The following is a 72,089-nucleotide window of genomic DNA, read 5'->3' as shown; positions in this document are numbered from 1 at the left end:
TTTCCGAACAACAATTGAAATTCCAAGAGCAACAACTCCAATACTGAAGACAGCAAGAACAAATTCAACAGTTGCTTGAGTTACAAAATCAACAACACAAAGAGTTTAGAGAGTTTAGATATTTAGAGGAATGCAGACATGGAAATCGAGTGGAAGGTGAGTTGAATGTTCAAGCAAAGCTGGGCTACTTATGTGTAAGGCTTCAAGAAGTGCATCCAACTTTACTACCATACCCAAGAATAGCAAAAAAACTTGTACATAAAATGAGAGAGGTTCAACTCATCCATGAAGAGAGAGTGCGGAAAAGTATGAAGGGGCAAGGGTTCTGGGAATCAAGGACCCATGTAGATGCACTAAACATGTGTGAATCAAGAGACAATGAAGTCAACAATGAAGAAAATAGTGACAATCGAAGCAAGGTGGTTAAGTTCTTGTTATTTTGAAATTTCTTCTTTGTTTTCAACTTCATGCATGAGCGTTTTCTATTTCTAGTCTATGCATGTATTTTATATTTTTGTGTATGAATGTGTGTGGTTTTTCCTTTCTAGTAAGAGCATATTAGGAAGTCTTATTGTGAGTTGCATTCATCATAACCACTGTATTGAAACTTGCTAGTTAATGCAAGTAGGAATCATGAACATAAATGAAAGCAAACGGGGGTTGAAGAAAGAAGAAGCTAGCATGAGCACATGAGTATTGGAAGGCTAAAATAACTGTTTTGCTCAACACATTTGAACATGATTGTTTGAGGTCTAGATAAATATTATGAAATTTTTACAAATTATTTAGAACCTTGAAGAAGCAAAAGTCACTAATCAATGATTAAGTAAAAAAGGGAAAAGAAAGAAAAGCTGAAGGCTCTGAGTACCAATGACTAACCATGAGTCAAGTGCTTGTGATGTTTATGTATCAAGTAAAAACTTGAAAATAAAACACTTAGAGTCAAGAATAGGCTCAAAAATGCAAAATACTCCCTCAAATTCAAGGCTTTGAGTATCAATGACTAGAAAGAAAAGAAAGAACAAGTATATGGCTCAAAGATTCCTGTAGTCACATGCTTGTAGTGCTTATGTATCAAGTGGTAAAACATGAGAACAAAGTACTTAGAGTCAAAGAGAAACTCATGGTGCAAAGCACCCAATAAGCTAAGATAAGAAAGAAAAGAGAAAGATAATAAGCTTGCTTCAAGGTGGGAATATTAGAAAGGATTTCATAATGTGATCAAGATAGGAACCTTAAACTTAGAATTCTTTTGTAGTGATGCATGCTTAAGTGAAACAGCTAACCAAGAACATTAGAATTGCTAATCTTCACCTTGAATTGTCAATATTGAATATTTAAGATTGATGTACATGATTCTTAATTTGCTTGAGGACAAACAAAGCTTCAAGTTTGGTGTTGTGATGTATGTGCATCATGAGTTATTTTTCTTGATTAGTTCATATAGAAAGTCAATGAACTATGCTCCATTACGGAGTGTTTTAGTGCTTAATTTGAATACTACTTTGATTACTTTGAGTTTATGAATTCTTGTAGGAAATGATAGAAAAAGAAGAAACAAAAGTATCAATAGAGGAATCACTCAAGCAACACTTCTAGAGAAACATTCTAAAGGAGGATTAAGAATGGAGTTTTGCCAAAGATAAACAAGTCAAATAATGCAAGCAATAGGGACCTCATTTCAAGTCATAAGTGGCGTATCCAACGCCACATGATTGGTGCTTTGCACACCAAGGATGCTGGCTTCAAGGACCTCAAATTGATGCACCTCAATGGCGTCTCCAACGTCCTCATAAGTGGCATCTCCAATGCCACATGATGCAACCTCCAGGACCTATAATTGGTGCATCTAAATGGCGTCTTGATGAATCTATATTTGACGATAAATTTTGGATTGAATTGAGTGGATTTCATCATATAAACCCACATTTATTCATTTAAATAGCATACTTTTGTATTTTCTCCCTAAATTATGTCTAATTATGAAAACATGCTTTTTGGCACTTAATTTAATCAATTTTATTCCACTTTCATTCCATTCGATGCCTTGATATTTTTTATGAGTGATTTTAGGTATAATAAGTAGGAATGACTTGATAAGAGTGGAAGAGAAGCATGCAATTGGGAGAAAACATGAAGAAACAAAGGGAAGAGTTTTTCATAGTGTGCGTATGCACAACCTTCTGTGCGTATGCACAAGTATCAGCGCGTGGCTTCATTAAAAAGTCACGTAACTTGCGATTTTGAGGGCTTTCTGGCCCATTTCTGATTGGTTTGAAGCATTTATGGAAGGGCTAGCAAAGGGAGGAGATACCATACAACATTAGGAATTTTTTAAGATAGTTTTAGGTAGTTTTAGCTTAGGTTTTCTCTCAATTTTCTTAGGGTTCAATTAGGGTTTATACTACAAGTTTTTATTTTCCAATTTTGATCATGGATTCTAGCTTATTTCCATTGTAAGTATTTCTTAATTTTCTCTTTTATTACACTACTTGTTCTACACTTTCTTATATTTTAATTCACTTTATCAATACATATATAGTTTTGCAATTTTGAGTTCTAGTTAATGAATTTGATATTTAGTGGTTATTATATGTTTGTTGAGTTGTCATTGTTGATTTTGTTCATTGGTTGTTCATAGTTCCAAGTATTTTTACAATTTTGCCATGTTTTGAGAATATGCCTACTATGTGTTTGATGAAATATCAATTTTGATTATGGAGTAAATTTTCGCTCCTTGACTTGGGAAAATGAGTATATGGAATACTAGAGTCATAATGTCCGACATTTATTGATAATTCTTGGGTTGTTAGTTGTCCTTATTTCCACTAACGCTAGCTTTTTACTAAGTTAATTAGTAAGTTAGCTAGGATTTGTAGATTAAGAACAATTATGCTTACTTGACTTACTCTTCGATGTTAAGGGTTGATTAGGTGAGATTAATCCATTATAATGATCATAGTTGTGGTTATGACAAGGAAGGCATTCCCTAACTCATCCCAAGCCAAGGTTTCATTTATGTTTTGAAGCACAATTCCATCATTTTTTAGCTTTACTTGTTCTTACTACATTGATAGTTCTTTAATTCTTTTATTAGTTTATTAATTGCAATTTTGATTGTTCTTTTATTCCTTTAATTGTTTGCCTCATTATTGAAACCTCCGATTTCACAAGCAAACTTGTGGACTTATGGTCACTAGTTCCTAGGGAAGATGACCCGGGACTTAAAACTCCCGGTTAATATTTGTGTTGATTGGGACAAACATATGAATTTAAACTTTGATTGAGAGGATCGATCGTCGGTTTGGACTATGCTATCAATGGAATTATTTTGTCTAAATTCCGAATCAGCTTAATCCTCTCTATCAAGTTTTTGGTGCCGTTACTGGGGAATTTTAATGGTGTTATATTATTGGCTATTGTAAATATGTTAATATGTAAATAGCTTGCTTTTTGGTTATCTTTTGTTTTTGCTAATGGTTAGCATTGGGATCCCGGAGGACATTGGAAATTCAAACATTGGTGGGGAATCCAAGCATAAGCCACTATAGCAAGTGCTCTCCCAATTGTCTAACTTAAAGGAAATAAATAAAAGTACTAGGTGGGAGACACTCCACCATGGTAACACCTTTCTAACCCTCTCTTTGTATATAATTTTAATTCATTGCATTTTGTTTCTTGTAGATAGCATATGTTTAGTTTAACTTCAAGTTTAGTTAGGTTGAATTTTAGTTTGGATCATATGGTTATGCAATGTTGGATGTTTTGGGGTTGAAACCCTTTGTTGAGCTCAAGTTTGGTACCTTAGAGTTTGGAATTTTTTTAAAAAACAGAGCATGTGCGTGCGGACACACCTGAGCGTACGCACACCAACCCTAAATTCTGCATCTTGTGCGCACGCACCCAGCTGTGCGTACGCACACTTGTCTGCACCCCCTCTGCTGAGAGCGCTCGCACCTGCTTGTGCATACGCACCCCAGCCTTTTACCCTCTCTGTGCGTATGCATGCTTCTGTACGCACGCACACATGCTCTTTTTTCAAAAAAAAAAAAAAATTGCCTTTTGTGCGCACACATAAGTGCGTACACACGATTTTTTCAAACCTGCCCACCAAGCGTATGCGTCGCCTTCCATTTTCTCCTCTCACGCGTATGCCAGCAAGACGTGTACGCGTCGATCCCCATTTTTCGCAAGTCCCATACATACGCGTGACCCCCTCCCCTATTTCACATACTCTTCTTTTCTTTTCTTCTCTTCTCCCTATTTCTTTTCTTCTTTTCTCTTTCCCCTTCTTCTTTCCCTCCCCCAACCACCATCCACCACTATCATTCACCACCCACCATACTCTACTTTAGTTAGTTAGTTAGTTAGTTTAATTTTTTGTTTTGGTAATAAGTGTTTGATTATTGCTTTGGTTTGCTGATTCTATTGAGATATTGCTGCCGATTACTGATTGGATGCTATTTTAGCATCATTGTTATAAATATTTATTGTTGGAATTCTTTGTTGAGGTTATAAATTATTGCTTGGTATTGAGTTCTTCATGTTTAATTTTGTACACACCAAGTACTCATAACATTGCCTTTGAGAATGTTTTTGGATTTCTAAATTGCATATTTTGGCCACCATGTGATTTGATTTCATTATCTATCATTAGGCAATTTGTTTTTAGTTGATGCATTTTTTGTTAGGTGATGCTTGCTATGATTGTTTTTATTTAAGGCACCTAGTTGATGCATTGAAATTAAGGAATTGTGAAATTGGATCATAAGCTTACCTAGTGACATTTTTTGAGCTTTTTAAGAGTTGTAGACTATGCTTCTAGTACACGAATTCCCACACTTCGTACAACTGAACCAGCAAGTGCACTGGGTCGTTTAAGTAATACCTGAGCGAGTCAGGGTCGATCCCACGAGGATTGTGGTTTTAAGCAAGTTATGGTTATCTTGTAGATCTTAGTCAGGGGAATAGGAGATGTAGGTATGTTGTTTAATTGCATAAAAGAAAATAAAGAGAAAACATTATTCAGAACTCAGAAGTTGTGTAAACTATGATAAGAAGGTGGTTAAGGCTTGGAGATGCTTTGTTCTTCTGGATAACTTTGGTCTACTGTCTTCTTCAACTGTGAATGATTTTTTCTATAGCAGGCTGAACGCCAGTTGAGAGGTCGACAATGCTCCTCCAGATCTAAACCCCAGGGTTAGTGTGGATCCATTCTGATTGAGGGTAAAGCTCCTGCAGTCAGTTCTCCTTAATGATCCTACTCAAAACGCCATAGACAAGGTCAAATCTTCCAGATCAGAGAATGTTGCGTCTTTGGGTTCTAGCCTCTACCACAAAGACTCTAATCTCCCCATACCCCGGCTGAACTGGTGTTTCGAGAAGTCCCCAACGAAGTCGTGGATTAGCCGTCTAAGAGATGTATAATCAAGCTAGTGGTTCAATGCTTTCCAGTTATGTATTCACACGAACCCAAGAAGAACACGGGTGGTTGTCAGACACGCGGTCTTAGAATGAGGAATGAAGATACATCTTAGAATAGAGAATCAAACACGGATTGAAGAGAAATAGTAATACTTTTATTGATCCATAAAACTCAGCAGAGCTCCTCCCCTCAACCTAGGAGGTTTAGAAACTCATACTGATAGAAAATACAATCATAAATGTGTAAAGTGTGCGTCCTCCCTTTGATGAGAGGTGTAAAAGTATTTAAATACTAAACTAATGACTAAGGATTACATTTAAGAAGGATAAAACAGTCTTTTAGTGCTAAAATCCACTTCTGGGGCCCACTTGGTGAGTGTTTGGGCTGAGCTTGATTGAGATCCACGTGCTAGGAGGCCTCTAGGGCGTTGAACACTGGCTAGGGGGTCCTTTATGGGCGTTGGACGTTGGTCTCTTCTCCTTTGGGCGCTGGACGCCAGAATAGGGCAGGAGGCTGGCGTTGGATGCCAGTTTTGGGCCTTCAATTATGAAGTAAAGTATGAACTATTATACATTTTTGAAAAGCTCTGGATGTTAGCTTTTCATAGTCGTTAAGAACACTTCATTTGGACTTTTGTAGCTCCAGAAAAGCTCTTTCGAGTGCAAGGAGGTCAAATCCAGACAGCATCTGCAGTACTTTCTCTGTCTCTGAATCAAACTTTTGCTCAAACTCCTCAATTTCAGACAGAAAATATCTGAAATTGTACAAAAACACAAAAATTCAAAGTAGAATCCAAAAATTTTAATTTTACACTAAAACCTATAAAAACTTAATAAAACTTAAACAAAACATACTAAAAACTATATGAAAATGATGCCAAAAAGTGTATAAAATATCCGCTCATCACAACACCAAACTTAAACTGTTGCTTGTCCCCAAGAAACTAAAAACAAAGTAGGATAAAAATAAGAGTAAGATACAATAAATCTCAGAGTTTCCAATGAAGCTCAGTTTTAATTAGATGAGCGGGACTTAGTAGCTTTTTGCTTCTGAATAGTTTTGGCATCTCACTATCTATTGAAACTCAAAAGTGTTGGTCTCTTTAGGAACTTAGAATCCATATGATATTATTGAATCTCCTAGTTTAGTTCTTTTTTATTCTTGAACACAACTTTTAGAGTCTTGGCCGTGACCCTAAGCACTTTGTTTTTCAGTATTACCACCGGATACATAAATGCCACAGGCACTTTAACTGGGTGAACTCTTTTGGATTGTGATTCATCTTTGCTAGAATCCCCAGATAGAGGTGTCCAGAGTTCTTAAGTACACTCTTAGGATCTTTGGGTCCTTTAATCCTTGCCTTTTGGTTTAAAGGACTATTAGCTTTTTCTGCTTTTTCTCTCTTTTTTTTTCTCATGCATATATATATATATATATATATATATATATATATATATATATATATATATATATATATATATATATTTTATTGCATCTTACTTTTTGCTGCTTTTTTCTTGCTTCAAGAATCAATTTTTTGGATTTTTCAGATTACCAATAATACTTCACTTTTATCATCATTCTTTCAAGAGCCAACATTCTTACTTTCAATTTCAAATATGCATTGTTTATTCATACATTTAGAAAACAAAAGCAATGCCACCACATCAAGATAATTGAACTATTCTTATTATAAACTTGAAATTCATGTATCTCTCAATTCTTTTCAAATAAAATTTTCTTTTAAGTAATGGTGAGAGATATATGGAACATTTTATAACTTTAAGACATAAATAGAAATGATCATGCAATAAGAACAAGAGAACAGATAATAAAACACAACAGAAAATAGAAAAATGACATAAGAAAATAGGATTAAGAGAACGAATCCACCTTAATGGTGGCGGCTAGCTAGTGCTCCTCCTTGAGGATCCAATGTAGTGCTTGATCTCTTCAATGTCACTCATTTGTCTTTGTTGTTCTTCCCTCAGCCCTTTGATCTTCTCTAATTTCATTGAGGATGGTGGAATGCTCTTAATGCTCCATCCTCAACTGGTTCATGTTGGAGCTTAATTCTCCCATAGAAGTATGCCATTGATCCTAATAGCTTGGAGGAGGAAAATACATCCCTTGAGGCATCTTAGGGATCTCATGCTGAGGCGGCTGCACAGGCTCATATGAATGCTCTCTAATTTGCTCTATCCTCTTTTTAGTGATGGGCTTGTCCTCCTCAATGAAGATGTCTCCTTTTATGACAATTCCAACTGAATTGCATAGGTGACAAATGAGGTGAGGAAATGCCAACCTTGCTTTGGTGGAAGGCTTTTCAGCTATCTTATACAATTCTTGAAGAGTGATGAGCGGATAATTTATACGCTTTTTGACATTGTTTTTAGTATGTTTTTAGTAGGATCTAGTTACTTTTAGGGATGTTTTTAATAGATTTTGTGTTAAATTCACATTTCTAGACTTTACTATGAGTTTGTGTGTTTTTCTGTGATTTCAGGTATTTTCTGGCTGAAATTGAGGGACTTGAGCAAAAATCAGATTCAGAGGTTGAAAAAGGACTGCTGATGCTGTTGGATTCTGACCTCCCTGCACTCAAAGTGGATTTTCTGGAGCTACAGAACTCGAAATGGCGCGCTTCCAATTGCGTTGGAAAGTAGACATCCAGGGCTTTCCAGCAATATATAATAGTTCATACTTTGGCCAAGAATTGACGACGTAAACTGGCGTTCAACGCCAGCCTTCTGCCCAAATCTGGCGTCCAGCGCCAGAAAAGGATCCAAAACCAGAGTTGAACGCCCAAACTGGCACAGAAACTGGCGTTCAACTCCACAAATGGCCTCTGCACGTGCAACACTCAGGCTCAGCCCAAACACACACCAAGTGGGCCCCGGAAGTGGATTTATGCATCAATTACTTACTCATGTAAACCCTAGTAGCTAGTTTATTATAAATAGGACCTTTTACTATTGTATTAGGCATCTTTTGATCATCTTAGGATCTTAGGATCATCTTTGAATGCATTGTTCTTAGATCAAGGGGCTGGCCATCTCGGCCATGCCTGGACCTTCACTTATGTATTTTCAACGGTAGAGTTTCTACACTCCATAGATTAAGGTGTGGAGCTCTGCTGTTCCTCAAATATTAATGCAAAGTACTACTGTTTTCTATTCAATTCTTCTTATTTCGCTTCTAAGATATCCATTCGCATCCAAGAACGTGATGAAGGTGATGATTATGTGTGACGCTCATCATCCTTCTCCCTTATGAACGCGTGCCTGACAAACACTTCTGTTCTACATGAATTAAGCTAGAATGAATATCTCTTAGATCTCCTAACCAGAATCTTCGTGGCGTAAGCTAGAATGATGGCGGCATTCAAGAGAATCCGGAAAGTCTAAACCTTGTCTGTGGTATTCCGAGTAGGATTCAATGATTGAATGACTGTGACGAGCTCCTAACTCACGATTGCAGGGCGTTAGTGACAGACGCAAAAGGATAGTAAATCCTATTCCAGCATGATCGAGAACCGACAGATAAATAGCCGTGCCGTGACAGGGTGCGTGAGCATATTATTCACTGAGAGGATAAGATGAAGCCATTGGCAAGGGTGATGCCTCCAGACGATTAGCCGTGCCGTGACAGGGCATTGGATCATTTTCCCGTGAGATGACCGAAAGTAGCCATTGACAGTGGTGATGTATCACATAAAGCCAGCCATGGAAAGGAATGAGACTGATTGGATGAAGATAGCAGGAAAGCAGAGGTTCAGAGGAACGAAAAGCATCTCCATTCGCTTATCTGAAATTCCTACCAATGATTTACATAAGTATCTCTATCCCTATTTTATTATATAATATTCGAAAACACCATTATCACTTTATATCTGCCTGACTGAGATTTACAAGGTGACCATAGCTTGCTTCATACCAACAATCTCCGTGGGATTCGACCCTTACTCACGTAAGGTATTACTTGGACGACCCAGTGCACTTGCTGGTTAGTTGTATCGAAGTTGTGACGATTATGAATTAAGATCAGAGCACCAAGCTTTGAAGCCATTACCAGGATTTGTTCGAGCCTGGAGATCACAATTTCGTGCACCAAAGAGTTGGGGTGAGGCATCTTGAACAAGATGTGATCCTCCCCTAGTTGTAAAATCAGTTCTCCCTTAGCTACATCGATAATATCATTGGCAGTGGATAGAAAAGGTCTTCCAAGGATGATGGATTCATCCTCATCTTTCCCAGTATCTAAGATTATGAAGTTTATAGGGATGTACCAATTTTCAAACTTTACCAGCACATCCTCTACCAAGCCATATGCTTTCTTCATTGATTTGTCTGCCATCTCTAGTGAGATGTTTGTAGCTTGTACCTCAAAGATTCCTAGCTTCTCCATTACAGAAAGTGGCATGAGGTTTATGCTTGACCCTAGGTCACATAGAGCCTTTTCAAAGGTCATGGTGCCTATGCTATAAGAAATCAGGAAGCATCCAGGATCTGGAAGCTTCTGAGGTAGCTTCTGCTGAACCAAAGCTTTGAATTCTTTGGAAAGCATTGGAGGTTCATCCTCCAAAGGCTTTGTACCAAATAGCTTGGCACTCAACTTCATGAGAGCTCCTAGGTACCGAGCAACTTGCTCTTCCCTAGTGTCTTCATCCTCATCAGAGGATGAGTGTTCATCAGAACTCATGCACTATAGGAGTACATGCAAAGGAACCTATATGGTCTCTATATGAGCCTTGTCTTTCTTTAATTCTTGGGTAGGGATTTCTTGAGTAGGTATCAAGCACTCAGAGGGTGTGCCTACTGACGTTCAACGCCAGCTCTGATGGCTCTTTGGGCGTTGAACGCCCATTATGCATACTCTTACTGGCGTTAAACGCCAGTTCCCTTACCTTTTTTGGGCGTTGAACGCCCAGCAGGGATGTCCTTGCTGGCGTTCAACACCAGCTTCCCTACCTGTTTGGGCGTTGAACGCTAAGTGAGGGCTTCCTCACTGGCGTTCAGTGCCAGGCTCTTAGCCATTTTGGGCGTTGAATGCCCAGTGAGATCTTCCTCACTGGCATTCAATTCCTTCCCAGTCTCTCCAGATTCGGCCTCAGCCTCAATGGTGATGGCCTTGCACTCTTCTCTTGGGTTCACTTCGGTGTTACTAGGAAGAGTGTCTGGAGGAGTCTCAGGGATCCTCTTGCTCAGTTGACCAATTTGTACCTCCAAATTTCTGATGGAGGATCTTGTTTCAGTTATGAAACTATGAGTGGTCTTAGAAAGGCTGGAGACTAGAATGGCTAAGTCAGAAAGGCTCTGCCTATGAGTCTCCATATTCCCTTGAGAAGATGAGAATGGTGGCCTGTTGTTGAACCTATTCTGGTTCCTTCCACCTTGATTGTTATTGAAGCCTTATTGAAGCTTCTGTTGATCCTTCCATGAAAGGTTAGGATGATTCCTCCATGAAAGGTTGTAGATGTTTTCATAGGGTTCTCCCATGTAATTCACCTCCTCCATGGTGGGTTGATCAGGATCATAAGCTTCTACTTCAAAGGAAACTTCCTGAGTGCTGCCAGCTGCAGCTTGCATTCCAGTCAAATACTGAGAGATCATATTGACCTGCTGGGTCAAGATCTTGTTCTGAGCCAATATGGCATTCAGAGTGTCAACTTCAAGAACTCATTTCCTCTGAGGGGACCCATTGTTCACAAGGTTTCTCTCAGAGGTGTACATGAATTAGTTGTTTGCAACCATCTCAATGAGTTCTCTTGCTTATGCAGCCGTTTTCTTCAAGTGGAGTGATCCACCTGCAGAGCTGTCCAATGATATTTTGGACATCTCAGAAAGACCATCATAGAAAATTCCTAGGATAGACCATTCTGAGAGCATGTCAGGAGGGCACCTCCTGATCAGTTGCTTGTATCTTTTCCAAGCTTCATAGAGGGATTCACCTTCTTTTTGTCTGAAGGTTTGAACTTCCACTCTGATTTTGCTCATCCTTTGAGGAGGAAAGAATTTAGCCAAGAAAGCATTGACCAACTTTTCTCAAGAGTCTAAGATTTTTTTAGGTTGAGAATCCAGCCATATTCTAGCTCTGTCTCTAACAACAAAGGGAAAGAGCATAAGTCTGTAGACCTCAGGATTCACTCCATTAGTCTTAACAGTGTCACAGATTTGTAAAAATTCAGCTAGGAACTGATGTGGATCTTCCAGTGGAAGTCTATGAAACTTGCAATTCTGTTATAGAAGAGAGACTAACTGAGGCTTAAGCTCAAAGTTGTTAGCTCCAATGACAGGTACAGAGATGCTTCTGCCATAAAAATCAGAGGTAGGCATGGTGAAGTCACCAAGAACCTTTCTTGCCTCTCCTTCATGATTAGGCTCGGCTGCCATGTTGTCAACTTTCTGTTCGAAATTTTTTGAGAGGTTTCTTCCGGAGTGTTGTACTTTAACTTGTTGTAAAATCCTCCTTAAAGTTCTCTTAGGTTTAGGATTAGGATTTAAGAGAGGTTCTTTATCTTTGTTCCTGGTCATAAATAAGAAAAATAAAATAAGAGAAAAGAAGAATGGGAGCTCTTTGTTCAAGAACAGAGGACTCCCTGTGAGATGTGAAGAAGAAAGGAAAGAAGAATGAAGAATGAAGATAGAAGAAGGAGAAGAAGAATTCGAATAAAGAGAGGAGAAGAATTCGAAAATTAGAAGTAGAAAAGATAAACAAGAATTAAAATATTTTTATTTTTATTTTATTTATTTATGAAATTCGAAAATAAAGGTTAATTAATTAAAAATAATTAAAAATTAATTAATGAATTTCGAAAAAGAAGAGAGAGAAAACAAGTAACTAATTAAGGAAGATTTGAAAACAAGATAAGATAGAAGATTAGAAAATATTTGATTTTGAAAATATTTGAAAAAGTTAACAAGATAAGATAAGAATTGAAAAGATTTGAAAAAAATTAATTTTAAAATTTAAAAGAAGATAAGATAGAAAGGATTTTAGATTAAAGATAAGATAAGTTAGGTAAGAAAGATAAGATAAGGAAGTTAAGAAAAGATAAGTTGAGTTAAAAAGATTTGAAATCAAAATAAAAAAAGTTAGTTTCTAATTTAAAAAGATTTGAAATTTAAATTTTAAAAGAAAGATAAGATAAGAAAGAATCAAATTTTAAAAGAAAAGATTTGAAAAGAAGTTGAAAAAGATAAGATTTGAAATTTGATTTTTGAAAAATATTTGATTTTGAGATTTTAAATTTGAAATTGAAATAAGATAAGATAAGATTTTTGAATTTTGAATTTTAAATTTTTGAATTTTGAATTTAAAACAAGATAAGATAAAGCTTTGAAAAAGATATGATTTTTGAAAGATTTGATTTTGAAATTTGAAATTAAGATAAGATAAGATAATGATTTTGAAATTAAAATTTGAAAAATTGGTTGTAATTTTCGAAAATTAATTAAAATAAAGATAGAAAAGATATTTTTTTGAATTTTGGATTTAATGAAGAAAGAGAAAAACAACAAAAAGACACCAACTTAAAATTTTTAGATCTAAGAACACCTAGTGTGCGAAAATTAAGAAGAAAAACACAAAGAGACACCAAACTCAAAAATTTTAAGATCAAAAAAGAAGAAAAACAAGAACACTTTGAAGATCAAGAAGAACACCAAAAACAAAACTCAAAGAATTCAAAGAAAATAAGAACATTCAAAGGACACCAAACTTAAAGATTTAGAAAACCAAAAACACAATTTTCGATAATTATAGAAAAGACACAAGAAGACACCAAACTTAAAAATTGACACAAGATTCAAACAAAGAACACTATTTTTGAAAATTCAATGAGAACAAAAACAAAAGACTCAAACCAAAAATAAAATTTTTCAAAACCTTTTTCTTTTCTTTATTTAATCTATATTTTTGGTTTGAGTCTTTTGTTTTTGTTCTTATTGAATTAATTAAATAAGAAAATTTTGATAAAAAAAAACAAGAAACAGGTAAGACTCAAACTAAGAAACTCAAAAGGAAATACATAGCCAAAAACAGAAAAGGTTTTGAAAGATTTTTTTTCGAAAAAGAAAATAAAATAAAAGACTCTAACAAAATTAAAGACAATACCTAATCTAAGCAACAAGATAATCCGTCAGTTGTCCAAACTCGAACAATCCCCGGCAACGGCGCCAAAAACTTGGTGCACGAATTTGCACACTTCGTACAACTGAACCAGCAAGTGCACTGGGTCGTCCAAGTAATACCTGAGCGAGTCAGAGTCGATCCCACGAGGATTGTGGTTTTAAGCAAGCTATGGTTCTCTTGTAGATCTTAGTCAGGGGAATAGGAGATGTAGGTATGTTGTTTAATTGCATAAAAGAAAATAAAGAGAAAACGTTACTCAGAACTCAGAAGTTGTGTAAACTATGATAAGAAGGTAGTTAAGGCTTGGAGATGCTTTGTTCTTCTGGATAACTTTGGTCTACTGTCTTCTTCAACTGTGAATGATTTCTTCTATAGCAGGCTGAACGCCGGTTGAGAGGTCGCCAATGCTCCTCCAAATCTGAACCCCAGGGTTTGTGTGGATCCATTCTGATTGAGGGTAAAGCTCCTGCAGTCAGTTCTCCTTAATGATCCTACTCAAAATGCCACAGACAAGGTCGAATCTTCCAGATCAGAAAATGCTGCACCTTTGGATTCTAGCCTCTACCACAAAGACTCTAATCTCCCCATACCCCGGCTGAACTGGTGTTTCGAGAAGTCCCCAACGAAGTCGTGGATTAGCCGTCTAAGAGATGTATAATCAAGCTAGTGGTTCAATGCTTTCCAGTTACGTATTCACACGAACCCAAGAAGAACACGGGTGGTTGTCAGGCACGCGGTCTTAGAATGAGGAATGAAGATACATCTTAGAATAGAGAATCAAACACGGATTGAAGAGAAACAGTAATACTTTTATTGATCCATAAAACTCAGCAGAGCTCCTCCCCTCAACCTAGGAGGTTTAGAAACTCATACTGATAGAAAATACAATCATAAATGTGTAAAGTGTGCATCCTCCCTTTGTTGAGAGGTGTAAAATTCTTTAAATACTAAATTAATGACTAAGGATTACATTTAAGAAGGATAAAACAGTCTTTGAGTGCTAAAATCCACTTCTAGAGCCCACTTGGTGAGTGTTTGGACTGAGCTTGATTGAGATCCACGTGCTAGGAGGCCTCTAGAGCGTTGAACGCTGGCTAAGGGGTCCTTTATGGGCGTTGAACGCTGGTCTCTTCTCCTTTGGACGTTGGACGCCAGAATAGGGCAGGTGGCTGGAATTGGACACCAGTTTTGGGCCTTCAATTCTGAAGAAAAGTATGGACTATTATACATTGCTCGAAAGATCTAGATGTTAGCTTTCCATATCCGTTGAAAAAGCTCCATTTGGACTTTTGTAGCTCCAGAAAAGCCCTTTCGAGTGCAAGGAGGTCAGATCCGGACAGCATCTGCAGTACTTTCTCTGTCTCTGAATCAGACTTTTGCTCCAGCTCCTCAATTTCAGACAGAAAATACCTGAAATTGTACAAAAATACACAAACTCAAAGTAGAATCCAAAAATGTGAATTTTACACTTAAACCTATGAAAACTTAATAAAACTTAAACAAAACATACTAAAAACTATATGAAAATGATGCCAAAAAGTGTATAAAATATCCGCTCATCACTTGCCATATTTTCCGTTTCATGTCAATTAGGTGTTGCAAACAAACTTTCCTCCATTATCCATTTCATAATTGCTTGATTGTTGCTTGATTGCTTTTATGCTCCTTTATTACTTGTTTGTTTATCTTAACCTACAAGTTTCTTTTAAAGTATCTCAAGCACACTAGAATAGGTGAAGTGCATGTTTCTTTTGTGTAATTGTGACATAGCTTTCCATGCTAGTATGTGTGTTCTAAACTGCTCGCAACTTAGAATACACACTTGTTTCCTTCATGTCACAAACTAATTCACTCACTCATTTTAGTGAATATCACCTCATTCCAACAATCTATGCCCCCTTGCTTTTGCATCCACTCATGTCACTATCCTATTTTCTATCTTTCGTGGGTGAGTCATCATTAGCAACAAGAGAAGCGGGAGAAAGATCACGCAGCAGCCAGTTGATCAACCAGTTGAAGGTGGCAATCCATATCATCGCCGTACCCCCTTGTTCATCTTTGGATGCACCGAGGACGGTGTAAACCTTTAAGTGTGGGGATGTCGTCCGACTGATCGGCAATCTTGGGTGACAAATTCTAATCTCAAACACTTGCACATTTTATTTTTTCTTAGTCTGTATATATTTTAGAGCTTTAATCGCATTCTTCTTAGTTTATTGCATTTCTTTTCATATATACATATATAATAAGCTTAGTTAAAATAATAAATTTTCCAAGAAAAATATTCTTAATAGGGCATTGATATCCTAATTGATTTGAGTTGATATTTGTTTCATTGAAACTTGCTTGAAATATATTGTACAACATGTTTTTGAGCTAAGAACACATAAGCATGTGAGTTTTGAGCCTAATTGTGTGGTTACACCATATTAACCACTATTTTCATTCTTGTGAGGGTTATTCTCTTTTTATGATTGCAATCTTTGATTTGTTTGATTCTTTATGTCCATTGTTTGATGTATATATGCATTTATATGATTGAGGCCATCATTTCATTTAGCTCACTTATCCAAATAACCTAACCTTTTATCTTCCTTTGTTAACTAACCTTGAGCCTATTTTAATCCCTTTTTGTTCTTAATTTTAGCACATCACTATCCTTAAGTGAAAACAATAAATGTCCTTAATTTGGATTTTTCATTAGCTTAGACTAGTTTGAGTGTGTATCATCTAAGTATGGGAAAGCTTGAGAACTTTGGTTGAGGTAAAAGTGGATTTTTGTACTTTTGTTAAAAATCTTTGGAATTGGGTACATATCCATGCATTAAATGTTTAAACCATATGCATTGATACTTTTGTGTATACTTTAGTTTGAAAAAAAAAGAAAGAAAGAAAAAGAAAAAAAGAGAAAAAGAAAGCAATAAAAAGGGGACAAAATGCCCCAAAGTAAAGTAATAATAACAATGCATATGAGTTGTGATTAAAAAGACAATGCATGAGCGTGTGAGAAAAGTGAGGAATGAGTAGTTAGGTTTGCTTTGAATTGCATAAGTTGTTATATATATTTGGTGAGAGCTTAGGCTAATCAAAGATGCAAATTTCAAGCTCACTTGACCATATATAACCTTACTTTGACCCTAGCCCCATTACAACCATGAAAAGTCCTCATGATATTTGTATGCATGTATTGAATAATTATTGATTATTTTTAGATGAAAAAAAATCTTGGAAAGCATGATTAAGAGGAGAATTGAGTGAATTGACCCTAAACACTTGAGCAAATAGAGTGTATACACATCCGGTGAGGGGTTCAATTGCTCAATTACATGTTTCCGCCTTTGATTATCTCCTTTCTTGCAAGTTATTAAATTCTTTTCAATAACTCAATTCAATTGTAGATTTGATTTGATTGTGATTGCCTTAGGCTTTATGTTCATATATGTATTCTTAGAAATTGAATTATTCTAACCAAGTAGTTGCATGCATTTAGATAGATTGCATATAGGTAGTTTACTTTGAATAAATGTAATACCCCTTTCTTGTTTCCTTCTTGGGTTTAGCATGAGGACATGCTATTGTTTAAGTGTGGGGATGTGATAAATTTACATTTCATGGAATTTATTTGCTTTAATTGGGTGGATTTTATCAACTTTTCTCACATTTATTCATTGAAATAGCATAATTTCATGATTTCTTTCTAAATTGTGCTTGAAAATAAAAACATGCTTTTTAGGCCTTATAATTGCTAAATTTTATTCACTTTAATTCCATTTGATGCCTTGATGTGTTTGTTGAGTGATTTCAGGATTAGAAGGCAAAGATTGGATTGAAGGAATGAAGAAAAAGCATGCAAAGGTGGGGAAATCATGAAGAAATGAAGTTTTGAAAATCTGCCATGCGAAGCGTATGCGTGACCAGAGTTTGTCAAGTGACGCATATGCATGACAAGCAGCACGTGACCTCATTTAATGCAATACGTTAGGGGCGAATTCTGGGCCTCCAAAATCCAATCCAACTCATTTCTGAAGCTATTTCAAGCAGAATTCAAGAGGAAACAAGGGGGGAGCAATTAGGTTTTAGTTTTTATCATGTTTTAGGGTATTTTCTAGAGAGAGAAGCTCCCCTTTCTCTCTAGAAATTAGGGTTGTTAGTTTAATTTCTCTTTAATTTCTCTCTTTAATTCTTATTTTAGTGTAGTTTCATTTACTTTTCCTTGTTCAATTGCCTTAATTTTCTTAGTTCTTCTTGTTAATTTCTTTTTTATGTACTTTTTAGTTTATGAACACTCTTGTTAATTTCAATTTCTATTAATGCAATTTGATGTTTCTTTGTTTATTGATGTTTAATTGAGTAGTTATTATTATTTTCTTGTATTTGGTAGCTTTAGATTTTATTTTTGTTGCAATTTAATATGCTTTTATTTTCATGCACACCAAGTGTTTGATAAAATGCTTGGGTTAGTTTTAGTATAGTTTTCCACACTCTTGGCTTGGAATTGAGGATTTTGGTGACCTTGAGTCATTGATGTCCATTCTTGATTGATATATTAGGGTAGTTAGTTGATTTGGTTTCCATTAACGCTAGTCTTTCACTAAGTTAATTAGTGAGTTAGCTAGGGCTTATGGATTGAGATCAATTATGCCTATTTGACTTGTCCTCGATGTTAGGGTTGACTAAGTAGGATTAACTCTTCATAATCATTATATATTTGTGGTCAACGGCTAGAATAGGTAACCTTAACTCTCAACCCTTGCCAAGAGTTTCCTTTTGCCATTTAATTTCCATTTTTGTTACTTTAATTGCTTTTCATTTAATTCCTTGCATGCATCTTTATTTTATTGTCATTTACATTTTCTTGTCAATTGCTATTCTCAACCCCCATTCCCTCATAGCCAATAATTGAACACTCAATTACAATTCCTAGGGAGAACGACCTGGGATTTAAAACTCCTGGTTATTTGATTTGAATTGTGACAATTCTATATTTAAACTTTGATGTTGGGGATTCGATTGCCGGTTTGGACTATGCTATCAACGGAATTATTTTGTTAAATTCCGAATCGGCGTAAATCTCAATCATCACGTCTCCAACGCCCTCATATGGCGTTTCCAACGCCAACAATCATCACACTCCAGGGCCTCCATTTGAAGATGAAAATGGCGTCTCCAACGCCATGGAAAATGGGATCTCCAACACCAACAGTCATCACACTCCAGGGACCTTTGATAAACCTCAATTTTGTGGTTTATCTTGTGCTTATTTTAGGGAATTTTATCAACTTTTCTCACATTTATTCACTAAAATGGCATGGTTTCATGATTTGCTCCTAATTTGTGCTTAAGAGTGAAAACATGCTTTTTAGGCCTTTAATTTGCTAAGTTTAATTCACCTTTGATTCCACTAGATGCCTTGATATGTTTGTTAGTGAATTCAGGTTGAAAAAGCTAGGAATAGATCAAAGGAGTGAAGAGAAAAACATGGAAAGTGGAAAATTCATGGAAAATCAAGAATTTGGAGTGCATACATCGACGCGCACGCATGACAGACGCGCACGCATGGATATGAAGTCGCATGGCGATGCGTACGCGTGACCCATGCGTACGCGTTAGTTTTTGTTAGTCTTAGGACTTTGTTAGTTTTGTTTTTACTTGCTACTATGAATTCTCACCATTTTGGCTATGAGTGTGGTTATAACTATGTTATAGGAAGTGGAGATTACAATGAGAATATGCATCAAAGATGGAATAATCAAAGGTGGGAGGAGCCTCAAGGGATTGATCAACCTTCTTGGCAACAACCTCCTCCGGTTTCTTATAGGTATAATCCAACTCTTAATGCATATCAATCCAATAGCTATGGTGGACATCCTTGTGACTATCAACAACCACCACCATATGCCTATGAACCCCATCTTCACCATAACCCTCAACCATACTCACAAGCCCCTTTTTACCAAACACCTTCATATGACCCTAATCCTTACCTGCCATACCAACAACCATATGAGCCATATGAACCACACATAGAACCACTACCATTCCAATCTCAACACCTCCAAGAACCACCTCCTCCATACTATTACCAAGATGAACCACCTCCAATGTATGCGAATTTTCACCCACAAGAATTCTATTTTCCACCACAACACTCCATGGAAGAATATTCATGTCCATCGATCCAAGAGCAATATGATCCTACTTATGTTAGCGAAGTGGATCGCCTCAAGGAATCAATGGATCAGCTTCAAGTAGCCATCCGTTAAAAGATAGACTCATGGGATTCATACCACAAACAAAACATGTTCAAGGATGATTGTGGAGGAGCAACCGAAGAGATGGAGTGTGTTGGACAACAGGTGGAAAACTGGAGAGTGTCGAACCGCCACACCCCTACCAAGGAGAACCACCTTCCTATCATGAATTCTCCCTCCAAAACAATGAATCTTCCTATCTACCCCAATCTCCAATAGATGAAACTCTTAGTCTTATCCTTCAAGGGCAAGAAGAGATGCAAAGGGAGGTACTAGAACTCATAAACCGATTAGCCTCCCAATGCTTGAACACTCAAGAAACTCCCATGGCCACATGTGGAAAATCAAATAAAGAGCATACCATGAAGGAGAGATTGAGAACTCCGATGGAAAATAAGGAATGTTACTTTGTGTTAGAACAATTGGAGGAACCTATGATTGTTAAAGAAGAGGAAGAAGTGGTTGAAGACTTAGGGGATGCGGAACCTCCATGGAAATCTAGAGTCATAGAAAATTTCTCCAAGAAGATTAAATTTGATGTTGAGGAGGAGAGTGCACAACCTCCAAAACAATTTTTGAATGAAGACTTAGAAGGAATGAAGCAAGACTTGAGTTCCCTTGGTGATGAAGATCATGCATCAAACCTTCTTGGTGGTGAATCCTTTGAACTTGAAGAACCTTCTCCCGCTGAGATAGAAAGCAATGTGGAGGTAGATTTCTCTCATCCTCCAATTTATGATTTGAGTGATGGAGAAGAGTTAGAAGAATTTGATGAACAAAGGATTGAATTTGAGAAATCTTTTGAGGAGGTGGAGGTCCTTAGAAAAAGAAGGACGAGAGTTAAATACGCTTTGTCAAGATCCTTGGAAGCTTCTTCACCAAGGTTGTCATCTACTCCTACATTTGAGTGGGTAAAAGTCATCTCTATTAGCTTTATTGTCCCACTTGAGTATGGCTTGCTTGAAACGGATGGTCAACTTAGGGAACTTTTTGGGATGAAGCGTAAGAGAAGGATGTTTTGTGGTTGGTATTGCAAATCAAGGCTCATTTTGGTTGACACATCAAAGATGAGATACAAAGGTTGGGCTAGTGCTAAATTGGATGGGTCTAGAAGGAGAGTTAGGCATTTCATTGAGAATTCATCTTGCTTACCACCCGGATGGAATAATGATGATCAACTTGAAGACGTGTGTCAAAACAAAGTGTGGGATCTCGGTTAGCACAAGGAGAATCAATTTTGGAAGCTCATGGTTTGTTAAGAACTCCATCAAAACTTGGAGCTATTGATTTTGAATGATGGAGCTTATTGGAAGTCCAAGCATTGGTGGATGTTCAAGGATGGCTTCAAGCACAAGCCACCTTGATGAAGAGCTCCCCATAAGTCCAACTTAAGGACAATAAATAAAAGTGCTAGGTGGGAGACACCCCACCATGGTAACATCTTTCTTTTTTCTCTTTTGTGAATATTGGTAAAATTAGTTTAATTTCATATTTTGATTGGTTTGTTGATTTTAGTTGGTAGTCTAGTATGTTAAATAAGGTTTTATGGTGTTTTGGTAGCTGTTTGGATGTTTGGAATGCTTGGTTTGGTGCAAGAACCTAGAAAAAATTTTGAAAAATAGAACACCAACCCACGCGTGCGCGTCAACCACGCGTACGCGTGACCCCAAGCTTTTCGACCATCCACGCGTGTGCGTCACCCACGCATACGCGTGGATCTAAAATTTCCACCTCCATACAAATTCCAGAGAGTTGTGTGAGTTTTGGGCTGGAATTGTGCTTTTAGCACAAAATCCACCCACGCGTACACGTGACCCACGCATACGCGTCGTCCCTCTGAATAACCCATCATGCGTACGCGTGACCCGCATGTACACGTCGCTCCCATTTCATCTATCCACGCTCACGCGTCACTATACGCGTACGCGTGGATCACCATGTTTCATCACCTTCTTTTCTTCTCTTCTTTCCCATTCTTTCCTTCTCTTGCATTCTTCTCTTTTCTTTTCCTTCTTCACCCATCATCCAACATTACCAATCACCATCTAATACCATTTCTTTTAGATAGTTATTTGGTTAGTTTGATTTTTGTTTAATTTTCTGTTTTTCATGATAAGTGTTGGATTATTAATCTTGTTTGCTATCTATTGCTGCTGACTACTGATAAGATGTTGTTTTAACTTCATTGTTGTTAATTTCTATTGTTGGATTCTCTTGTTGAGGTTACAATTTATTACTTGGTTTTGAATTTTTCATGCTTAACCTTTGTGAACACCAAGTACATGAGAATTGCCTTTAACGAATGTTAAATTTTTTTGAATTGCATGATTTGGCCACCATGTGATTTAAACCCTTTTCTTTGATTAGACAATTTCTTGATGGATGTTGTGCATTTATCTTAATGCGTTGTATTTCTTGATCATATACATCCATATATTTTTGACTTGAATGCTTTCACATTTGCTTATTGCTTGTTTGGTTGTCTTAACCTGCGAGTTTAGAGCATCTCAAGCATACTAGAATGAGTGAAGTGCATGTTCCTTTTTGTGTAACTGTGACATAGTTTTTTATGTTAGTGTGTGTGTGTTCTAAACCGCGCGCAACTTAGAATGCACACTTACTTTTATCCATGTCGCACATTGGGTCACTTACTTCATTCTAATGATTATTACCTCATTTTAATAATGTATGCTTCCTTACTTTTGCATTTACTTTTCTTACTATCCTGTCTTCTATTTTCAGGATGAGTCATTATAAGCTAAAACGGAAGCGGGACAAAGAACATGCAGCAACCGGTTGATCCACCAGCTGAAGGTGGCAACTCGGCAAGTCGCCATATCCCCCTTGCTCACCTTTGAATGCACCGAGGACGGTGCAAATTTTTAAGTGTGGGGAGGTCGTCCGACCGAATTGGTGTTTTTGGGTGACAAATTTCTAATCCCAACACTTTTGCATCTCATTAGTCTTTTAGAATTTTTTTTGTTGCATTTTCTTATTTTTGTATATATATATAAGCTTAGTCAAAATAATGAAATTTTTCAAGGAATTTATCTATAGGGCACCCCAATTGATTTGAGAAAAAATTTTTGGAACTTGATTGAATTATACATTGGGGAACATGATTTTTGAGCTAAGAACACAAACATGTGAGTTTTGAGCCTATTTGTGTGGTTACATCATATAACCACTTATTTTCATTCTTGTGTGATTATTCTCTTTCTATGATTGTAATCTTTGATTTGTTTAATTCTTTATGTCCATTATTCCATGTATATATGCATTTATATGATTGAGGCCATTGTTTCATTAGCTCACATACCCAAATAGCCTTACCTTTTATCTTCCATTGTTATCCAACTTTGAGCCTACGATTAACCCACTTTGTTCTTTAATTTAGCACATTACAAGCCTTAAAGCGAAAAACAATAAATGTCCTTAATTTAGATCTTTGATTAGCTTAGGCTAGTGAGTGTGTATCATTCAAGTGTGGGAAAACTTGGGACATTGGTTGAGGTAAAAGGGTGTTTTGTATTTTTTATTGAAAATATTGGGAATTTGGTACATACTCATGTGTTAATTGAATGTTAACCCATATGCATTGATGCTCTTGTATATATATTTTAGTTTGAAAAGAAAAAAATGAGAAATATAATATATATATATATATAATATATATATATATATATATATATATATATATATATATATATAATAGAAAGAAAAGATAAAAAGAAAAAAAGAAAAGATAAAAAGAAAAAAAAGAAATAAAAAGAGGACAAAATGCCCCAAAGTGAAGTCCAATAATAATCAATGCATATGAGTTGTGATCAAGAAAAAAAAGAATGCATGTGTGTGAATAAGTGAAGAATGGGTAGTTAGGTTTATTTAGAATTGTATAGGTTGTTATATAGGTTAGGTGGGAAGTTTAAGTTAATCAAAGATTCAAATTTTAGTCCACTTAGCCATATGCATCCTACCTTGACCCTAACCCCATTATAACCTTTGGGAAAGCCCTCATGATATTTGTATGCATGCATGAAATAATTGTTGATTGTTAGATGAAAAACAAATCTTAGAAAGCATGATTAGGGGAGAATCGAGTGAATCAACCCTATACACTTGAGTGACTAGAGCAGACACACATCCGGTGAGGGTTCGATTGCTCAACTACATGTTTTCACCTAGAATCATCTCTTTCCTTGTAAGTTTGTAAAATATTTCAATAACTCAATTCAATTGTGGGTTTGATTTGATTGCTATTGCTTGAGCCATTATGCTTATATATTAGTTTTCTTGGGAATTGATTTATTTTGACTAAGTAATTGCATCCATTTAGATATATTATATGTAGGTAGATTGCATCTAGTTAGTTTGCATTTAATAAATGATGATACCCTTTGTCTCTTTCTTGGTTTAACATGAGGACATGCTTAGTTTAAGTGTGGCGAGATTTGATAAACCTCAATTTTGTGGTTTATCTTGTGCTTAATTTAGGGAATTTTATTAACTTTTCCCACATTTATTCACTAAAATGGCATGGTTTCATGACTTGCTCATAATTTGTGCTTAAGAGTGAAAACATGCTTTTTAGGCCTTTAATTTGCTAATTTTAATTCACCTTTGATTCCATTAGATGCCTTGATGTGTTTGTTAGTGAATTCAAGTTGAAAAGGCTAGGAATGAATCAAAGGAGTAAAGAGAAAACCATGGAAAGTGGAGAATTCATGGAAAATCAAGGATTTGGAGTGCATACATCAACACACATGCGTGACAGACGCGCCCGCGTGGATATGAAGTCGCATGGCGACGCGTACGCGTGACCCATGCGTACGCATCGTAGCTCGCACGTGACCTCATTAAAGTAAAAACGCTGGGGGCGATTTCTGAGCTTCACAGGTCCAAATCCAACTCATTTCTGAGGCTATTACATGCAGAATTCAAAAGGGGTGAAAGGGGGGAGCACATAGGAGTGTTTTGACCATGCTTTAGTTAGTTTCTAGAGAGAGAAGCTCTCTCTTCTCTCTAGAATTATGTTAGATGTAGATTAGGATTACTTAGATCTAGGTTTAATTCATGCTTTGATTCACTTTTCCTTTACAATTTCTTGTTCCTTTACCTTTGCTATCCTAGTTTAGTATTTTACTCTTGTATTTGTTTACTTTGTTGTCGATGCACTCTTGTTTCTTCTATTTTTCTTTAATGCAATTTATGTTTGATTTCTTTTGTTGTTTAATTGCTTTGTTGTTGGTAATCTCTTACAATTGGTCGTTGTAGATTTATATTTCTTGCAATCTTATTTTGCCTTCCTTTATGCCTTCCAAATGTTTGACAAAATACTTGGAAGGATGTTAGAGTAGATTTTTGTGTTCTTGGCTTGGGATGGTAACTTAGGTGACCTTGAGTTACTAATGTCCAAGTGATTGATAATTGGTGTCCATTGACACTAGCTTTCACTAAGTCAATTAGTGAGTGGCTAAGACTTATGGATTAGGATTGATGTAGCTCATTTGACTTTCCTTCACTTGTAAAGGATGACTTAATGAGATTGATCCTTGCAATTATCATGTTGTGGTTAGTAACAAGGATAAAGATTCTTAACCATCAACCCTTACCAAGACCTTTTTATTATTTGAGTTTCATTTACTTCCTTGCCATTTATTTTTCTTGTCCTTTATCCAAAACCCCAAAAATATACAATCCATAACCAATAACAAGAACACTTCCCTGCAATTCCTTGAGAGACGACCCAAGGTTTAAATACTTCGGTTATTTTTATTGGGGTTTGTACTTGTGACAAATAAATTTTTTATTGAGGATTGTTTGTTGGTTTAGAAACTATACTCGCAACGAGATTTCATTGAGAAATTCTACACCAACAAAATTCCATTCATCAACCTTCAATGTAGCGTCTTAGCTGCCAACTTTCTTCACTTTTGGTGGCGTCTGCAATGCCATTCTTCTTCACCAAATGTGGCATCTCCAACACCACTCCCTCGAGGTTCAATTTGTGCATATTGTGGCATCTCCAATGCCATTTTTCCTTCCTCTTTGTGGCCTATGGCATCTCCAACGCCATTCTTCCTTCCTCTTTGTGGCGTCTCCAACACCATTTCAAGGCACCTCTAGGGTATTTTGCTCATTATTCTTGGATATAAGTGGCGTATCCAACACCACAAGGGAGCCATTTTGTGAAGTGTTCTCAACCACAAATGCCATTGAGCTTGTAAGGTGATACAAGGCATGAAGTTGGCATCTCCAACTCCATAAGTAGCATCTCCAACTCCAACCTTAAGGCACACTTCTAAGACTACACTCTTGAGCTTAATTTTTGGTCTCTAGTAAAGCTTATGGCACGTCACATTTTGGTGCTTAAAGTGACAAATCATTGGCTATATCTAATGCTTATCAAGCCCATAACAACTCACAAGGCTCGGGATCCAATTGAAGCAAAAAAAATCATGAGTGAAGCTAGTTAGAAAGTTGGATTTGTTTGTAATTTGAATTGCATTTTAAATTTAAATTAGAGGATAGCTAGATAGAGTATAAAAACCCCAAAGAAAGACATTAGAAGGGGGCCCGTAACATTTCAATTTCATCACTTTACTTTTTCCTTCTCTCACTTCTCATACTCATTTTAGAATTCTCTAAGTTACGAATAGCTAAATCTTTTTTGTTGAGGAGAGGAGCTCTATTACTTCTAATGGAATGATTGTTCTTCATCTCTGTCTTTAATTCATGATTTATTATTTTTTCAGGAAGAGTTTTTGGTTTTTTATCACAAAGATCCAAATCTATTAGAAGATAGTTTGGATCTAATTTGGATTTCATGATCACTTGGAAGAGTGAACCACAGAAATCAAGCTTGAAAACACTTTCTCTCAATTCTTATGATCTTAGATTTGAATTTGATAAGTGACATTAAATCAATCTTATCTAGATCTTGAGAATTATGTGGCTCAAAATCAGAGAACATGCTTCATCTCTTCTCATGAGTAATTGATCAAGGAATTGGTGATTGATTAGGTTAAGAGAAATTGAATTACCAAGGATGTGATATTCAATTACCTAAGATTGCCTGAGATCTATAATTGCATGATTGAGACAGAGGTGAAATTCATTGATCCAACAAATTTAATATCTCTAATCCTTAACATTTTCTCTCATATTATCTCCTTAATTTGTTTATTATTACTTGCACTTAATTCATCGTTCAATTCTTAGTTCTTTTATGATCTCTGTTATTATTGCATTTCTATTTCCGATTAATTCATTACTAGTTCATTTACTTCATTGCTACATCATTTAGTTCTCTGTTTATAATCTTTTGTTACCTTTAATTACCTTAATTCCTGACATTTTATTGCTTTCAGTTACTTTATTGTCAATTCATTTAAATTCTAGTTTACTTTCCATGATTAATCATCATCCAAATTTGAATTTTCTAACTAGAATAATCAATTGATCATTTTTTGTTAAATCCATTAATCCTAGTGGAAATAATAACCCACTCACTGTGGTTTTACTTGATCCCACTCGGTGTACTTGCTGATGAGTTAAGCATAGAAATCTAATTTTATGCGTATCACACATCTATCTCAAAGAAAAAGTTCGGGTTTAGCTCCTTCATTTGTGAAAAGTGCTTAAGTAACTCTTTCGAATTGGCCTCATGCCCGACGACTGGTAAGTTATGACTAATGTAATTTCTAACATCCTTCTCTATAAAAGTAAGGTTGGCAGGGCCACCCATGACATTTTCTAGTACCTGGTATGTCTTACTCGGTGTAATGCCACCTTGATCATTTTGCCGTATCAAGTCCTTCACATGCATACTTAGTTGTTAGTTTGCTGGAAATATGCTAGATAGCTTTGGATTGAGCGTGTGTGTGGGATAACTCTAAATGGGAAATTCTCCACTGTCCAGTCATCTTGTCTAATGCTACATAGCAACGGGTTTGCAATTTGTACAAGAAATCGTTTTCCTTCTCTTGGGTGCCTTTACACGAGATGTGCGGTAAGCCATCTTTGTTACAATGTAAAGCCTAGTTAACAAGCATCTTTTGACTATTTTTTGTCACCCAGCTAGTGGTTTTTTTAACAACAAAACCAGTCCTTGCTACATATTGGTAATAATATATGTGCGCATCTTCTAATGTGCCGAAGCATATCCCCATCCCCATCCTCAGGCTCTAGTTCCTCGATACCAATGGTTTGATTTGTGACCCAAAAAAAACTGAAAAATAACAATTGAAACTCAACTTCATAGTTACTTATGCAACAAGGGATAGTTTTAATGTCGGATATAATAACTAAAACACCTTACGATAATTCTGCATGTTTGTTTCATGTAATTATGGATGTTATGCATCTTTAACTTTGGATGTAATGTGTAAGAAATTATGGATGACATAAGCATGAACTTACGAATGCTATGCATATAAATAAAGTGTTATAAATCTATGAAAATTTAAAAACTTTGCCCGTCCCACCCGTATCATTCAATTTCATATTCTTGTAAATGAAAAAATTGCAAAAAAAAAAAATTACAGTACACTTATTTTTATAGTATAATTGTAATTACATATAAATACACATAAAAAAATTAAATCAACTTAATACCATATTGATGCATTCGAATATTTAGTAGTTTTTCTTACTCTAATTTCTTGTTTTCTTAAGTTTAATCATAGTTTCTTCATCTAATCTCATCATATTAAGTACAACTTTGCTACTAAGGTGTTTTCTAAGTATTTTTTTAAGAAAATACAGTATTAAGAAAGGAAAATCAAGAAGCAAAAAAAGCATAATCAAAGGACAAGACATAGGGAAAGTCATGCAATCAAAGCACATAAGAATCAAGGCCATGCAATCCATGTAGCATAGCTGGCGTGCCACGCCCTGGAGAGAAGCAGTGAGGGCATGCCACGCCCTGGAGCCAGAAGCAGGGGCATGCAACACCATGCATAGGGCGTGCAACGCACCCTGGAGAGAAGCAGAGCCGTGCCACACATAGTGAAGGGCGTGCAACACACTATGAAGGAAGCAAGGCTGGTGTGCCAAGCTAGGGAGGGCGTGCAACGCACCCTGGAGGACAAGGGAAGGGGTGATAAACCATAATTTTATGGTTTATATTATATTGAATTTGGTAGATTTTATCAACTTTTCCCGCATTTATTCACTAATTTAGCATGGTTTTTTGAATTTCTCCTAATTATGCTTAATGGTTGAAAACATGCTTTTTAGGCTCTTAATTATCTAAATTTAATCAAATTTGATTCCACTCGATGCCTTGATGTGTTCGTTAGTGATTTCAGGCTTAGGAGGCAAGGACTGGATTAAAGAAGTGAAGAAAAAGCATGCAAGATGGAGAATTCATGAAGAAATAGGATTTGGTGAATGCAAGGCCACACGTACACGTGAGGAAGCAATTCGCCAGGCCACGCGTACGCCTGACAAGCAACATGTGACCAACTTAAAGAAATACGATGGGGGCAATTTCTAAGCTCATCCAAGCCCAAATCCAACTCAATTCTGAAGTATTTGAAGCCAATTTCAAGAAGAAACTAGGGGAGAGCAATTAGGGTAGTTTAGAAACATGCTTTAGATCATATTCTAGAGAGAGAAGCTCTCTCTTCTCTCTAGAATTAGGGTAGAATTAGGTTAGATTTCTCTTAGATTTAGGTTTAATTATTGCTTTGATTTAGTTTCCTTTACAATTTATTGTTCTTACATCTTTGTTCCTTTAGTCTTACTTGCTATTTTCTTTATTTTGTTGCTTTTATGTTTATGAACTCTTGTTAGTTTTGATTTCTTTAATGCAATTTATGTTTTCATGTTATTGTTGCTTTCTTTAATTGTTGGTTATTAATTTCTTACATTTGGTAGTTTTAGATTTTATATTTCTTGCTATTTTACTATGCTTTCCTTTTATGCCTTCCAAGTGTTTGATAAAATACTTGGTTGGATTTTAGAGTAGATTTCTATACTCTTGGCTTGTGATTGAGGACTTAGGTCCCTTGAGATCATTGATGTCCAGTTTCATTGAAAGTTTAGGGTTGTTAGTTAGTTCTAGGACCAATTATGTCCACTTGACTTAACCCTCCGATGTTAGAGAAAAACTAAGTGGAATTAACTCTTTGTAATCACCATGTTGTGGTCAATGATCCAAGATAGGAAACCTTGACTCTTAGTCCTTGCCTTGAGTAGCTTTTAGCCTTTATAATTTCTTAGTTATTAGTTTATTTTCTTGTCCATCAATCCCAAAACCCCAAAACCAATAATATGCACACTTCCCTGCAATTCCTTTGAGAGACAACCCGAGGTTTAAATACTCTCAGTTTTTATTGGTTTGCTTAAGTGACAAACAAATTAAACTTTGATTGAGGGTTGCTTGTTGGTTTAGATCTATACTTCGACGAGATTAATTTTGTAAAATTTCTATACCAACAATTTCCCTCCATCAAGTTTTTGTCGCCGTTGCCAGGGAATTGCAAATGTGCGCTTGTTATTGGTTATTGTATATATGTTAATATTGTGAATAGCTTGATTTTTGGTTTGTTTGCTAGTTTTAGGAGTTTGTTTTCATTATTTCTTATTAGTGTTTATTTTTATTTTCTATTGCTACTATGAATTCTCACCCTTTTGGCTATGAGTGTGGTTACAACTATGTTGTAGAAAATAAAGACTACAATGAAGGTTTGCATCAAGGATGGGAGAATCAAATATGGGAGGAGCCATATGCTTATGATCAACCCTCTTGGCAACAACCCCCTCCAGTTTCATATAGTTACAACCCACCCCCCCCAATGCATACCCATATAACCCCCTCCTCAACATTGTTCTCAACCACCATACTCACAAGCCCCATACCACCAAACACCTCCATGTGATCCTATCCCATATCCACCATACCAACAACCATATGAGTCATATGAATCGTACTTAGAGCCACCATAATTTCAACATCAATACTCCCAAGAACCACCACTTTCATATACACCACCTCAATACTCTCACCAATATGAACCACCTTCCTATTATGAACTTCTTCTCCCAAATAATGAACCCTCATCTTCACCCCAACCCCCAATGTATGACCCCCTTAGCACCATTCTCCAAGAGCAAAGAAAAATTCATACCATTCTTCAAGAGCGACATGAAGCTCAAAGGAGGCAAGTAGAATTCATGGCTGCCTTGACCGAGGTAGTAACCAACTTTGTCTCCCAACACTTAAGCACTCAAAGCACTCCCATTGACAAATATGAGAATCTAATGAAGAGCGTAGCATGAAAGAGAGATTAGAAACTCCGGTGGAAAATGAGGAATAGGACTTTGTATTGGAACAATTGGAGGAAGCCGTAATTGTTGAAGAGGAAGAAGTGGTTGAAGACTTAGGAGATGTCGAAAGTCCATGGGAATCTCGAGTTAGAGAGCCTCCTTCCAAGAAGTTTGAAATTGGTATTGAGGAGGATAGTGCACAACCTCCAAAGCATATCATGAATGGAGAATTGGAAGAAACGGAGCAAGCAACAAGTTCTTTTGATGATGATGATTCCACATCAACATATGATCTCCTTGAGTTTGTTGAATCTTTTCCCATGGAATTGGATGTTGATGTAGACCTCATTCAACCTCCAACTTATGACTTGAGTGATGGGGAAGAATTAGAAGAATTTGGTGAGGAAGAGGTTGAAGTGAAAGAAGCTTGTCAAGACTCAAGAGGTAGAAGTTAGCAAAGAGGAGTCAAAGGGAGTAAAGCTCACATTGCCAAAGTTATTGGAGACCTCTCTTCCTAAGTCACCATCATCCTTTACACCATTTTAGTGGGTAAAATTCATATCCCTTAGCTTTCTTATTCCACTTGAATATGGTTTCCTTGAGATGGATGGCCAACTTAGGAATATTTGTGGATTGGAAAGTAAAAGAGAGATGGCTAGTGGTTGAAAATATCATTCTAGGCTCATTAAGGTTAAATCTCCGAAGTTTAATTTTCATGGTTAGAGTAGGGCTCAATTAGTTGGATCTAGGAGGAGAGTTTGGTGCTTGAATGAGAATTCTTCAACTTGGCCACTTGATTGGAACTTTGATGATCAATTAGAAGACGGATGGAAAAACAAGATTTGGGACCCCCGGAATATATGTGGATCAATTTTGGGAGCTCATAGCTTGTGAAGAACTCCATCAAAGCTTGGTACAATGGAATTGGAATCTTTGAGCATTTTGCAAATCTAAGCATTGTTGAAGGTTCAAGGTTGAATTTAAACACAAGCCACCATGACAAAGAGCTTCCCAATAGTCCAACTTAAGGACAATAAATAAAAGTGTTAGGTGGGAGACACCCCACCATGGTAAACTCTTTCCATTCTCTTGTATATATAGTTGATGAATGAATTGAGTTACCATTGTTAGGTACTTTCTTGCCTTAATATTACTCTTGTATATATTGCCTTAGTTGTTAATTTGTTTGATTAGATTTATGCCTTAATTTGTAGGTTGCTTGTTTTGAATCTCATCTTTGTTTGAATTGCAACTTTGTTTGAATTGCCTAGTAGAGGATTTGAAAAATGTTTCAAAAAGATAAGAATTTTGTTATTTTTCAATTTTGGTTGTTTTTTAAGAATGTAAATAGTGGATAGGAGAGTCTTATTTCTATTCTATGCTTCTAAAAAAAAAGAGACCCTGTCACGTGTACTCTTGACCCACGCGTATACGTGACCCCTAGAATTTGAATGTGTTAGGATCGTGCGGGCACTGCGCCATCGCACGGTCCTGACAGTAAGTTGTGCAAATAGTGTGTAGAAACTGTGCGTTCAGCACAATTTCTTCTCACGTGTCCCGTTTATTTTTCCTTGTCATGTCTACGCGTTCCAGACGCGTACGCGTCAAGTGCCATTCTACCCAACTCACCCTTATGCGTGACCCACGCGTACGCGTGGATTCAAATTCATTAACCCTGATGTGAAGAACCTAACCTCATTCACGTCCCCTTTCTCCCTTAACGTCTCTTTCCCTTCTCTTTGCCACAAACCTCCATTACTGAGCACAACCGCCATTCACCACCGGTGAACCCGCCGTCGCGACCCTTCTTCCTTATTCTTCCCTTCCTTCTCTTATTCTCTCCTTCTTTTCCCGTTTTCATTTTTCCTTGACCCTGTCACCACCACACTGCCGCCAGCAGCTGCTTTTGGGCTGGCTGCAACTACATTCTGCCTCCACTTCTCCTCCCTTGTCCAGTTCCCCTTCTGTTTTTGCTTATCTTCCCAGGTTCCATTTTTTTCCGGTTTTTAATTTCTTTCTTAGTTTTTCTAGTTAAATTAGTTTAATTAGTTTGTTTAATTTCTGTTAGTGAGGTTAGTTAAAAATGCATGTCTTAGTCAATTCTAGGTGGTTAGGTAGTATGTTTGAATTTGTAGTGGAACTAGGTTGAATTTCTGTTGCCTATGCTGTCTGGAATGGCTAATTTCCTAATCTATTTTGATTGAGTGATGATATTATTGCATTATTGTTTAATTTGTATAGTGCTTCTATTTGCCAATTTTGCTTGTTCTTGCTCGATTCATATGAATTAATCATGATTTGTGCTGGTTTGAATGGATTGAATTCATATGGATTGCTGTTTTTGTTTGTTTTAATTCGGGAACATCCTATTTACTGTCGGAATGCTACCGAAATTTTTCAAAAATTGTTTGTTAATTGGATTCTGATTTGTTAATTCAGTTGGTAATTAATTGCTTTAGTTTTATTTTGTTACCAACTCAATTAATAAATTACTCGGCCAGCGTTTCTGTTTTCCTTCGGTTCCATTGCCTTGCATTGTATGATTGGTTGCAACAAAGTACTATTTGACGGATTTCTGTGTCAAATAGACCCTTTTTTGCCAATTGTCTTTGAACCTCTTCTATGATTTGAATCATCAAGTTTAGGTCAATATTTTTCTCCTTCATGGTTTGATATCCACTCTTTTTATACAACCATTGAAGTGAATGCTTTTGAACTCTCCAAGCGACCTAATCTTGTTAATTGTTAATTGAGGTTCTTTAAAATTGTAAAAATTGGTGAATTTTCACTTTGTAACCACTTAAATGGAAATTTTGCTTTTCAATAACTTTTGGTTACATTAAGTGCAATTTTCACTCTTTTCATACCAATTTTACAAATTCCGTGATCAAACACATTGATGATTGATTATGTCTTATTGTGCATCTTTTCTTATTTGTTTCATCAACAATGCTTTATGTATATGCTTGGAGGACATGGATTACTTGTTTGAATCCATATGTGCCCTACATATGTTTGAATTGGTCATTTTAAGCATATTGCAATATAACATGAATGTGAGTTTGCTTGTTCTTCTCTGTTTTTTGAACATTTTCTTAATTTAAGAATCACATTTGCTATGCAATTCACACTTGACTTTCTTTCTTTTTCTAACTTTTGGTGTTTAACTAACTTTTTAATCTGTCTTTTTAATTTTCCTTCTAAACTAACTCTTTTACTATTCTTTTAATGCATAGCAATTTTGTTTCTTAATAGACAAGCAATTTGACTTCCTTTGTACACTATTACTTGGAATGTGAATTTTGACGATTTTGACTTCTATTTTCATTCTATTCCAAGTTAATTGCATTTTAATTTACTCAATTCATGCATAAGCTCTTAATTCTTCTGTTTCTGTTTCTTGCCTGCCTATTATATTATTTTTTGCCTTGTATGCCTTACCTTCTATTTAATATCCTATTTTCTGTGAATACTTTTCAGGATGACTGACAGAAATGGGAAAGGCAAAGCTAAAGCCAGCTCAAGCAAAAGAAAGAGAACACAGCCAGCCGCTGAAATAGCGGATGAATTTTTGTTTGAGAAGCAACGTATTGCGAAGGAGAAGGCTGACCAAAATATGCCTTCTTCTGATTCAGTTAAGTTTTCCAATCTCTCCTGTGAACTAAAGTTTCTGCACTTTGTGGAAAAGCGGAACCTCCACGTAGAGAGGAAGCTACAGATACCACTCGAGATGAAAAAGTATACTGAGTAGTAAATTGAGCAACAAATTGGGCAGCGGGGTTGGGTATTTTTGGACAGAGAGCTGGTAGGAGTGAACTCATCTTGGATTCGAGAATTTTATTGCAACTATTACCGGGCGACCCTAGATGCATTTCAGCTCTGAGGCAGGCAGATTCTGGTTACAGAGGGGGCGATAGAAGAGATTCTCCATTTCCGGCCAAAACTTGATGATAAGGATGATTTTCATAAGGCTGAAAAGGCAATTAAGCTTCTGGAGTTTGATTGGGATGCCGTCCTCCATACTATAGCTGTTCATCCTGACGTTCCATGGGCATTTGGAACGTCAAAACCGACCCTACGGGGCATCAAGGTCGACTATCTCACCGATGAGGCTATATTGTGGCAGCAGATTTTGAGCAACTACGTTATGCCTAGCACTCACAAGTCTGAGATTCCAGCAAATATGACTATACTTATCTGGTGTGTCTTGGAAGGGAAGCAACTATACCTTCCAAGACTCATCAAGAGGTACATGGCCCAGACATATGTTAGAGGATGTTTGGCATTTTTCTGTTTGATCACCCAGATGGGTCACCGGGCTGAGGTACCCTGGGAGCCTCAGGATGGGAGACCACTAGTTGTCGGCCGCAAGAAAGTTATTCTGCATGGCAAACGGTTTAGACTTTAAGCTCGAGGAGCACCCACAACTACTCCTACAGAGGCTGCCACATCATCAGCAGCAACAGGACCTTCAACAGTACCTTCAGCACCATCTATACCAGCAGCACCATCATCTACTTCACAGTCGATCTACCGTCTTGTGCAACGCCTCTTTGAGCATATTGAGCAGATGGAGCGTCAAAGCTAGCGACGTTATGAGCAGCGAGAGCGTCGTAACTAGCGATGTTATGAGCATTTGAGGAGGCTCATTATATCCGGCGACACCGATATTCCACCTGAGCCACACACCCCCTCGGAGCATTCTAATGAGAAGGAGGCCCATGCTGATGAGCCGGATGAGCTGCGAGCACCCGTAGGAGACGGTGGAGATGATGGCGATGACTCCTTCCACTCAACTTGATATGGTGAGCATCGAGGAAGATGCTAACATTTAAGTGTGGGGAGGCCGCTCTAATCGGCAAAGTTATTTCGGTGAATCATTCCATTCTAGACACTCTTATTTCTTTTTATTTTTAGCACTTGCATCTTTATTTTATACTTTTGGATTTGGTTGTTTGAATACTTTTTGGTTTATCGTACTTTATACTTTTGCTTGTATATATTTTAGACTTTTAGTTTAGTTTGCATCTTGTTATGTTGGTAGTATATAGATATAACTTAGTTTATTGTAGTTGATTAATTGTGATTGGAAAATGCGCATAATTGAACTTAGTTTATTCCGATACACATGAGAAATTGATTTGGTTGAAAGTAGGAAATAAACTAAGGATTTTTTATTTTCTCAATCACATATATATATATATATATATATATATATATATATATATATATATATATATATATAATAAATGTTAGTCAATTTGATGAAATTTTTCAAGAAACTTCTTTTTATATAGGGCATCAAGATTCAAATTGAATTGAGTTGAAATTTTCATTGAAACTTGCATGATGTATATAATTTGGAATATGGTTTGTGAGCATAGAACACACAACATGTGAGTTTTGAGCCTAATTGTGTAGTTGCATCATATAACCACTATTTTTCATTCTTGTGTGTGATATTCTCTTTCTTTTATCGTAATCTTTGGTTTGTTTAATTCTATATGTCCATTATTTAATGTATATTTATGCATTTATGTGATTGAGGCCATCACTTCATTATAGCTCACTTAATCGAAATAGCTTACCATTTTATTTACCTTTGTTTACCACTTTGAGCCTTTTTAAACCCCTTTTGTTCTTTATATTACCACATCACTATCCTTAAGTGAAAAATAATTAATTGTCCCTTATTTGAATCTTTGGTTAGCTTAAGATGGTGAGTGTGTGTGTCAACTAAGTGTGGGGAAAATGTGGGAACTTTGATTTGATGAAAATTTGTTTTGTGCTTATTGAGAAATATTGAGAATTTGGGTACATACTCATGTAATAGTATGGAAATCATATGCATTGATGTCTTTGGTATATATTATGTTCTTAAAAAAAGAAGAAAAGAAAAGAAAAGAAAAAAATAAATAGGGGACAAAATTACCCCAATGCGAAATTCAATAAACATCAATGCATATATGATTGAATTGAATTTAATACATGAGAGAGAGAGAGAGAGAGAGAGAGAGAGAGAGAGAGAGAGAGAGTGTGTGTGGATAGTTAAGCTTGATATTAGAATTGTATAGATTGTGTATGTGTTAGGTTAGAACTTAGGTTAAGCAAATATTTAAATTTTAGCTTGCTTAGCCATACATATATCCTTACCTTTACCTTTAGCCCCATTACAACCTTGAAAAGTCCTTATGATATTTGTATATATACATTAGATATTTGTTGATTGGTTAGATAAAGAACAAACTTTAGAAAGCATGATTAGAGGAGAATTGAGTAGATTAAATCTAAACACTTGAGCAACTAGAGTGCATCTACACATCCGGTGAGGGTTCAATTGCTCAATTCCATATTTTCATCTTTGATACTTGATTATCTTGTAAGTTTGTAAATACTTTTGAATAACTCAATTCAAGTGTGAATTTGGTTTGTTATGATTATTTTATCCTTTGATTGTATATACATTCTTTCTTGGAAATTTGATTTACTTTGACTATATATATACTTATATATAAATAGGTAGTAATTAGAATAGTTACATACATATAGATAGTTTACATTTAGATAGTTTGCATCGAATAAAATTGGTAATCCCTTCTTGTCTTTCTTGAGTTCAGCATGAGGGCATGCTAATGTTTAAGTGTGGGGAGATTGATAAACAACAATTTTATAGTTTATATTGTATTGAATTTGGTGGATTTTATCAACTTTCCCCACATTTATTCACTAATTTAGCATGATTTTGTGAATTTCTCTAAAGTGTGCTTAATGGTTGAAAATATGCTTTTTAGGCTCTTAATTATCTAAATTTAATCAACTTTGATTTCAGTCGATGCCATGATGTGTTCGTTAGTAATTTCGGGCTTATAAGGCAAGGATTGGATCAAAGAAGTAAAGAAAAAGCATGCAAGATGGAGAATTCATGAAGAAATAGGATTTGGTGAATGCAAGGCCACACGTACACGTGAGGAAGGAATTCGCCAGGCCACACGTACGCGTGACAAGCAGCACGTGACCAACTTAAAGAAACACGCTAGGGGAAATTTCTGAGCTCATCCAAGCCCAAATCCAACTCAATTCTGAAGTATTTGAGGCCAATTTCAAGAAGGAACTAAGGAAGAGCAATTAGGATAGTTTAGAAACATGCTTTAGGTTATATTCTAGAGAAAGAAGCTCTCTCTTCTCTCTAGAATTATGGTAGAATTAGGTTAGATTTAGGTTTAATTGTTGCTTTGATTTAGTTTCGTTTATAATTTATTGTTCTTACATCTTTGTTCCTTTAGTTTTACTTGCTATTTTCTTTTTTTGTTACCTTTATGTTTATGAACTCTTGATAGTTTTGATTTCTTTAATGCAATTTATGTTTTCATGTTATTGTTTCTTTCTTTAATTGTTGGTTAATTTCTTGCATTTGGTAGTTTTAGATTTTATATTTTTTGCTATTTTACCATACTTTCTTTTTATGCCTTCCAAATGTTTGATAAAATGCTTGGTTAGATATTAGAGTAGATTTTTATACTCTTGGCTTGTGATTGAGGACTTAGGTCCCTTGAGATCATTGATGTCCCGTTTCTTTGGTGGTTTAGGGTTGTTAGTTGATTCCATGACCAATTATATCCACTTGACTTAACCTTCCGATGTTAGAGGAAAACTAAGTGGAATTAACTCTTTGTAATCACCATGTTGTGCTCAATGATCTAAGATAGAAAATCTTGACTCTTAGTCCTTGCCTTGAGTAGCTTTTAGCCTTTATAATTTCTTAGTTATTAGTTTATTTTCTTGTCCATCAATCTCCAAAACCTCAAAAGAAACCCATAACCAATAATATGCACACTTCCCTGCAATTCCTTTGAGAGACAACCCCAGGTTTAAATACTCTCGGTGTTTATTGGTTTGCTTAAGTGACAAATAAATTAAACTTTGATTGAGCTATCTTAATTATTCTGATACGTACGTATGGATGATGCGTACATATGGTCCTTTTTTGCTTCTTCATGCCCTTTCCAAAAATTTTTTCACCAGAATACTACCTGAAATCAATCAAAAGCCACAAAATTCAAAGTAGTATCCAATACGAGATAATCCACTAAAATCCTCTAACAAATCAACAGAAAAGCCATATAAATCACACAGAAAAGGTACTAATGATGCTCATGCATCAGCCTCCCTGCGATTTGCTTGAGCTATCGCCATTCTCTTCAAACATTCTTCCACCAGTTTACTTTTATTTACTAACTCGGCAAAGTTCCTTATCTCTAGCAAGACAACAGAATTCATCAGTTCTTCTCGGAGTCCTCCTTCAAAGTTCAGACACTTCCTTTTTTCAAATTCAGCAGGATTCCCTTGACAGATCTTGGAGAAACGGCACAAGTCATCAAACTTACGGGCATACTCAGCAACAATCGTACTTCCTTGTTTCAGCTGCATAAGCTCCATCTCCTTGGCATCACGCGCTGCTCTTAGAAAATACTTCTTGTAAATTCGTCTATAAAGGTATCCCAAGGAATGTCGCCTTCATTCTGTTGCAGCAGTCACCGTATCCCCTACCACCAGTACTTAGCCTCTCCTTCGAGCATATCAGTATCACACTCCACATGTTGGCCTTTCCGGAACATGTTGTGCTCACAATGATCGCTCGATTCCTCGAAACCAGTTATCAGCATCAGTCGCAACAAGTGTACCCTTGAACTTAGGCAGATTCACCTTCAAAAAATTTGCAAGAGTCATAGGTTTCTCAAGATGCCCTAAATCATTCTCATCATTCCCGTTGTCTTCTCAGTTTCTGTTTCTCACCCCAAGACGTTCAACAGCCTTAGTCGCAGCTACCACAACCTCATGGACTACTTCAGCTATAGTGTTCATTGTATCCATGAATGTTTTCTGATCCTTCTCTCGGTTATCGTTAGAGGTTCCTTCCTATGTGTTACGTCTCCGTGGACTCATTGTGGTCCTGTTCACACCAAACAATAATTATTAAGGTGATTAGTCTTAACACTTCAAGTCAAGTGTGAACATTTCCAAAATAAAAACATAGAAACAATCATGCAATATATATCACTGAGATATCCTATAAGTGTGAGATACACAACAGAGTATGCAATGAAGCATAGTCAGTCTAGTCCCCAGGATCTACTAGGAATGAACTGCTTTGATACCAAACGACCCAATTTCCGGTATGTTATGATCATACTAGAAGCCGAGTGCTACCAATTTGCTTTCCTTAACTTTAACTATTATTTAATTATATGAACCTGATTCGTTGTTAAAACATTATTATTTTACAAGGTACTTTTTTTTTAAAATATTTTGAATTAATATACGGAATCATTTATAATCATTTCACATATAATAATAGATACAACAGTTATAAATGGTGCGGAATTTATAACCCACAAACTAACCGGCAAGTGCACCGGGTTGTACCAAGTAATACCTCAGGTGAGTGAGGGTCGATCCCACGAGAATTGATGGATCAAACAACAATGATTGAGTGATTGGCTTAGTCAGATAAACAGAAAATGATGTTTTGAGAGTTCAAATGCATTAATAGTAAATTCAGAATATCAAAAAAGCAAGCAGTAAACAAGTAGTAAATAATATATAGAGAAACAGTTAAGGCTTCAGAGATATCTATTTTCCGAATTGACTTTTCTTATTAACTATTTTAATCATGCAAGATTTAATTCATGGCAAACTATATGTGACTAAACCCTAATTTCTTAGACCTTTTTAGTCTCCTCTAAAATTCATCAACTGCCAATTTCTTGGTCACTTAATTCCAATTAGAGGGTGAAGTTCAATTCTAGTTTAGATGCCACAAAAACTCTAATTATCCAAATATAAGAGAATTATATGTCACGTATCCTGTTAAGTCCAGATAATTAGTAGTTTAGGAGAAATTGTTTTCAAGCTGTTGTTCAAGTAAAGAGCTTTTCCAAGTTGTACAAGAACTCAATTAGAACCAAGGTCATACTTCCGTTCCACCCAGATTCATAAAATAAAGAACGAAAACAATTCTTGTAATAGAAATCAGTACATGAATTAAAATAGAAAAATAATAGTATCAATCATACAATAGACAGAGCTCCTAACCTTAACAATGGAGGTTTAGTTGCTCATGGTTCAGAGAGAAAACTAGGATTCTGTAAAAAAACTGTAAATTGTGGAATGAAGTAGAAGAGAAGAGATGAGAAGAGCCCGAAGGGCTGATTCTTTTCCCTTTTATATCTAATCCTAATTAGAGCCCGTTTGGATAGGTTCATAAGTGACTTTTTTTTAACTTTTAACTTATGAAAATGTGTAGTATTAATGTCTGGTACAATTTTCAAAATAAAATTGCAACTTTCTAAAAATATATTTCGGTGCTTAAGGAGAAGTTTAAAAAAATGACTTCTCTCATAATAAAAAACTTTTTATCACTTTTCTCTTAAAATAAGTACTTTTAGAACTAAAAAATCAAATACAAAATAACTTATTTATAAGCTACTTTTAATATAAGCATTTATTGTTTAAGCTATTTCTTCAAAAAAGTAACTTAATTAAGTTGTTTATCCAAACTGGGCCTTAATGTAAAATATATTTCCTAAAATTAAATAATATCTTTTTCTAATTAAAATAATAAAGTTTAATTCAAAATCACTGATTGATTCGTGCAGCCTTGTGTAGACTAAAGGTGTGGCGCCAAACTTGGGAGAAACCAAGTTTGGCGTGGAGTGGGCAGAGCTTCCCTTTTGCATCTTGGCTTGTGGTGCCAAACTTGGAAGGATCCAAGTTTGGCATGAAGATTGTGCACAATACTTCCTTTGGACTCTTCAGGTTGGCGCCGAACTTGAGTAAACTCAAGTTCGGCGTGGAGATGGCAGCGTGTATTCTTCCTTGGGGCTTCTTGGTTGGCGCCAAACTTGAGCTTCCTCAAGTTTGGCGTGAAGTGGTCCGTAGGAAATGGAAGAAAAGGGTATATTATTATATATCGTTGGAAAGTTCTGAAAGTTAGCTTTCAAATGCCACTAGAATCACATCAATTAGACCTCTATAGCTCAAGTTATTCTTGTTTGAGTGCAAGGAGGTCGGGATTGATAATATCATTTGCTTTCTTCCTTTTCTGCTACAAAACTCCATCAAATCCATCCGAATGCTACCTGAAATAAACATAAATTGCAAACAACTCAAAGTAGCATTCATAGTGGCTAAAGGTAATTAAATCTTGATTAAACTCAACAATTTGAATGCAAATTCACTAGGAAAAGATAGGAAAGATGCTCACGCATCACAACACCAAACTTGAATTGTTGCTTGTCCTCAAGCAACTAAAACTAATACACGATTAAGATGTGAATTTGCACGAGGAGTGAGAGTTCAATTAAGTTCATGTCTCTTCTTGAAGTGGGGTTTATCTATTGTAATATTGAACAGTTCTGGCATCTCACTCTCCTTTGAATCAGAAGAATGTCACTGTCATTCGGAATTAGAATCCGGATAATATTATAAATTCTCTTGTCTTTATACTTCAGTTTAATCCTTGAACACAGCAGATATTCTTTATCAAGGGTTAATTGACACAAGAACACCACAAGCACTTAACTAGGGAACTCTTTTGAAGTTCTGATTTTTCTTTCAGTTACTCCCAGACAGTGGTGCTCAAAGCTTGTGGCATACTCTGTTAATTGCATTTGATCTCGACTCTTAGTGTTCTGTCTCAAGGGTTACTTGACACATCTACACCACAAGCATATGACTAGGAAAACAACTCTTTGAGCTTTTAATCATGTCTGACCTCCCTAGTCATTGATGCTCAGAGCCTTGGACCTTGCTTTTATATTTTTTCTTTTCTCTTGTTGTTTCTTTTGATTCAATGATTAAGCTTTTACTAACTTCAGAGAATTCATAATATTTCTCTAAATTCCTGTTCCTTATACATCAACATCCCTTGACTCAAACTCAAATATGCACGGTTCATGTCATGCATTCAGAATGACAAATAATACCACCACATTTAAGTAATTAAGACTACTCTTTATTATAAACTCTATTTCTCATGCAATACATCTTTTTCTTTTTTTTCTTTTGAATTCAAGCTCAGTGAGCAATACATGAGACATAATTTTTTTTTACTAAAAGCAAATAACAAAATGAAACTAAATCTCAGAACTGAAAGTACTAAAGATCATGCAGGCAATCAAAGCAACAGAAAACAGAAGACAACAAAATAAGAACGGGAGGAAATATAGAATGAAAGGAACTCAACCACCTCAGTTATCCTATTGGCCGTCTCATTCTTCGGGTTGTGCTCTTCTGTAAAGATGATTCGCCTCCGTTTGGTGCCATTAAAATAAACAGAAAAGCCACAAGTGAAGCGACAACACCAAACTTAAAAGTTTGCTTGTCCTCAAGCAAAGAAAAACTCCATGGTGTCAAAAATTCCTTTTAATTTCTCCTGTTCCTGTTCTAATCACTCTGCATGACCAAAATATACGTAAAACAAAGAAAAAATAGTAGAAACTCAAACAAAACTAATAAAATTAAAAATAAGAAAAATCAAAATAAAAAATCAAACCTAAGGATATGAAAACATCGGGTTGCCTCCCGACAAGCACTTCTTTACCGTCACTAGCTTGACGGTCAGCTCCTCTAAGGAGGAGGATCATAGGGGCTCAGCTCTTCGCCCCTTCCTGTGAACTTCTTTCTTGTGCTCCCATTGATCAACTCTATATGCTCAAAAGATAGGATCATGTTCACTATATGAGGCAGAATTGGACATACAATGAATACCACCTTCATTCCTGGGGAGAAGTCTTCAGTGGGAATCTTTTTGTTTCTCCATTCCCTGGGTACTTTTTTCTTTTTGGGAACCTCCTCCTTGGTGGATGATGCATTCCCGACACCAAACTTAGGTTTGATGTCAAGAGAAATTTTATTGATTGTCACCAAAGGATGTTTGAGCTTCAGATTCTGCTGTTCATCATTAGGGGGCCTTGAAAGTTTGGGGTACTAAGCTCAATCTGCATGCACTTCTTCTCTTCACCTGCTGAATGCATATCTTTGAAGACATGAAAGACCAGTTGCTCATTATGCACTCTAAGCACTAATTCACCCACTTCTACATCAATTAGAGCTCTCCCAGTGGCTAGGAATGACCTTCCTAGAATTATAGAGGCATTCTCATCCTTTCCCTGTCAAGAATCACAAAATCTACTGGGAGGAAGAACTTACCTACTTTGACTAAGATATTCTCTACTAATCCATATGCAGGCTTTATAGATTTGTCTGCCATCTGTGATGCTATCCTTGGGTTGTTCCTCTTGGATTTGCAACTTTTTTATCACAGACAAGGGCATTAAATTGATGCTTGCACCCATATCACATAACGCTTTCTCAAAGGTTGTGCTCCCAATGGTACATGAAATTTGAAAGCTTCTTGGGTCTAGCATCTTCCTTGGTAAGTTATTCTGAATTATGGCACTACATTTCTTAGTCAAGACCACTGTCTCATCTCCCTTTAAGGGCATCTTCTTTAACAACAACTCCTTCATGAACTTGACATAGAGAGGCATTTGCTCCAAGACTTCAGCAAAATGAATATTGATTTGCAACTTTCTGAAGACCTCCAAGACTTTGAAAACTACTTGTCTTGGGTCTCCTTTTGAAGTCTCTGACGATATGGCATTTTAGGCTTGTACTCAAGCGCCTTAGGCAATGTAGGATAAGTGTCAAGAGAGTCTGGGAACGGGTTATCTGCACGCTTTGGAGGGACGTGCTCCACCTCCTCTTTCTTCTCCTCTGGATCTTCTTTTTCAACAGGCTCCTCATTAACTTGTGCTTTCGTACTTAGCACTTGTCTACTTATCAAGGTGATAGCCTTGCATTCCTCCCTTGGATTTGGAATTGTGTTACCAGGAAGGCTATTAGTGGTCCTCTGATCAATTTCATTAACTTTTGTGGCTAATTGACCCATCTAAATCTCCAAGTTCTTGATTGATGCTCTGGTTTCATGTATAAAACTCGCCATTAGTGCTTCCAAATCAGTAGTATTTTGAGATTGAGAAGTTGCTTGCTGAAATGACTGAAACTGGTGGTTATTAAAATTATTCTGTTGAAAACTGCCTTGAGAATTATTATTAAAATTTTGAGATCTCTAAGGTTGGTCTCTCCACCCAAAATTTGGGTGATTTCTCCACCCCTAATTGTAGGTCTTAGAATATAGATCATTATTGGGGTTTCTAGGAGCACTCCCCATGTAATTGACGTGTTCAGAAGAAGATTGAGCATAATTATAATTCTCATTTTGCATAAAATTACCTGTCATGTCATAAGGGCTTCTTGGGGTGCATTTTGACTGTTGACAGCTGAAACTTGCATTCCACTCAACTGTTGAGTAATTAGACTTATTTGCTGAGACAAAAGTTTGTTCTGAGCAAGGAGAGCATCAACAGCTTCCACTTCCAAAACACTTCTCTTCGAGGGGTCTCAGAGTTCACAGGATTCCTGTTGAAGGAATATAAGTATTGGTTGTTAGCAACCAACTCGAAAAGCTCAGTAGTCTCCTCTGGTGTCTTCTTCATGTGCAAAGAACCACCTGCAGAATTATCTAAGCGCATCTTGGACATTTCACATAAGCCCTCATAAAAAATATCCATCTGAGTCCATCTAGAGAATATGTTCGGAGGGCATTGCCTAGTCAGTAACTTGAATCTCTCCCAAGCTTCATAAAGGGTCTCACCATCTTTCTGTCTGAAAGTCTGAACCTCCACCTTAGCTTAGTCAGCTTTTGAGGTGGAAAAAATTTAGTCAGAAATTCAGTGACAACTTTATCCCAAGTATCCAGACTCTCTTTAGGTTGAGAATCTAACCACAGCTTTGCTCTATCCTTCACAACAAATGGGAAGAGCATGAGTTTGTATACCTCAGGATTCACTCTATTGGTCTTCACAGTTTCACAAATCTGCAAGAGTAACTAGTTGTGGTTTCAGTTCAAAGTTGTTTGCAGCTATAGGAGGTACCACGATACTTGTGCCATAAAGATCTGCATTAGGAGCAGTGTAAGAGCCAAGCACTCTTCTAGGTTGCTCATTCCCATTCGGATTTGCCATATTGGCATTAGCAGCATTATTATTATCCATGGTGGACTCTGCAACCTTGTAAAGTCTTGTGTGTTATAAACGCCACCTCAAAGTCCTTTCAGGTTTAGGATCAAAGTCAAATAGATGTTCCTTGTCCCGGTTCCTGCTCATAAACAAACAGAAGACAAGAAAAGATGGGACCCTCTATGTCAGAGTGTAGAGAATTCCCAGTGAGGTAACTTGTATAAAATAATAAAATAAAAATACTAAATAAACTAAAAACTAAAATTTGAAAATTACTATTGAAATTAGGACAAAAATTTCGAAAACTTTTGGAAAAATAAACAGGAAAAATTAAAATAAAAAAATAACTAGGGGACACCAAACTTAATTTCAGAAATTAAGGAAAAATAAAGCAAGAAAATTCAAAAATCTAAGGTGCAAAATTAAATAAATTTAAAGCTAAAACGCCTAATCTAAGCAATCAAACAACTAATAGTTGTCAGTCACAGTCAATCCCCAGCAACAGTGCTAAAAACTTGATGCAGAATTTATAACCCACAAACTAACCAGCAACTGCACCGGGTCGTACCAAGTAATACCTCAGGTGAGTGAGAGTCGATCTCACGAGAATTGATGGATCAAACAACAATGATTGAGTGATTGGCTTAGTCAGACAAACAAAAAATGATATTTTGAGAGTTCAAACACATTAACAGTAAATTCAGAATATCAGAAAAGCAAGTAGTAAATAAGTAGTGAATAATATACGGAAAAAAAGTTAAGGCTTCAGAAATATCTATTTTCCGGATTGAATTTTCTTATTAACTATTTTAATCATGCAAGATTTAATTCATGGCAAACTATGTGACTAAACTCTAATTCCTTAGACCTTTTTAGTCTCCTCTAAAATTCATCAACCGTCAATTCCTTGGTCACTTAATTCCAATTAGAAGGTGAAATTCAATTCTAGTTTAGATATCACAAAAACTCTAATTACCCAAATATAAGAGGATTATATGTCACGTATCTCGTTAAGTCCAGATAATTAGTAGTTTAGGAGAAATTGTTTTCAAGCTGTTGTTCAAGTAAAGAGCTTTTCCAAGTTATACATGAACTCAATTAGAACCAAGGTCATACTTCTATTCCACCCAGATTCATAAAATAAAGAATGAAAACAATTCTTGAAATAGAAATCACAGTACATGAATTAAAATAGAAAAATAATAGTATCAATCCATACAATAGACAGAGCTCCTAACCTTAACAATGGAGGTTTAGTTGCTCATGGTTCAGAGAGAAAACTAGGATTCTGTAAAAAACTGTAAATTGCAGAATGAGGTAGAAGAGAAGAGATGAGAAGAGCCCAAAAGGCTGATTCTTTTCCCTTTTATATCTAATCCTAATTAATGTAAAATATATTTCCTAAAATTAAATATCTTTTCCTAATTAAAATAATAAAAGTTTAATTCAAAATCACTGATTGATTCGTGCAGCCTTGTGTAGACGAATTGGGGACCACCATTGCCTAAAGGTGTGGCGCCAAACTTGGGGGAAACCAAGTTTGGCGTGGAAATTGTGCGCAATGCTTCCTTTGGACTTTTCAGGCTGGCGCCGAACTTGAGTAAACTCAAGTTCCGCGTGGAGATGGCAGCGTGTATTCTTCCTTGAGGCTTCTTGGTTGGCGCCAAACTTGAGCTTCCTCAAGTTTAGCGTGAAGTGATCCGTACGAAATGGAAGAAAATGTTATACTATTATATATTGTTGAAAAGCTCTAGAAGTTAGCTTTTCAATGCCACTGAAATCACGTCAATTAGACCTCGGTAGCTCAAGTTATTTCTATTTGAGTGTAAGGAGGTCAGGGTTGACAGCATCATTCGCTTTCTTCCTTTTCTGCTACAAAACTCCATCGAATCCATCCGAATGCTACCTGAAATAAACATAAATTGCAAACAACTCAAAATAGCATTCATAGTGGCTAAAGGTAATTAAATCTTGATTAAACTCAACAATTTGAATGCAAATTCACTAGAAAAAGATAGGAAAGATGCTTACGCATCAATAAACATCTCAAGTAATTAACAACGTTCAGTTATCTAGCCTTTGTTAGAGTATAGATCTTAGTTAGAACACCCCTAGATATAGCTAGATGATAACTTTATACATATATAACATACCACATCCTAGGCTCTGACCTATTCAAGAAGTCCCCAAGCTAGCCTAGACTCTATACTCACCTAAATCCCTCTAAACTACAAAGCGAGGGAAAGTATGTTCTACCTCTTCAAAACTCAGGTCAGATGGAACATCATCAAAAGGTAGAATATCATCTACTACTCCTCTACACGATCATATGTTGTCATAGGGCGTCTCACTGGTACTCCATCAAGTAGCCACAAAACAGGAACCTCGTACAAAGGATTTAGGTAAAAGTTCGTATTCAAACGGGGTGCAGACGTCGACTGGTCTCATAGTATTTATATATAAACACAGAATAGAGTTTGCCCTAGACTTAGAAGGCTACCTAAAGTAGAATTCTCTTTGCAAAATGATCATCAGTGGATTACAGAAGAGTATTCCTGCCTCCATCTGAAGGGGGAGAAAGGAGGTAAGAACTGGGAAGTTCTTAATAGAGTTAGGCTAATTAGTCATATTAATCGCTTCCATTGTGCTTATCAGTTAGTAATATATTTTACAGTAAATAGAAGAAAACTAGAGAATAGATAAACAGAAAAAATTGAGAAACAGAATACAAATAGAGAAATACATAATAATAGCACACAGTAAACACAGAGAATAGAATACAAACAGAGAAAACATACATTCATACAACAATCATAACAGAGTGAATGCGCAACCAAGTATGATGCATGTCTGTCCTATGCAGGTCATGAGCTCACGTGTCAGTTTACACCCTGCAGTCCGACATTACCTAGAAACTAGTCCTAGATATGGTTTCCCATTGCATCCTTTGTGTATACGTGTCGGTGATTAAGAATACTACTCCTTCGTGACTACCGACAGTCGGCGCAAAGCTCGACGCCATAATATACACAGAAGGAAAACAACGATCCTCAATTCGTGGGCGTCCTCGAGATTAACACACAACAGAACAGTGATCCTCAGTTTGTGGGTTTTTTCCGAGATCAACATACAACAGTTCGTGGGTTATTCCCGTAATCAATGATTATCAATTCGTGAATTTTTTCCGCATATAAAACAAATAACAATTCATAGATTTTTTTAAGACCAATGATTATTCAGTTTGTGGGTACTTCCCGTATTTAACACTATCAATTCGTGAAATTTTCCCGTAGTTAAACAACTAACAATTTGTGGGATTTTTTCGCCTTTAAACATTTTTTATTATCCTTTCTAAATCTCAACAATTCATGTAATACCTAACCCTAACCACAATCAAGCACTAATTATGTTGCTCCTAGATTGCTTCCTTAATCGACATTTATCTTTGCCTTTAAAACTTTACCGACTCTTTCTTCGATTTTTATCTTTTCTTCAACGTTTTATCTTTCTTTTATCTTCTCCTCACTAACATGTTCTTACCACTCCATAGATGTTTTATGAAGGGAATTATGAAATTCTAAAATTAAATTGTCTTCATAAGGCTTTTACAAAAAATTGTTTTTTCGCTATTATTTTATTATTTTTAATAAAATAATAGTATTTAATATTTTTTATTAATTAAATTTATTAATATTTTATTATATTTTTTCAAAAATTTACAAAGTGGCCCCAAAATTTTATAAAAATTATATTTTGACCCTCTTAACTTTTGATATTTATACTTTAACCCCCTAAACTTTTAGTAATTGCACTTTAACCCCATTAACACAAAAATATTTATAATTTGGCCTCTCCTAAGATAAAAAAGGTATTTTTTATTGTTCTTCATCATACTCAAAGTGTTCTTCGTATTTTTCATAAATTCTTCAGATTCTTTCTTTGATTCTTACCCGTTTTTCAATCTTTTCAGTAACCGATTTTTTCTAAAATTCAAATTAAAATTACAGCCACCAAAGCTCCATTGATTTCCACTTGTTTTCAACACAAATTCATAGCTTGAATTTTATCAAATTTCATCAAATTTTCACCAAAATTTCACCAAGAATCACTCATATAAACAATCAATTTCAAGCACAACTAAACCATATCATAATCATACAACTTAAACACAATTAATTAAGATTAATTTCACCAAACATACATTTATTTTCTGCCCCTATTTTCGGCTATGCTTCAAGGTGTTCCTAGAGCACTTTTTCCTTTTAAATCACATTAAGAACAACTTTAAATCCTCAAAACCCTAACTGACCAAACCTTCAACCACCAGTTAGGATGAGATTTCTCACCTTAATCTTGTTGGACTTTAAAGTTCCTTGGCCCTCAAGTCAAGCTAAGCATGATACCTATAGAAGAACATCAAAAAAACACATGTTTATGCATGTGTTCTTGAAACTGAATTCAAAGGGGAAGAGAACAACCATCTCACCTTGTTTCCAACCTTGATTAGTCATATGATTGTCAAGAGAAAGAAGAGAGGATCATTTTAATCGTATTAGAGTTTTGATTTGAGTTTTAGTTCAGAAAAAATCAAGCTTTGAAGATCAAGAACCAAGAACTTTTCTCTCTTTTCTCTCTTGCAAATTTTCGGCCACAATGAGGAAATGCAGCAACCTTGGAGGTCTTGAGGGTGAAGGGAGATCCGTGATTTGACTAGCTTGTGAGGTGGTTAAAATAATATTAAAATATCTCAGATGTATTATTTCTAAAACTAGATATATTAGAACACACACTTCACAACACATCTAAAAATTAATATCTGAGCTACTAGTATAAATGACACTAGTAACATGATTAACATGAGAATAAAAGGTATATGATGAGGTATTAGTATTGCTAAAGTCATTAGAGAGTGCTGGTGTTAACTTGCACCAGAAGACTGTGATCCCAATTAAACCGATCTCTTGTTTTAACTTGTTTTAACTAAAACAGATCAAATAATGTTATAATATTATTCAAGCATCTCTAATATTAATATAATAATAATATTATATTACTATCTCTCTTCTCTCATAAATGGAGTTTGGCTAATCAAATAGAGATTAGCTACAAAAATCGGAGTCTAAAGCTCCTAATCAAAACGGCTCAAAAACTAGGTTTTTCACGACTGTAACGTCGAGCTTATCTCAAAAGCAATGTTCTGAAAACCGGACCGGACCGGCCGGTTCAACCGGGTTAACCGGAAACCGGTCACTTAGCCAGTCCGGTCAACATGCAAAACCGCGTTGCAAAAAACCGGTGGTTAACCGGCGAACCGGGCGAACCGGCCCGATTTTCCAAATACCGGTTTTCCCTCCTGCTATTGAAACGGTGTCGTTTGGCTATTTTAATAATAAAAAAAAAAAAAAGAGAAAATCAGGCTGAAGCGCTGAACAACGCAGGTAGAAGCATCAGTTTACCCTAAATCAATCCCTAATCTCCCAAAATCTCCCAAGAACACTCAACACTCCACTCCCAACCCTAAGCTCGAGGCTAGACAATCTGCAAACGACGGACAACCGACGAACGCCGTGAAGAACACTCCCACCGTCGCGGGTCGTCGCGCACCGTTGCGGCTGCTGGGTTTTTGGGTTTTGGTCGCGGGTCGTGAAGCATCGTTGCGGGTTCTGGGTTTCTGGGTTTTGGTCGCTGGTCGTGAAGCACCGTTGCGGGTTCTGGGTTTCTGGGTTTTGGTCGCTGGTCGTGAAGCACCGTTGTGGGTTCTGGGTTTCTGGGTTTTGGTCACTGGTCGTGAAGCACCGTTGCGGGTTCTGGGTTTCTGGCTTCTGGGTTTCTGGGTTTCGGTCGCGGGTCGTGAAGCACCGCCGAGGCTGGAGCTTCTGCATACGAAGGAGAACTAACACCGTGAATCAAGGGTCACTGTCGCGGGTAGTCCATCACCGTCGCGGCTCGTCGCCCACCGACGCGGGTCGTCGCTCACGGTTCTGTTCTCTATTTCGAGGCTCGAGCTTCTGGCCTTCTGTTCTCTACTTCATCTTGCGATAAGTTCTGGTTTCTGGCTCTTTCTTCTGTTCTTGGCTTCTTGATGTTTTCATTTTTTGTTCTGGGCTTCTGATCTTCTGTTCATATTCCTGTAATTTTTTTATTTTGTTTCTGGCTTCTGTTCTTCTGTTCATTTTTTGTTCTGAGCTTCTGTTCTTGACTTCTTGTGTTTATACTCTGTTTTTATTCCTGGCTTCTGTTCTTCTTCAATATATCAATTTTTATATGATTAATGAAATGTTAAATAAATTTGTTGTATGTTGAGTTTGAGAATTAATTTGATGTATGTTGAATTTGAGAATTTTAATCTGCTCTGTGCTTCTATTTCGTTGTGTTTTCAATTCTGCTATGTTCAATTTAGATGGAACAGTCACAAAATGTTCAGCAACAACAACATAATGCTGTACAAGAAATTTGGATTTTTGATTTGAGTTTTACAGAAATTTTCAATTTGCTTAGTGTGCAATAGCATTGCTATACTTTGTCCTAGGGTAGATAATTTTCTATGTCAATTGATAAAGTGTGTGTTCAGGGCTTCAGGCCCATTGTTGGTCCAAACCATACAACAGAACTTTGTTATGAATGAATGATCTTGTTTTCAATGGATGCTGATTGTTGCTTGTGTGGTTTGTTTGTTACATAAAGTATAAAAGACTCTTTTGCAATCTGATGTTCACTCAAAATCTGCTTGAGTTTTTTTATTTATTTTGAATGCTATATAGAATATTTTGGATTATGGATTCTGGATTCTGTGGTTCTGGATTTTTTTAATGCTATATTCAATGTTGTGATTTGTATATTGAATTTTTTTTTATAATTTCACTGTATATTTAATTAAATCGGTTTAACCACGGTTCGACCCCGGTCAGACCAGTGAACCATTGAACCGGTCACTTGACCGGTTCAATGACCGGTCCGGTTCTCAGAACCTTGCTCAAAAGAGGTTCTTGCTTAGTGATGACATGATGATGATGTAGAATGAGGTGCTTGATGATGCAGTAGAGGTGGTTGGAGGTGCCTGCTTCACTGAACTTCTGAAAATACTTCGTTTCTTCAGAAAAAGTTTCGTTTCGCAGAAAACTAGGTCGTTACATGAATCAGTGAATTAATGGTTACAAAAGAAAATAAATTAAAATTAATGTCAATTAAAGCATATTATCAAAGGTGTTCACAGGTCAGTTTAGTTCAGATTTGGAGTGAAATGAAAACCAAACCAACTAATAATTAGTTCAATTTGGTTTGGTTTACTTTTTTTTATGTGTGTACCCAAACTAAACCAAACTGATAAAAACTGGATTGGTTCGGATACCTGATGAAATAAAAATTCATAAGAAAAAAATTTAAAAAAGTGAGAAATTTTTTTAAAAAATTCTTTAAATATGTAATATAATCTAACAAGTCAATAACATTCTAATAATAACAAAATCTAAACAACAGAGACATAAAAATTCAAACATATTAAACACCAAACACAACAAACTCAAAACATATTAAAAACTAAAAACACAACAAACTCAACATATTTACCATATTAAAAGTGCAACCACATTAAGTCTTTAAAAGCCTTCACTCCATAATCTTTTATTTCATCAACCAAGAATGTTCAACAGAATTAGTTTTTGTCATTTTTCAATTTACAAAAAAATATAATAAAACATCAGCCACTCAGAATTTTTACAATATGTACAGAACAATATAATTTGATATTTTTTTCCAAGAACTCAAAATTCGTCACCAACATACATTTCAACAAGAACTTAGAACTCAAAATTTTAAAAATAAACCAATCGAACAAAAAATTGAATAGAGTAAAAAGAACAACCTCAATTTCTCATAACAAACCAATTGAACTAAAAATTGAACAGAGACAGAGAATACAAAAGAAATTAAAACTTAACAGAGAAAAATAAAATAGGAGAAGAGGAAAGATGACCAAGAGACTAAGGCAAAAACAAGTGAAAACTAAAAAACTGGATCCTTACCTGACTGAAGAAGACGACTGTCAAAGACCGGAGGAGAAGTTAACGATGCTGAACTGCACGATGCACGGTGGAGATGATGACATTGTTGCCTTCAGAGGGTTACGCACACTCGACTCAACGATTCTAGAGAAGTGGAGACAACGCGACAACGACGACGTTGCTGCAGCCTGCCTTGAGCGAGCTAGTGACCGCCATGAGTGAGAGTGAGTTTGCGTTGTTCAACCTTCAGTTGCCGCTGTGAGGGAGTGAACACCGATTTGTCATAGTCGCCGTTAGTGAGGGGGTGAGTAAGGCTATAAGGGTGTGAAGACTGAAGAGGCTCTGCTAGGGTTCTTCGAGTCTGATGGGTGGAGGGTGGCACCATGGTTGCTGTGTCATGTGTTAGTGTGGTTTTAGGGGTTAGGTTTACTAAAAGTTAATATATATGCTTTGAATTTATATTTTTTTATTTAATAAAAAAGAGGGTTCGAGTTTACGGGTTCGTTCGGATTTTGCCCTTCCAAAATCATTACCCGGACCAATAATGATTGAATTTTATCATATTGGGTCTGATAATATTCGGTCACCCATTGGTTTTAAAACCAATTTAATCGGTTCGATTCGAATTTGCATAGATAATCGTATTCGTATTCCCTGAACCTGTGAACATTCTTATATATTATTATTATTATTATTATTATTATTATTATTATTAGTTTTTGCTACAATAGTATATATGGAAATCAAATTATAAAAGATATTATTAATATGTTATACAGTAATATCCTAATAATTAGGAAAATATTATTATGATTAACATGTGGGGTCGTATATTTTGTAATATATTGTGTGATAAGTGAGTGAAATAAAAATTCAACAAGTACAAAGGTTATCTAAATGAAGTCAAATTTAAAAATTGTTGACTAATTATAGCTGGATTATTTTGATTTCCAAACAGTTTTTTAAAAAAAAATTGACTTTGATCGAGTCTATAACCTTATAATTCGACCTAATGTGAGAATAATTATTATTATTACTTTGGCTTTAACTCAAGAGGGAGCCATGAGACAATTCTATTTTGACAATTTATTTCTAACTGCATTTTGTAAGACACAGTTGATCTGATCCAACCTCCTTTTATAGCACAAAATACTGCATACAAAACCATTCATGGATTAACACAAACACTACATGGGCCTGATTTAGCTTACTAGTTGCAAGAAAGTTGTCCTGGTCTTGCTATATGATACTCAATTATACATGTTAGTATATACTAAACACAATTCTACTTTTGTTCATTTCTCTCTAATTTCGTCTTCTTTTTTAAAGTATTAGCCATTCTAGTTTTGCATGATAACTTAAGAATTCTGCTTTGAGCTACACAAAAACTCCTAGATATTTAAATTGGGAAATATGAACATTTTTATTTAAAACAAAAAAGCCAATTTTTGTATATCAAGTTTAAGGTTTCTTTTTAATTATTTTGGCTAGCAACTGCAGAAAGATAGTCATAAGAGAATTGTTGTTGGAAGAGTTATGTGTAAAGTATGATTTTGAGAACTGAATTAAATCGATTGATTTGACCCAGTTAATTAAGAATCGGTCATCACCAGACTGGTTTCATTTAAAGTAAAATTATTTGACAGTAAACTAATTAAAATCTAATTAATTGGTCGAACTAATATTATTTTTAGCAATTATTTAAGATAATAAATCACAAAAAAATCATTTTTTTTAAATTATATATTGAATATATAAATATATATTATTTATTATATTTTATTTAATTTCAGTTAACTATTGGTTAATCTTTGAACTTTTAATTTGAATTTCTAATTCTACTGATTCAATGGGCTTGTTTGGGTGAGTTTCTAAGAAAAGATCTTTTTTTTGAGTTATCTTTTTTTAAAAGATCTTATAGAGAAGTAAAAGTAATTTTATGTTTGGATATCTCATGTAAAAAGGTCTTTTTATCAATCAATTATGTTTGTGTATAATAATATAAAAATACTTTTTTGTTTATTTATTACATGAAAAACATCTTTTTTTTAAGGAAAAAAGATCTTTTAAAAAAAGATGTAAATTACAGCTTCTCAAAAAAGATCTTTTTTTTATTTTACTAGTGCTTTTACTTTTACTACTAGAAATTTGTCAAACACGTTAAAAAATAAAAAAAGATCTTTTTTCATTGAAAAAAAATCTTTTTTTAACAAAATAATGGCGCCCAAACATGCACAATATATAATTGTTGGTGTAAAGTAAAAACTAATTTAAATAATAATTCTGAGTTAGGCGTAAAGAAATAAAATACAATACAATATCGTGTTGCGCTTGCGCATTAACGTGCTGAACACATAAAATCATATTAGGCTATCAGTGAACATCTAGAATCGTCTATCATCTGCTTGGTTAATTCATTTCCACGCACAGTTTTCCAGTCAAAAGAGATAAAATTACCAGTAAAATTGCTATACACTAAGTTCATGCATCTACATATTCTCTATTCTTTCGGATACAAATTTCGAGATTTTCTTTTTCCGTTTCTTATTATTATTCTGTTCATTTTGCTTTCCTTCATCTCTGATCCTTCTTTAAAGTTGGTTTCTACACACTACACTCACAAAAAGAAACACGATATAGCACTCTAGTACCAGATATTGTACTTCAATCAATGCAATGAATGAGAATTAAACTCTGCTAAACTCTTAAGAGACAAATAAAGGGTCAGGACTGGGAACATAAGCAGATAAAATAAAATAAAATAAAGAATTGAAAGAAAAAGGGAGGGTGCTCAAAATCATACATTTAATGTACCAAAAAGTCAGAAAAGGAAGAATTACATGTCCTATTATAGAATAATTTAGAGTGGAGGAACAAAAATCTTCCACACCTTAACATCACAATCCAAGCTGCCACTATAGACTAGAAAAGAAGAACCTTCATCACATGGATCACCATCATTATTATTACAGTCATCAACGACCGTAGTCAAGCACTTAACTGGACCATTATGCCCTTCCAGAACAGCCAAACAAGAATATTCATTGTTATTATTACCCTTCCTCCACACCCTAATTGTTTTGTCAGCAGAACCACTACACACCAAATCAGACACCACAGCAAGGCACAATATGGACTTGGTGTGCCCTTTCAGTTTACCAACCACTACCATTTTACCATTATACGCTCCTTCTTCTTCTTCTTCTTCCACCGCCTCTCTTTTCTCCCAAACCAATATTGACCTGTCACATGCACCTGAATACAAGAGAGTTTCATCACAGCTGAGAGCCAAGGCATTTATCCCTGAGTTGTGCTTCTCTAAGATGTCCACTAGAATGTGTTTCTTTTCTCCTTCCACTCTCTTCCACACCTTGATCTTCTTATCCGCTGAACCACTGTAAACAAGTCCATTTGTGGAAACCGCCATTGCGTTTATGGCGTCCTCGTGTGCGTTGTTCACCTATCAATATATTTAACTATTAATTCAATTTCTTTAATTTAATAATTTATTAATATATTTTATTCTATATTTTTAAATATTAATATTTAATTAATGACAAAAAATAATAAATTTTGATAATTCTCTAATATTTTTTTTATGGAAAAGATTTAAGAACCACTAATTTAATATAAAAGATACAAGTTAATTAGTATCCTTAGAGATTGGATTAGTCTGAAAATAGCTTATTAAGTAGTTTTGTTGGATTTTTTGTAATTTTGTTGAATTAATTCAATTTTATAAAATAATATTGATACACTGAAAATCAATATGATGCGACACACGAGTTTTGCATACACGAGTGATGATGAAAATGAAATATTTTTGTATGAGAGTGCCGTTGCTAACCGATTCCAAACATGTAAAGTCCCTTGTTCTCCAGATTTTGATTGTCCTGTCCCACGAAACAGAGTAAAGCAGGGCGCCGTCGCCGGACAAGGCGAGGACGGAAACGGTGTCGACGTGGTGAACCCAAGTGGACTTCTTGTGCCTCCGTATCTGGACATGGTTCTTGGGAATCAGCACCTTGGTGGCGCGGTCCCCGAGCGTGGGGAGCGTCGCTACTCGAGTACATTTCTGATTATGCGCTTCATTGTCGTGGCTTCTTATCTTCCAGACCCGGATTTTGTGGTCTTGATGAGCGCTAAAGAGCATGTCTGATTGAACTACTAGTGACTTCACAGCTCCTGTGTTGTAAAATTAATATACGAAAAAAAATATAAGTAAACAACTCTTATGTACCAACTTTAAACAACTATAACTAATAATGATTGATTTTATATTTTTTAAAAAATAAAATTTGAATAATCACTAATTAGTTAAAATTTGAAAAATCAAGATATACGAATTATCTTTTGAAGCGGACTGCCTTGTAAAGATCTTATAAAATGAGGAGAATTATAAAGTGATAGAATAAGGCGTTAACCACTATTAAATTTATAATTTATACTATAGGTGGATCCTATTATCTTAATTAATTCAAGGGTAACATTCTCATTTTTTCACTTTACAAATTTGATGAAAGATAACATTGTCTGATTCGTGTAAAAATACGTATGTGTGTGTGAAGATAATTAAGTGTTGCTTCATAATATATAGCAGAGTACCTTTTCCGGCAAGTACCATGTTGGCGGCTGAACTTGAGTGCTGGTGTTGGTGGTCAAATTCGGATTGGAGAAGGGAGCGGTCCCATGATCTGATTTCACGATCCGAAGAGCCAGTATAGAGGAAGTTTCCAGAAAGAGTTAGGGAGGAGACGTAGGAAGAAGTGTGGCCTTTGAGAGTGGCGAGGCAGTGGTGGTATGCGGCTGTGGAAGGGTGATAATGGGATTGTGAGTAATTAAGAGAAGTAACTGAGTTTAGTCTCTCTTCTTCTTCTTCTTGTTGCTGTTGAAGATGGTTGTTGAAATAATGAGAAGATGAGGAGGAGCTACTATAAGATCGCGGGTATTCCATGATTCATCATCACATGGTCAAGGTTATTAAGAGAAAAATAATAGTATGCATAGAAAGCGAAATGAGCTTATATATATATAAGCTAGGCAGAAACAAGTAACAACAACGTGTGGCCTACTTGTGTAATTGGTCTCATGTATTTTACAGAAATTATACTAAGTGCATACTAAAAATTAACTACTAAATTAGTTATTTATATAGGGCATATATTAAAATATAAAAGATATATTAAAAATAAGTTAAATAATATATGTATTTATAAATAAATATATAATAATTAATTTAATGATTAATTTTTAGTGTAAAAATAATTTAGTGATTGATTTTTAGTGTAAGAGTAATATTACACAGTTAAAATTTTTAACAAACTAAATCTAATTAAATTAAATAATAAGATTTATAATAATACTAGTCATAGCTAATTTTTATTATGTTAGACCAATTTAATTAGACTTGATTAACAAAAAAAATTTAAAATGTATAGCATTATTTTTAGTGTAAATATAATATTTTTTATTTTATTACATGAAGTTTGAATTTCTATTTTAGGGTGTGTTAGATTTGTTACATTAATGATTTTGCTTTGAACTTTTTTCTTTTTAAATTGCAAGTCTTTCTCAGGATAAACAAAAAAAAAAAAAAACCGAGTGGTTAGAGTAAAATAATAGAGTACAAATAAATTTCGTAAATTTATATGGTTTGGATTGACAAAATTAAGACAGAATATATTTTATCTAATTTCGTCAAAATTTTAAAGAATTTGAAAGAATCATGTTGTTACTCAAACAACAAAAAGGAAAATAATTCCTCTACTTAAGGTTTCATTCTTCAATCTTAAAATACCCCTCTCAAAAAAGTTTTTTGGGATCTTCTACTTTTTCATGCAATTTCAATTAAGCCTTAACTATAATAGGACAAGATACGAGTAATTCAATTGGGATATATATATTTTGATAGGAGACCTAGATACTAAGAGTAGTTAAGCAACAAAAATAAGAGTAGGATAAAGCAACAGCAGTTAGCTAGATAGTGCCTAGTGATATTGATGATCCAGTAAAATCGGAGTTGGGTGTGTATGTGGGACATGGAGGAGAAGCTGGCTAGATTGGTCCTGAATGTGTCAAAAGGTAAAGACTCACGTCCACGTGAATTTATTTTTATATAAAATTTATAATTAAAAATTATTTGATAATAATTTAGTAAAATATATTAAATTATTTAATAATTCTCCATATCAACTTTAAACGAAAATAATTACATATCCATATCTCTACTAAATTAAAAAGCCATTATAGAAAATGAGAACAACTTTGAACGCATTAGACGGGCTCACAAGTCACAAGGGAGTGTTGGGGAGGGTGGGTATAATGAGGCACATACATACACATCTTTCTTAATAATGATGATAATAATAATAATATAATGGGTCGTCACTCTCAAAATCTCTGTTGTCCTTCCTATAATCGTTTTCGCCCATTGGAAAGTAGTGTTGGCAGAAATCTTATTTGTTCTCTTGTTTGATAGGTAAATTCCAAATTAAAAGAATAGTAAACCTTCAATTAGTTTCTCACAGTCGTCATATAGAATAATTTTGTTTTTACTATTTTTTAAATACCATATAAGTATAGGAAAAAAATTTTCTTCACAATTTAATTTGAAAAATTTACTTTAATTCAATTGAAAAAATAAAATAATATATTATTCATCATTTTGTATATTAAGGGATTAGATGATATATATATATATATATATATATATATATATATATATATATATATATATATATGATGAAAAAATAAATTTGTCTATTATTAGAAAAATGGTAAATACTAAATTTATCATTTAAAATAAATAATATTTAATTATAATATGTAACAAGTACAATAAAAATGATTATAACAAAATTTATATCTAACAGAAAAAATAACTAAAAATTATTTACATTTTATACAGGAATTTTGAACCTAAAAAAAAGTAAAAATAAAATATATATCCAACATAAAAATTGTCGCAGACTAACTTGATATTTAAATAAGGGAGACCACTTTGATAAAGACACTAAAAATGTCCTTTTTTAAAACGTTTACATGTGTTATGATATTATTAGACATATTTATTAAACCAGTTGTTAATTTATTTTTTAATAAATCAGAACAAAATCGGTTTATTATAGCAATAATAATAAATCCAATTGTTTGCACCATAATTAATAGACCCGATTTGATACGATCGATTTATACAATCTAAACCGAATTATGTCTAAATTTTTTGATAAAAAGATAAATATATCCCTGATTTTTGTTTTAGAAAAAACTTAAAACAAAAATCATAATCCAGTAGGTTATGTAAATTGGTCGGTTCGACCGGACCGAATAACAATTAAATTTATTGTTATTGTTATAAGGGTTAACCACCAAAAACGCTCTCGAATTATTTAAACGCTAACAAAAATACACCCGAATTTTACTATCGACAAAACTACCTTCAAATAATTTAAAAACACAACAACAATACCCAACAGTAAATATATATTTTCAAAAAATATCTTAGAAATTAAATTTTGATGCAATTTTTTGGAAGCATGATTATAAAAATAATATATTATTATACATAAAAATTGGTGATTTTTTGTTAAGTATATAATTTTTTTATAATTGTTTTTGTTAACAACCAATAATACTTTTAAAAAATTATAAAATAATATATACTTTACAAAAAATTACCAAATTTTAAGAATAACAATATCTCATTTTTTTAATTATGCTTGCAAAAAATTGCATCAAAATTCAATCTCTAATGTATATTTTGAGAAATACATATTTAATGTTAGTTTTTTTTGCAAGATTATCTAACATTAAATATGTATTTCTCAAAAAAATATATTAGAGATTGAATTTTGGTACAATTTTTTGCAAGCATGATTAAGAAAATGAGATATTAGTATCCTTAAAATTTAGTGATTTTTCGTTGTGTATATATTTTTTTGTAATTTTTTGTTAACAACTAATAATACTTTTAAAAAATCACAAAAAAATATATACTTAGAAAAAAATTATCAAATTTTAAGAATAATAATATCTCATTTTTTTAATTATTCTTGTAAAAAATCACATCAAAATTCAATCTCTAAAGTATTTTTTAAAAATATATATTTATCGTTGAATATTGTTGTTATGTTTTTAAATTATTTAAAGATATTTTTGTCGATAGTAAAATTCATGTGCATTTTTGTCAGCGTTTGAATAATTCGGGGGCATTTTTGGTGGTTAACCCTTGTTATAAAAAATCGATTTTATTTTAATTTGTTAAAAAATTCAAAAATAAACCGGTTTATTAATACGTCCAATAATAATGCGATACATAAATATCTTTATGAAAGAATCCTCCTAAAACAAGTTGATCCAATACAAAAAAAAAAAAAAGAAAAAAGAAAAACATACACACCCACACACACGGGGACAAAGCTCTCAAAGCAAATTTTCAAAAAAGTAATGAATCCAACTAATTACAGTTTGTTATTATCCATTATATCTACTATATATTTTAAAATTAAATTTTTTTAATTAATAACATAATTAACATTTGATTTATTGAAATATATTAATTAATTATTTGATTTAACTAAAATAAATATTAAATTATTTAATATTTTGTTCGACCATATTAATTATAACTAATCAATTATTTGATTTGAACTGAAATAAATAAATTAATTTTTTTTAATTTATATTAATATTTTTGTCTTATGTATTTTAATTAATAATTTTTAAAAATATCATAATTAATTATTTATTTTATTTAATTAAGATAAATATCAAATTATTTAATATTTTATTTGATAATATTAATTATAACTAATTAATTATTTAATTTAAATATAATAAATAAATTGATTTTGTCTTAATTTGTATTAATTTACTCATCTTATGTATTTTGATTAATAATTTTTAAAAGTATTATAATTTTTACATGACATATTTATAAGATATTTTTTATGTATTTAACTTATTTTATTGAGCTAAACAATTGTAATTATTTTATTATATCAATTATTTAATTTAATTATTGAGTTTTTTTAATATTTAAATTATATTGCTTACGCACTTAATTTTATTTTTAAGGGTAAACTATTATTTTGGTCCCCTACGTTTGGGGTGAATTCTATTTTAGTCCCCAACGTTTAAACTGTTCTATTTAAATCCTAAAAAGATTTGATTTGCATCAATCAAGTCCTTCCGTTAAATGGGTGTCAAATTATTGACGCCGTGTCCGACGTGGCAAGGAAGAGTTGATAGTGGTTAGTAAACGTGTAAGCCTTCCCGCCCTTGGACATAACGCATGCTGCTTACCCTGACTCTTCTTCTTCTACTTCTTCTTCTTCTTGTGAAGCACGAAACGCAAAGGAAAAGCCAGAAACCCTACCACTAGTCACTGAAAGATTGCGATTCGCAGCCAGAGAAGTGACATTGTCGTTCAGTTACGTTTAAGCTCCACAGCAGCAGTGAGTTTGAAACCGTTGCTTTCCGGGAGAAGATCGTGTCAGGTATTCCATTGTCAAATCTTATGAACCCATTTGGTTTTCATCTTAATGCGGGTTTATATGTAATGATGTATGTTGATGTGTGATTGTTTTGTTTTGTAGTTTCATATTCGTTTCTTGTTCTGTTTTGGAAGTCTTTCTTTTGCCCTAGTGATTTTATTTATGCATTTCTGTTGTTGTTGGTCAATGTGAGAATTTTATGAAGTGTATTGTGTTTGTGTAACAGTTTGGTCGAGAGATGAGCTATTTTAGTGTCAAGATACACCATGGGGGGAAGTTCGGGTTTGATGGTGAACCTTTACACTATGTGGGGGGTGAGACTTCGATAGTGGACTACTGTGATGAAGATAGGTGGAGCAGGTTCGAGGCTATGGAGATAGTGCTCGAACAGGGATATGTGGTAGAGAATATCGCTGCAATGTGGTATAAGTCTCTGAACGATGAAACAGATGTAGGGTTGAGGATGCTTCACACAGACAAGGATGCCATGGACATGGCTAGAATTGGAATGAGGGACAACATGGTGGAGCTTTTTGTTGTTCACAAAGATGCTGCTGCTACTACTAGGAAAGGCTGCACTATTGAGGAAATTGAAGAGATAGATGGTGATGAGGCTGCTGCACCCACTGCAGACACTATTGGGCCTGGTCCAATCTGTTGCTTAGGCCAAGGTGGGTGAGAAGCCCAATGTGGTGACAAAAGCCCAGAATGATGTGCTGGAGGATGGTGATGAAGAGAGGTCAGAGGGGTCAGATTTCTCAGGTGATGAAGAATCTGAGGATGATGACTACCAGCCAGGAATTGATGATGAGGGGGACAGTGATGAACAATGGAGTGAAAATAGCTCTGGAGATACTGATCTGCATGTTGCATTTGATGACAGCGATGATGATTGGAATGCTGATGGGGGTTTGTATGATGTTGAAGTCACAACTACAAAAGATCCTCAAAGGCCGAAACAGAGTGTTCCAACTGAGAGAGAACAAGGAGAGCAAAGTGGCAGTGTTAATAAGGGTAAAGAGCAAGTGGTGGCTGCTGGATTAAGGGATGAGGATGATGGGTATGACAGTGAGGGGTTGTGGGATGTCCCTGTAAGTGATGATGAAGGGGATCCCTTGTTCAGGAGGTACCCGGTGTATAAGGGATTGAAGAATATGAAGGAGTATAAATGGGAGGTTGGGACAATGTACGTAGATAGGAATGCTTTTAAGGAATGTGTAACGAGCTATGCCGTGCACAGTGGCAGAGGAATATGGTTCTCGAAGTGTGATAGCCACCGGTGCAAAGCTGTTTGCAAAGAAGGTTGCAAGTGGTTTGCTTACTGCCATAAGATGAAGCGAGAGGATTCATGGCAACTGACAAGCTGTTACAAGAAACACACATGCTCTAAGGCCACCAAGATTGGTATAATGAGTTCTCAGTGGCTAAGTAAGGCTTTTATGAAGAAGATCTGTGAAAACCCGAAAATCAAGTTGAGAAGTTTGATAAAGAAGGCTCATAGCAAGTGGAATGTGGATCTCACAATGACCAAAGCTGCCAGAGTGAAGCAGCAAGCCCTGGATGAAATAAATGGTACCTATGGAGAGCAATATAGGAGGATTCATGACTATGCTGCGGAGTTACTGAGGTCTAATCCAGGGTCCACTGTTCAGATACAAGTGGAGAGACCTCCTGAATTTGAGCTAGAGAACTATGTCAACAAGTGTTATAGGAAACAGACCTACGTGGACTGCTACCAACATGTAATCTACCCACTGAATGGACCAAATCTCTGGTCCCGGACTGAGAATGATGATGTGTTGCCACCAGTGTTTAGGAAACCAATAGGGCGCCCAAAACTGAGGAGGAACAAGACTGGTGATGAGCCACGCAACAATGGACCACTGTCTAAGTTAGCAAGGACTGGACAACAACAAAAATGTTCATATTGTTTTGCACTTGGTCACAACAAAAGAACCTGTCCTAGAAAACGTAAGATGGAGGCTGCAGCAAAAAAGGTAAAGTTGTTATTGTCAATTTGATTTCAATTCCTTACATGTGAATGTTTATACTATCCCGTAAACCCAATTTGTTGTTACTGTTTATAGCAGAATGCAACTGCACAAGCCAAGAAAGGGGCTGGCACAACTAGGACTCCAAAACCCAACAAGATCCCTGCCAAGACAACAACACAGCCAGCAACAAGACTTCAGCCAAAGAGGAAGAGCAGTACACAAGTTGGAGGAAGCCAGGAGTCATAGACATCATCCAAGAGAGCTAGATGCAGCAGCAGTGCCAGTCAACCACAACCATCAATAGCAACAGTCACTAGCCCATCAAGGAGGTCCCTGAGGTTCATGGCAAAAACACCACCTAGGGCCTGGAAGGCATTGGGATGAAGAACATAGTAGATTTTAGTGATTCCATCTGTTTTGTAATGAATCTGTCAATGACCAATGACTAATGTCCCTGTGATACTTTAGACACCCTACTTTAAGACTACTACTGTCATGTTGATCTCTTTTGTGTTGTTACCTTTTCATGGTTATATTTAAGGCTTGTTTGGATATTGTTATGGTTAAGAGAAGCTACTTTAAGACTTCTCCATTATCTAATGAATTACATGAATTTTCAGCAGCAAAGTTATGTGAATTGGCAAATTAAGCCTTGTTTTTATTAGTAGATAAAACTGAAATAAACTTGTACAGAGCCAAATAATGTATGTCACAATACAGGAACTCATTGCTATTCATTTCAATAAAAAACCTTACAATGTTTACAGCAAATGGCTTTACAGACACAGCCACAAAAAAATTTCATTCTCTTTACATTACTGTTATCACCCAACTGTATGTCAATTTTTTCAATCCCTAAACAATTGACATTCCCTACAAACCAGGGAACAACAACAGAATGGCAAAAATAAACAAAATGCTAACCCCCTAAACCTCAATTGAGTCGATCACATAGCAGCAGCCCAGCCAGTGTCCATCCAACAATTCCAACACCAAGTGCCAATGCAAACTTCCTTTCAGCTTTCTGCAGTTCTTCTTTCAACGAGCTTGCTTTGTTCTTCAGTCTTTGAATTTGTGGATCTTGTCCTTCAGGCTTTGCCCAAGCAAAATAATCGCATCCATCTCCTATCTGTTCTCAACCAAACCAACACGAACACACCAGCACGAACACACCAAACACTTCAGATCCTTCAAACACTAACACCCAATGCTATTTTCAAACAGGAGACAGAAAAGATGAGACTCACCTGAAAGTTGACGCAGCCCCAGAATCTTCTTCCTGGGTTCTCCGCTGTAGATGACGTGCGCAATACCGGTCTCTCTCCACAGAAGCAAGTCCTCCTTCTCCCACGACTCTTGGTGCTGCTACGCGAACCTTGGGAGGATGACTGGGTAGCCATTCTCATTCTCAGCAGACGATTTTGATTCAACTTTGGGGATTAGGGTTTACTTATTGGACTGGGCAGCATTTCATTTTCCTTTTTTTTTCCCTGCTTCCAATTCCAACTGTTAACTACAGGCAAACTGCCAACTTTGGCACGTCGGACACGGCGTCAATAATTTAACACCCATTTAACGGAAGGACTTGATTGATGCAAATCAAATCTTTTTAGGATTTAAATAGAACAGTTTAAACGTTGGGGACTAAAATAGAATTCACCTCAAACGTAGGGGACCAAAATAATAGTTTACCCTATTTTTAATTTAAGAGATTAAGTGTTGAAATAACATGATAAATACTGTTTTGTGTCTTTTTTTGATAAGATAAAGGTAAGCATAAATTATATCCTATCTTCTCTTAGTAAAATTTTTATTGTCTATCTTAAAATAAAAAAAAAAATATTGTAAATTATTTTGAATAAATAAATCAATCATTATTTTGATAAGATATTGTGTATTTAATTATATATTCATATTATTTTTAACCGTTTTAATAGATGTTTAAACTAAAAAATATATAAAACTGTTTTTAAACACAAATACAATTCTTTTAATTTAAAAATAAACAAAATATATTAGTGAGTTTTACCAGATAATAACATTTTGTGATATTGTTTTAATTTTAAAAATGAATATGATATGTCGTATCAGCAGGTATGCTATACCTAATTTGGCGTTCAAAGTTTGGCGGAGGACAATTTTAGAAACCATATTATCGAAAAGATTAATTTGCTTAATGATGTCAATGAAGAAAGCAATAGGGTAGATTACTAGGGGGAATAAAGCACACTTATCGCTAAAAGTTGAAAAATGTAAAATAGGTATAGGCTCCACGGTATATATGCACAAGTAGTGGAGGACATTTTCGTTTCTATTAGGTGACAAATTTTTGGATCATAATCCTAACTTATACCTCTATTATGTTGTAAGATAGCATGTAGCTAGGCTTTATTTTGAATATAAGCTTACATTTTATTCTATATATAATAATTAAAATGACGAATAAATAATGTTTTTTGTTTATCTTTTGTTGGCTTCTAAATTAAAGGGCGCTGTTTCTCCATGGTGCTTAGCAGCTTAGGGCTCTCCTAAGGAGTCGATCTAGCATTCAATCAATTTTCTTCTCTTCGGTTACATCCAGATCAATTAATAATTAAATATGGCTAATATAAGTGACGATCAAACTTCACTGAAAGAAAAGGACCCCGAACTAGAAGCCGAAGAAGACGATGCCTTAACCATTTATGAGAAGGACAACATTAGGTGTAACACCCTAAATTTGTCCCTAAAATCTCATCAGTTGGAAATTTTAATGTTTAATAAATTTCAATTATTAAATTAACTTTTAAATTTTTATTTTATTAGATAAATTAGTCTTTACGTAATATTATTTATTTATATAAAAAAATATAATAATTTTATAAATTTTTAGGGATTATTATGCTTTTATTAGTGTATGTTTTACTAATTTTTTGCAACTCGTCGATGTAAATGATTGATTATCAAATGTTGTGAATTGCTAAACTAAAAATAATATCAATAGAAAAATTAAAGCTGGACAAAAAAAAAAGAAAAAAAAGAAATGCTGAAATATATAAATATATTAACTTTATAGAATTTTAAAATTAAACGTTACAATAAAAATAGAAGAAAGAAAAAACAAATATAAATAATTAAATATGAACAAGATGAAAGAAAAAGTAAAAGAAGAAAAGAAACTAAAAAGAAAAATAAAAGGCATAAATAAAAACTGAAAGGAAAAGTGAAAGCAACATTTAGTTTTTTCTCTATGTATCCATTTGTATTAGTATGACATTAAAATGTTTAGAATACTTCATCAAATGATTGTAACATTTTATTTTTATGCTAAAACTCCTATTTATAGAAAATTTTAATAATTAAAAATTATAATTATATCTAATAATTTTAAGAATCGTTTATTGAAGATTTGTTTCACACACTTGGACAGTTATACTTCTATTATAAAAGAGTATGTAATTGCTTCTAAAGTTGGTTCTAATCTGTAGTGTCCACAGCAACCAAACAAAGCTGCAGAGTTACAATATTGCCTCTAGTGTGAAGAAGATAAACTATGAGAACAAAGCTATTGTGTGCACAACAAGACGTAAACTATGGCACCTTCCAGCGGATTAGGATGGCCGTTGATTCTTCATAAACCGTTTGAGTCTATAGCGGTTTATGTGTTGTCTCCTTCCTTCAAAAACCGCTACATCTTCTAGCGGTTTTTACATTTTTTTCACGTAATATGCACTATCCTGTATCAGATTACGTTCAACTTAAAAATCGCTGATCCCTGTATCGATTTACATAGAATAAAAAAATTGCAAAAATATCTGCAATTTCAAAAAGTTGCAATCTAGTAAATTTAAATTCTAATTATTTTATTTGAGTAACTTGCCTCGAAAAAAATGTAAAAGAAACTCAATAATATTTTCGAGAACCAAATCAAATCCATCAAGAAGTTCAAACAGATCAAAACACAAAAAGGCAATAATAGTTTTGGAAAAACCATCATGAATGATTATAGCATGCACAAATTTGATTGTGAGAAACGAAAAGCATGGAAGACAAATAACAAAAAAGTGATGATAGACAGAATCACTAGTGATAGAGAACAGAGCACATATCAATATAGCGATATAACCATGTTCTTTTCCAGTCCAAAATTATAAACAACAAAAATCATGCTCTTTTCCAATCCCAAACATCTATGTTTCAGGAATAATTTGTTATAACTAATTTTTTATAATTTAACAATTTTACCACTATTTATAGTAGCAGAAACAATTTCTAATTCCCTAGCAAGCATATCAGAATGATCAATAAACTCATACTTCTTGACAGAATTGAATAAGCAAAATGCCTGAAAATCCTACCACGTAAAACCTAAAAATCTCGACGGAAGGAGAAACTCACAGCATAGTAGCTCGATGAAGGAGGCTGTAGCCGAAGGAGAACACCACCGGAGGAAAATATCGCTGGAGGAGATTTTTATTTCAACCTTGCTCTCACACAATGACAGCGTTTCAGTTTGCAGCATGGTAGCTCAATTGAGGAGATTATAGCTGGAAGAGAACGCGCCACCAGAGGAGATCATTGCCAGAGGAGATTGTCGCTAGAGAGATCGTCGTCGCTGGAGAGAGCATTTCAGATCACAACACACAATCATCGCTGGAAAGATCGTCAAAGGAGAATGTCGTTGAGAAGATCATCGCCGTATCAAATCGTCGCTGAAGCAGATCGTCGCCAGAGTAGAGCACGGTGGTAACGTCATTTTCGAATTTCAGTGGTGTCAATGTTAGTTTCAGCGTGAATCTTAGGGTTTTCGTCGTTGGAGAAGAGTTTTGGGAAATTTTTTTATAATGGGCCCAGACCAAAATCACCAAAAATTGTCATTTTATGCAAATTAATTATGGCAACACCATAAACCACTATAATACCTGAATATTACAACGGTTTTTTAAAACTGCTGTAATATAAATGCTATTTTAAACCTTTTTATTGTAGTGATATCTTTACCGAAGTGAATAAACATGCAAATATATAAAAGCATTAAAATACTAAAGGAGAATTTATGACAACATAACTCAAGATTCCTAATTTCAAAGAATTGCAAAGTTAAACTAACACTTTTGACTCGTAACAACTATCATTTTGAGTGATAGTTGTTGCCAAACCACTACAAAAAATGTTGGTAAAAATGGCACTAATTTTATGGCGGGTTAAAAAAACTGCCATTATGTTTGTTAATTTCGATGGCGCTAACTTATGCCATAATGTTCATGGTTTTTGTAGCGGCTTTTGTTGATTGTGGCGTTGGAGCCGCCATAGAATTTTTGTTTTCTTTTTTAACTTGAGTGATGTTGCATATGAGAGTGTGATTAGTATTGTTGCATATGAGAAAGTGAGGATGGGATCAATAACGAACCCTAATTTTTTGCCATTGTTCATTTTCCACTGATTTGTCATTCAACTCCTTGCTGTCGCTCATCCCCTTGTTGCAGCTCATCTCCTTGCTGCTGCAAGCAACGCTGTTGTCGCTGCCTTAATTGAGCTTCTATGATTTGGCTTCAATCTGAAGATTTGTCAGCATTCGTCGGAGCTCCGATTTCTACGTTTCTTCAATTCACATATTCTCTCTCTCTCTCTCTCTCTCTCTCTCTCTCTCTCTCTCTCTCTCTCTCTCTCTCTCTCTCTCTCTGACATTTAGCTTGTTCTCCTCGGAGCTTCGAAAAAATCACCACAGTCACCACCAGCACTGAGCGCCACCATGGAAGTCCGCAGAACAACGCTATCGGATGTTTACCAAAAGCGCGAAGAAGCTCCTCCTGAATAGCGTGACGGCATGAAATGCCTCAAACGCCTCAACTACTCCACCTCCTCCGATCTCTCCCTCTCCCTCTCCAACGACATCTCTCAGATCCAATCCCTATGCGTCTAGATGGATCGATTCTGGCGCTCCATCGCCGCCAAATCTCAATGCGATCTCTGGAAATGGTTCATTTCGAATCATCCTCCTCCTTCGCCATTTTTTAACCTATTCTGAATAAGTTCTAATAAAAAATTCTGTTTCTGCAACACGTTAGTTATTAGGCCATGAAGCTTCTGAAATAAACAAAGTATCTGCAATCGATAAAAACTTGGCTTCAGTGAATGTTGTCTTGTGTATATATAAGAAATTGTTATCGTTATATATTTATAGTTAAAAAATATATTATGTTTGATACTTTGTATACGAGTTATTATTTTTTATTTCCAATACTAAAAAATCATATATTATGTTTAATACTTTGTTTATGAGTTATATAATATTTTGTTTATGGATTATAATTTTTTGTTATTGTGAAATTTTAATCAAAAAATTATTTGTTTAACGCGATAAAAACGAGGTAAAAATTGCCTTTTTAAACGAAAAAAAATTGTCACTTTTACCCGGTAAAAAGGACGGTTTGTTTTAAACAGCATGAAACGCCATTT

The 72,089-nt window shown here is 35.1% G+C and overlaps 1 protein-coding gene, 1 long non-coding RNA gene and 2 other non-coding genes across 4 annotated transcripts; 2 read left to right on the top strand and 2 right to left on the bottom strand.

The window, feature by feature from the left end:
* The first annotated feature begins 11,306 nt into the window (after positions 1 to 11,306).
* LOC112753119 (small nucleolar RNA R71) lies at positions 11,307 to 11,415 on the top strand. Its single transcript, XR_003177517.1, has one exon. It is a non-coding gene; the product is annotated as a small nucleolar RNA R71 (small nucleolar RNA).
* A 34,320-nt stretch (positions 11,416 to 45,735) lies between these two features.
* LOC112752131 (small nucleolar RNA R71) lies at positions 45,736 to 45,838 on the top strand. The gene has a single exon (XR_003176575.1). It is a non-coding gene; the product is annotated as a small nucleolar RNA R71 (small nucleolar RNA).
* A 1,482-nt stretch (positions 45,839 to 47,320) lies between these two features.
* On the bottom strand, positions 47,321 to 54,574 carry LOC140178973 (uncharacterized). Its single transcript, XR_011872242.1, has 2 exons — positions 54,185 to 54,574; positions 47,321 to 48,069 (listed from the first exon to the last, which is right to left on the bottom strand). It is a non-coding gene; the product is annotated as an uncharacterized lncRNA (long non-coding RNA).
* Positions 54,575 to 56,951: 2,377 nt separating this feature from the next.
* On the bottom strand, positions 56,952 to 59,166 carry LOC112750679 (protein JINGUBANG). The gene is made up of 3 exons (XM_025799491.3): positions 58,769 to 59,166; positions 58,011 to 58,348; positions 56,952 to 57,623 (listed from the first exon to the last, which is right to left on the bottom strand). Exons 1-3 carry the CDS (start codon positions 59,115 to 59,117, stop codon positions 57,024 to 57,026), a joined length of 1,287 nt encoding a protein of 428 aa, XP_025655276.1. The 5' UTR covers positions 59,118 to 59,166; the 3' UTR covers positions 56,952 to 57,023.
* Between the last annotated feature and the right edge of the window lie 12,923 nt (positions 59,167 to 72,089).

The sequence above is a fragment of the Arachis hypogaea genome, chromosome 15 (assembly GCF_003086295.3).
Source record: "Arachis hypogaea cultivar Tifrunner chromosome 15, arahy.Tifrunner.gnm2.J5K5, whole genome shotgun sequence".
NCBI classification, from domain to species: domain Eukaryota; kingdom Viridiplantae; phylum Streptophyta; class Magnoliopsida; order Fabales; family Fabaceae; genus Arachis; species Arachis hypogaea.
This window is presented reverse-complemented; position numbering and strand designations above follow the sequence as displayed.

Bases quoted from the DNA above. Each gene is read 5' to 3' on its own strand.
- LOC112750679 (XM_025799491.3), bottom strand. From the start codon at position 59,117: ATGGAATACCCGCGATCTTATAGTAGCTCCTCCTCATCTTCTCATTAT. The intron at 58,349-58,768 runs GTACTCTGCTAT...TTTACAACACAG, and splicing joins CATGGTACTTGCCGGAAAAG to GAGCTGTGAAGTCACTAGTA. The intron at 57,624-58,010 runs GTTAGCAACGGC...ATATATTGATAG, and splicing joins ACTTTACATGTTTGGAATCG to GTGAACAACGCACACGAGGA.